Here is a 72,089-nt window from a genome sequence, read left to right on the forward strand (position 1 = left end):
AGAAAGAGATATATATACCTCCTGACTCGTTTGTCTTTTTTTTTCTCCTAATGCCTCCCCTATTGTTTGGCTCTCTTGAGCCTTTTGCCTACTTGCTTTCTATTACCTTTACACTATCTTTGGGTAAATAATTGTAAAGAAAAGAAAATAAAAGTAGCAAAGGAAAAGAAATGAAGTTTAAGAAAAGGAAATGGCGTAGGCTTATTTTGTTTGGATAGTTAAAATTAGTAAAGGAAAGGAAAGGAAAATGAAGGATTTTTTATGACCTTTGTTTTGTTAAATCGTGGAAAGTTAAAGAAATGAGTACTTATAATACTTATTTTTCCAATTATATCCTTCTTATAAAATATTAATATGATAAAAATTATATTTTAAATATTACAAGAAATCTTACTTTCTTTTCCTTAGCTTTTCTCGATAAATAAAAATTAATTAAATCAAGGGAAAGTAAGGAATATTCAATTTCCTTTACTTTCTTTTGCTTAAATAAAAAATTGTTAACTAAACAAGCCAAAGGGCTTTGCTTTCCTTCACTTATTTTGATTCAATCAAAACATAGGGTTAACATCTACGACATTAGGTTAGTGAACCCAAGCCCATGCTTTTGTATTTCTACTTTTAGGCTCTAGTTTGAGGCATGGTTGTATCTCTTCTTTATAACTACTATTTTTATTGAAAAAATTATAAGATAAAATTTTATCCAATACGAATGTATTTTTTATGAATATCTTATTAAATGGATGTCATCAAGATCAAGATAAGTTTTGATGTACTTTAAATTTTAATAGTCATTAAAAGTAGATCTCTACTTCATTTATACTTCTTATGCCTATAAATAGAGACTTAAGATAAGCTTTGTAAATATCCCCATTGATTAATAAAAATATCTCTTTTGCTCCCCCATTTTTTTTGTTCTTTACTCTCTGTGTTTTTATTTTATAGCACGTTAGCAGCATGATTCTTTTTTAATTGTTTTTCTCTATAAGTCACAATTTTTTTTCCCTTTCCAGCAACAACTAATGCAATAACCGGTCACTCAAATTTGCTACTCAAGTTGTTTTGGATTGCCTCTTAAAACTGTTCCTATTTCAATTGAGGTCTGCGCACTATGAGTAATCATTAGAGCCTTTAACCACTTAGATACACATAAAACTTTAAATTTTTTATGCCCTTTTATGCAAAGAAAATTATATAATCCTTACATGGTATGTTTTTCTCTTTTGTTGATTGATTTTTGGTAAAATTATTTTATGAAAAATATTATTACTTTAAGGTTTCTTTTAAACTAATATTATTTTATTAAATTATAGTATGTATGATATTTGGATGATTAAAATTTTTATGATTAAATTATTATTAAATATGCTTGAAATTATTGTATTATATCTTCTAAATTGAATTTGTAAATATTTGATTAGAGCATCATAAGATTTTATAACATATATGTGCTATTGAATTTGGTTTAATGTGTATCGGATAACTTTCAAGCATCGTACGAAAATTTTGATTTTTTATTAAATGATTTTTTTACTATTAGATTATAAATGTTATTACGAAAACAAATTTGTTTTACTACTTGTAATAATGCTCGTGGTAATAGTCGAGGTGATAACAATGATGTTAAAGAATCTCGGTATATTTTACTATGATTTATTTATTATATCATGTTTATTATAATTGGAGACTAATCATGACAACATGAATAGATAGATTTTGATTTGAAATCCATGCATGTTTTGCAATGGTGATTATGAAATAAAGAATCAATGGAGGGTTTAAAAGTCATCATATCAGATTTGTTGCATTCCACAAGTGAATGCAAATATAAAGAAAATAAAAGATACAATCATAGACCACTAAAAGTGGGAATATAATAATAAATAAGAGAACAATGAGAGTTCTCAATATAACTCTTCAAAGGTTAAAAATAACATATGTTATCAATGTGATATGAAGGATATGAGAATGTAGTAATGAATTCTCTCATTATAAATAGAAAATATTTATCTTATTTGCTACTAAAATAAACAAATATTATTATAATATTTGATAGTACAAAATTAGTTGAAAGCTCCGGAAGAGCTAATATTTGATATCTAAAAAGCATAAAATTTATGATGGTTAATGCATTAGTTTTAAAAGATATTCATTATAATGGATATCATATTGGGATTGTGAATGAAGAAAATATTATATTTCATATGAATCAAAAGAGAATTGGGTTATTGGTTTACATTTATTACTCTTGTTATAAATTAATTTGATCGTAACTATCTTTGTGATCTTCTTTTGTCATCATCCTCATTAAGGGGTTGAAAGTGAAATATTTGACTGTGAAAGATCTACCTATGAGTAATAGAATATGGTAAATCTATCTAAATCTTGTTATGGTTGGATGCACCTGAAGTTGCAAGTTTTTTTTAAACTGTGAGTATAACTCTACAGTATTCAGAATAAGTTCTCAATTAAAATCATGTGAAAAATATTACTGATGACAACCTTGCAAGAGAGAACTTATTCAACTTTTCATGATTCAAATGTGCTCCTATGGTAGCAATATCATGAAAAGAAATTTACTTTATGATTGAACAAAAGTTTTTAACCATGAAACCTAACCATTCCCTGAAGAGAATGTAACAATATGTAATAAATTCGAAAGACATAATATTTAACATGGATGAATTAAATTGGACTCTAATAGTAGTCATGGGGGATTGTTGTAATAAATTCTCTCACCACCAGAAGTGGAAAAATGAAGAAAGCAAGAAAAGAACAAGAATTTCCAAGACTTCTTAAGAAGAGAGACAATTTATTTATGAAGAATCATTGGTTATGTACCTATTGTATACTTGGAAAATAAGATCCACACTCAAAATTTTCTATTAATAGATTTTGATTGGATTCAAAGACTACTACTGGAGTTAACTTTTCTTACTTCTTGATAAAATCGTCAAGACTCAACGAGAAAAAAAAGGTACCTCTTTCAATATTAAATCAACTTGATATATGGTTTAAATATTTGAGATGGCCTTCTTTTAAGTTTTGATTACATGGGTTACATATTGTTTTAAGCATCTCATTTGTTCATGAAAATGAAAATTAACTAATTTATTTATGTCACTATATTAGGTTTTATAATTAAATAATATATTTGATTAAAACATATCTATTATGAAAATTTATGTTAACAAACAAATGGCTTTTATGGTTATCCAAATTTGATTTAGTTCAAAGAATTGTTAGAGGTAGTAATTCATACGTTTTATATTATTCCATTTGTTAATTATTTAAAGAATTGACATGAGCAATTGTAAATAAAAAGTTCTATGAGCTTGAATGTTGAATTTTGAATTAAATTTCATGCATGTTTATGATGATGGTTATGAAAAAAATTGATATTTTTTCATTATGTCATATTTTTATGTTTGAGATGTGACGTTTATTGATATATTTAGTATAGGCTTGTTTCTGTACATGACCTAGGCAGTTATTCTTGGTAGTTAACTGATTATGCAAAACTCTTTGTTAGGATCGACCTGATTAAGCAACAAGTAAAAAAATAGTGGAATAAATTCAGAAATTGAACACAAAAATTTAACGTAGAAAACCTCCTCCAAAGAGGATAAAAATATCATAGGAAAAGATAATTTTACTATGATGGAAAAAGAACGAAGAATACAAAAGATGGAGATAAAAACTAAACCCCGAAAACCCAAAAACAAAGAACCCTCAAAACGTAAATACAAAATTCTCTAAATGTGTTATGAGTTCTAATCTCTAATGGGTGTATTTTCTAATGTTGTAAAGGAGCCTATTTATAGGCTAAATTCATAGGTCAAATAATAATAAAATAATCTAGACTAATCAGAGTTTGATTGAAACAAATAAACAGATTTTAACTGAAAGATTATTTCTCAAATTTGACTGAAAAAGGAGTCATACTCAACAAATCTCCACATTGACTCATATTTCCACAATGCCATCTTTGCCAAAGCCCGCCACGGGCCTATCTTAAAATATGCAGGGAATTACCTAAGTCGAATCTGTGCTTAGAAACTGGAAGACTTCTAGCCTTCGACTTGTACACTGCCAAATTAAAACTAACCCGAGTCTGATTTTCATGAACACAGTGCCCTAACTTTTCAAAACCTGCATCCAAAAGAGAACCTCTCTTCAACGAAACGGACATACCTTTTTCCCTCCTATGACCAAGTTGCCTCCGCTCCAAATGAGTTGACTTCGACTCAGTAACGGACGAGGGATGTCCGATTTCACTGGTCACTGTAGAACCTTCCAGAATACAAAGCTACCGGTTCTTTTACCTTTTAACAAAATGAGAGCTCCACGAGATACGTTAATGTCGCTCTACTCGATGTTGATTCTGCATCCTTTCAAGTCTAAAATACTCAAGGAGATGAGATTCTTTTGTAAATCAGGTACATACTTGACATCTGAGAGTGTCCTAATCGTCCCATTGTGTATCCTAATTTTAACAGTACCAATACCAATTACCTTACTAGATGAATTGTTTCTTATGTGCACAACTCCACCTTCAACCGAACTGTATGTGGAGAACCATTCTCTATTGGGACACATGTGGAAAGAACATCTTGAATCTAGGATCCACTCGGACGTGAGCTTGGAGTTATCGATCGTTGACACTAACAAGAAATCATCACCGCTTTCATTGGCCAAATTAGCACTAGCTACATCTTCCTCGTTACTCTCAGTGGCTCTTTTATTTCACAGTTTATAACAATCTACTTTAACGTGACCTAACTTTTTACAATAGCGACACCTTTTGTCTCATTTCTTTGATGCTACCAAAATGAAAGCTTGCTTATCTGCCTTGCTATCCAAACCAAACTCATTGTCAAGTTTGTCTCTACTCAACAAATGACCCTTCACATATTCGAACAAGAATTTGTCTCTGCCATAAATTAGGGTCTCCCTGAAAGACTTGTATGAAGGGGGTAAAGAGCACAATAATAGCATAGTCTGATCCTCATCGTCAATATGAACCTCAACATTCTTTAAATCATTTAACATAGTAATGAATTGATTGATGTGATCTCTAAGAAGCTCACCTTCGTTCATGCGAAATGTAAATAGACATTGTTTCAATACTAAACGGTTAGCCAGAGACTTAGTCTCATAAAGAGTTTCTAACATTTTCCATAAGGCGGATGAGGTCTTCTCCATCAATACCTCTGCAATATCGTATTCGTGAGGCACAACTGGATTACAGATAAGGCCTTTTCATCAAGCTCTTCCCATTCTATTTGATTTAGATTTTCAGGCTTTTTCCCTGTAACAACCTTTTTCAAACCAGTTTGAACTAGAATTGTCATAATCTGAACTTGCCACAGATTGAAATTTGTCTCACCATAAAACTTCTCAATTTCAAACCTTATTGCTTCCATCTCTGAACGGGCTGATCTATGAAAATTGAACTAGCTCTAATACCACTTGTTGGGATCGACCCTATTAAGCAACAAGTAAAAAAATAGCAAAATAAGTTAAGAAATTTAACACAAAAATTTAACATGGAAAAACCCCTCCAAAAAGGATAAAAAACCACGGGCAAAGATAATTTCACTATAATGGAAAAAGAACGAAGAGTACAAAAGATGGAGATAAAAACTAAACCCCAAAAACCAAAAAACAAAGAATCCTCAAAACGTAAACACAAAATTTTCTAAATGTGTTATGAGTTCTAATCTCTAATGGGTGTATTTTCTAATGTTGTAAAAGAGTCTATTTATAGGCTAAATTCATAGGTCAAATAATAATAAAATAACCTAGACCAATTAGAGTTTGATTGAACAAATAAACAGAGTTTAACTGAAAGATTATTTCTCAAATTTGACTGAAATACGAGTCATACTCAACACTCTTATTAAAAGGGTTTCAAAATTATTCTGAATCAAACTCGGGACTTCTCACATCCGAAGTGAGAATTATACCACTAGACCAACTGCCCAGTGTTTGAATATTTTGGCATATTCCCTGAAGCGAATATTAAATATAATTATTTGAAAATTATATTTATTGACTTAGTGGCATCATAGACTTCACAATGATTTAGACATTTCCAATAGTAAATGTCACAATAGTACTTATATGTGAATACAAAGTAAAAGGAATGATAGTAAAATTATCAATTTGTTACAATTTAGTACAATTGAAACACGTTTTAATGTAAACCAGAAGTTTGTTGATACAAATGCATTTAGTACTTGGCGTGACCAGTTAGACTATCCTAGATCATATATGATACTAAAATTAATTGAGAATTCATATGGACATTCATTAAAGAACCAGAAGATTCTTTAATTTAAAGAATTCTCATTTGTAGCTTGTTCTCAATGAAAACTGATTGTTAGAAACTCACTAGCTAAAATTGAGATATAATGTCTTACATTTTTTAAATGAATATGGGCTCATTCATCCACCATGTGGATGGTTTTGATATTATATGATTTTGGTAGATGCATCTACAAAATAAATCATGTATGTGTCATCAACTTGCAACCTATCGTTTGCAAAATTGCTTGTTTAAATAAATAATTTCATATCATACAATTAAGATAATTCATCTTGCTAATACTGATGAGTTTATATCTCAGTCTTTTATTGATTGCGTTTGAAAAAATTTTGTAAAAGATTGTTATTTATGCGCATAATGGTTTAGAAATTATTGATTCAACGCCTCTGATTAATGTCTAAACCATTAGTTATGAAAACTAAACTTCCTCTTTCAACATGAAATTATGTTGATTTACATGTTGTATGCATCAAGCCAATAAGTTATAAATACTCTCTATTAGAATTGGTTGTTGATCAAGAGCTAAATATTTCTCATCTTTGAATTTTTGTATGCGCGTATATGTTCTAATTGCTCCACCACAATGCACAAAGATGAGTGAATCCTCAAAGAACGTTGGGAATATATATTAATTACAAGTCTCTTTCTATTATTAGATGTTTTGAATGTATTGGAGATTTGATTATGACATGATTTGTGATTACCATTTTGATTGGATAATTTTCCTAACATTAGGGGGAAAGAAATAATAACTTGTAATGAGTTAGGGTGAGAGTAATTTGAACTAGAAGTTCAACAATGATAACTCATTACAAGTTAATTGTCAGATGTATTTATAAAATTAATAAGAATAATCAATTGTCATATACAATCTAATATTTTAATTTGAATTAAAGTCACAGTGGGACAATCAGTTAGAATAAATAATAGATTGATCGGTTCCAAAGATGAAATTTCTTCTTGATGGTCATATAGTGGAGGCGGATACTCCAGAAGAGACCCAAGACATAACAAATAAGTAAAACTCCAGAAGAGATGTAGGTACCTAAAACTGAAAATTAAAATAATGGAAATAAGATATCTCGATAAGTTATGTCAATTTGAGAAAATGTAGAACCGAATAATAAAAGTGGTCGACAATGATTTTACATGCAATATTATTATTGAAATAATGAAATAAAAGGAGGATCTTGAATAAATCTATTGAGAAATATAGATATGGAATAAATTGATCAAAATAGAAAGACGTAACTCAAGTACAATTAAATTCGTGGAGTTTTTAGACCAGTCGTCCAAATATCTAAAGATATAAAGCTAGTGAAGGTGCAAATGAAGTAGTTTTGCAAAAGCGGAATAAAATGTGAAGTTTTTTGCTAAGACCTGACATTATTATGAAAAGATATAATATTCTTTTGTGGTAGATGCAATAACCTTTAGATATATTATTTTGACAATTTATAAAAGATTTAACTTATGTCTAATGGTTGTTGTTACAACTTTTATGGACTACTATATAGTAAAGTTTATATTAAAATCTTTGAAGGATTTAGGATGCTAAAAGCATATTGAAATTCTCGGAAATTGTTCATTTATATTAATTGAAATAATTTGAACATATGTGGTAAATAGTAGTTCAATGAGGATTATAAAATGATCCAAAATACCTATTTGTGTTTTTATAGAAGAATCATGATTAAAGTTTGCTATGATTATTGTTGAAACTCTGAAGAGATCAAAATATATTTCCCCTAAAAAATTTTCTCACTCATGAATTTCAAAAGAATGGTGATATAAATGTTTGGCAAATACATTCAAATAGTCATTTGAAAGACTAGTATTCAAGATTGAATATGTAGAATATGAGAAAGTATGTGATGTTTTCATGAGAGGGAGTAAATATGCGTTGCACTCTTTTTCCCTTAACCGAGGTTTTGTCCCATTGGGTTTTCTTGGTAAGGTTTTTAATGAGGCAGCATATTATGCGGATTAGAGATACATGTACTATTTTTTTCTTCACTAGGATTTTTTTTCCCCACAAGGTTTTTATCTTAGTAAGGTTTTAACGAGGCACATTATCTACCAATGGACATCCAAGGGGGAGGGTTATGAATATCTTATTAAGTGGATGTCCATCAATATCAAGATAAGTTTTGATGTACTTTAAATTCTAATAGTCATTAGAAGTAGATCTCTACTTCATTTATACTTCTTATGCCTACAAATAGAGACTTAGGAGAAGCTTTGTAAATATCCCCATTGAACAATAAAAATACGCTCTCTCTTTTGCTCTCTCATTTTCTTTGTTCATTACTCTCTGTCTTTTATTTTGTAACATGTTATCAGCACGATTCTCTTTTAATTGTTTTTCTCCATAAGTCACAAAAAATTTTCCCTTTCGCCAAGTCTTACCCCTTTCAAGCAACAAGCAATGCAATAGCCAGTCACTCAAATTTGCTACTCAAGCTATTGTTGATTGCCTTCTAGAGCTACTACTATTTCAATCTTCAATTGAGGCCTACGTATTATGGGTAATCATTATACAAAAAAATTTATATAATCTTTACGTGGTATGTTTTTCTCCTTTTTTTAATTAATTTTTGGTAAAATTATTTTATGAAAAATATTATTACTTTATGGTTTCTTTTAAACTAAGATTATTTTATTAAATTATAATATGTATGATATTTGGATGATTAAATTTTTTATGATTAAATTATTGTTATTAAGTATGCTTGAAATTATTGTATTATATCTTTTAAATTGAATTTATAAATATTTGATTAGAAGCTTCATAAGATTTTATAACATATATGTGGCATTGAAATTTGGTACAATATGTATCAAATAACTTTCAAGCATCGTACACAAAAATTTTGATTGTTTATTAAAAGATTTTTCTATTTGATTATAAATGTTATAACGAAAACAAATTTGTTTTACTACTTGCAATAGTTCTCGCGATAATAGCCAGGGTGATGACGATGATGTTAAAGTTTTTCAGGTATATTTTACTATGATTTATTTATTATATCATATTTATTATAATTAGAGACTAATCATGACACATGAATAGATAGATTTTGATTTGAAATCCACACATATTTGCAACGGTGTTTATGAAATAAAGAACCTATTAGGACGTTTATAAGTTCGTCCTAGTAAATCTATTGCATTCCTCGAAGTGAATGCAAGCATAGAAGAAAATAAAAATTAATATTATTTCAATATTTGGTAGTACAAAATTACTCAAAAGCTCCGGAAGAGCTAATATATTAGTATCTTGTGATGGTTAATCCATTGGTTTTGAAATATATTCATAATGGATTTCATATTGAGATTGTGAATGAGGAAAAATTATATTTCATATGAATCAAAAAGGATTGGGTTATTGATTTATATTTATTACTCTTGTTATAAATTGAATCGATTGTGACTATCTTTGTAATCTTCTTTTGTCATCATCCCTATTAAGGGATTGAAAGCAAAATATTTGATGTGAAAGATCTACTTATGAGCAATAAAATATGGTAAATCTATCTAAAGCTCGTTATGGTTGGATGCACCTAAAGTTGCAAGTTTTTTAAAATTGTGAGTATAACTCTTTAGTATTCAAAACAAGTTATCAATTAAAATTACATGGAAAAATATTACTTATGAGAACCTTGCAAGAGAGAACTTCTTCAACTTTCCATGATTCAAATGTGCTTCTACAGTAGCAATATCATGAAAAAAAATTTACTTATGATTGAACAAAAGTTTTTAACCACGAAACCTAACCATTCCCTGAAGAGAATGTAATAATATGTAATAAATTTAAAAGGCATAATCTTTGATGTGGATGTAGTAAATTGAACTATAATAATAGTCATGGGGGATCGTCGTAATAATTTTTCTCACCACCAGAAGTGGAAAAATGAAGAAAGCAAGAAAAGAACAAGAATTTCCAAGAAATTCCTAAGAAGAGAGACAATTTATTTATGAAGAGTCCTTGGTTGTATACATATTGTACACTTGGAAAATAAGATCCACTCTCAAAGTTTGCTATTAATAGTAATCAAATTTTATAATCATTTTTTGGACATTTGAAGATTTTGGCATATTCCCTGAAGTGAATATTACATACAATTAGTTGGAAATTATATTTATTTTGTTGACTTAGTGACATTATAAACTTCACATTGATTTAGACATTTTCAGTAGTAAATGTCACAATAATACTTATATGTGGATACAAAGTAAAAAATGACAGTAAAATTATCAATTTGTCACAATTTATATTGACATTATTAGTACAATTGAAATGCATGTTAAAGTAAATCAAAAGTTTACTTATACAAATGCATTTACTACTTGTCGTGACCAGTTAAACCATCTTAGATCATATAAGATGCGAAATTAATTGAGAATTCATATGCACATTCATTAAAGAACCAGAAGATTCTTTAATTTAAAGAATTTTCATTTGTTGCTTGTTCTCAATGAAAATTGCTTATTAGATACTCACTAGCTAAAGTTGAGCTTTAATGTCTTGCATTTCTGTAATAAATATAAGCTCATTCATCCACCATGTGAATGATTTTGATAGATGCATCTACAAAATAATCACATATGTTTTATTAATTTGCAATATGTCATTTGCAAGATTGCTTGTTTAAATAATTAATTTCAGGTTATGCAATTAAGACAAATCATCTTGTTAAAGTTGTTGAGCTTATATCTCAGCCTTTTATTGATTGAGTTTGAAAAACTTTTGTAAAAGTTTATTATTTATGTGCATAATGGTTTAGAGAAATTATTGTTTCAACGCCTCTGATGAATGTCTAAACCATTACTTATGAGAACTAAATTTCTTTTTTCAACATGAGATTATATTGATTTATGTGTTGTCTGCATCAAGCCAATAAGTTATAAATGCTCCCCCATTACAATTGGTTTTTAATCAAGAGTTAACTATTTCTCATCTTTGAATTTTTGTATGTGCGTATATGTACTATTTTTCTTTCATTAAGTTTTTATCCCACAAGGTTTTTCCTAATAAGGTTTTAATGAGACACATTATCTAGCAATGGACATCCAAGGAGAGTATTATGAATATCTTATTAAGTGGATGTCCATCAAGATCAAGATAAGTTTTAATGTACTTTAAATTCTAATAGTCATTAGAAGTAGATCTCTACTTTATTTATACTTCTTATGCCTATAAATAGAAACTTAGGAGAAATTTTGTAAATATCCTCATTGATCAATAAAAATACGCTATCTCTCTCTTTTGCTTCCCTATTTTTTGTTCTTTACCCTCTGTCTTTTATTTTTATAATAGTATTAGTTTTTTAAAAGATATTTTTATATATAATTGGAGATAAATATGAATATGGGATTAGAGTATTTTAAGACAATGAAAAGTTATATAATCTATAGCAATTTAACATCGTGGATAATTAGTTTTGAGCCGTTTTAAGAGATAAATATGGTATTAAGTTACACTTAACACTAATTAATATTACTGTTTCGGAAAAAAGATTAAGGCCAAAAAATTCATACTACTTTTCCCAAAATGAAATATATTATTTTGAGGGATAAATATGGTATTGAGTTATATTGACATAAATTATTTTTTAATTTAGGCAAAAAAATAGATATTAGAAAAGTATGATAATTTAAAGTTCAAATCATGATTTAATCTTAAATTTAAATCATTTTATGTAAATTTTGATACATTCGTATATGTCAATTAGGTTTCTATTATTTTTATGTTATATTGTGTTTTGTATAATTTATTACTGTAATTTAATTTAGAAAATAATTTGTTTTGTTCATGTCATATTTTAATTCATAACATATTTTCATATAATTTGCAATTAAATAAAAAATTAACTGTTTGTACTGTGTTCTCATTTTTTACAGTAAAGTAGTATAAATCTATATAATTCTTCGCATGTTAATAATTCAAGTTATGTTATTTTATGTGACAGAATGTTTTAATTTTTTATTTTATTTTATCAATTTTACATGATTTTGACAAATGAATTTTAAAATTCTTTAGTTAAAAATAAAATAATTAGTTGTAGAACATGTATCATACTTAAAAATCCGACTAAGTTTGCAATGCGTAGTGCGTGCATATTGTAGTTTTTATTATAAAAGTGGTATTAAGGGAGTGAGTAGATCAGTGGATTTGCGAAGAAGTTGGGGTGTTTTTGGAGGGACTTTCTCACGCCTGAAATCTGGGTGCTCCACGTTTGGTTTGGAGGTTGTTGGGATGCTCAGTGACTTACAGAGGATTTTGCTCATTGATCTATCATCAGCCGGATTAAACTTCTTGTTCATCGTCCTGTTGTGGACAACCGTAGAGAGGGAAAGGGGTTGCCGCACTTGTAGCTTCATGGCCAATTGGTGTTTATACTTTTAATGGGCCAGACTTGTTTCTGATGAAAGCGGCTATACCCCTGTTATGTTCCTTATTTGAAAAATAGAAAGGGTGATAGATAAATTCAAATGGATGCATTTTGTCACCTATTCTCTTCTACTTCCATGAATTCCTATTTTGCAATATCATAAAATATTCTATAATAAACTTTAGTATATTAATAATTTATAATGATTTGATTTTCAAGCATATTTTTGTGCTGCATTCATAATATTATTAAACTAAACATGTAGAAGAAAGCTTAACAAAAAGGAAAAGGAGTAATCAATCATTATGAATACAAGGTTAATTTACAAGGGTGCAATCTCCCCTTCAGTAGCTGAGAAGCAAGCAATCTTCAATTCTTTCAATTCAATTTGATCACTATGATACAATAAATAATGTTCAGAGAAAACAGCTTTAATTTTGCAGGAGTTTTTATTACTAACACAACGAGGATTGCTGCAATTTTCTATGAACACACTCCAGGAATTGGAATTGGATTTCTTCCCTCCATTTCCATTAGCAAACTGCTTTTTAACCCCAAGTCAATTAGTTCTTACTGCACAGATATCTCAATTTACCAACCCTGCTGAAAAGGACTTGGAATTGGAATGACCAACTTTACAAATCAAAACAAAAGGATCAACAGGCTTTGCCATCTTAATTGTAAAACTACAAGAAAACTCAATCCCTATATTCAAGCATGATTCTATGTACACTCTGCAACAAAAACAAATATTTCCCTGCAAAAACATCAACCATCACATACATGTCAACAGATTGGTAAAACAGATAAACATGACGTTTTTAGTTTTTGTAAAAGTTTGAAAAAGTAATTGAATGGTCAAGCATAGGTACATCAAGCAAAACCATGAGGAAAACCTTATGAGTGGAAATACTTGAGAATTCAGAGTTTTTGAGATGAGGGTAAGGAACTCACTGTTGGGAATAATCTGAATTTATTGAGGTATCGCAAAGAATGCCAAAGTACAGGCAGTCCCATTAGTGCCCATGCCAAGTCATGAGCAGATGTTCTTCCAACAGTTTCTGATCTAATAATGCCTAATGGAAAAATCGTGAAACTTCCCGGTATAACTGCTCAGCTTCGAATGGTTTTGACACATATCCATCCATTCCACACCGTAGGCATTCCTCGTGTGTAGCTTGGATAACATCTGCTGTCATAGCCAAAATGGGTACATGCCAGTTTGAAACATTGTTGTAATCATCCACTGAAATTTCTCCAAATTTAATATGATTATTGATATTCTGTTCCACATCCCGAATTATCCTCGTAGCTTCAAATCTGTAGGGAGAAGAAGAAAAAACTATTAGCAATTAAAGATAAGACATCACAGAAGGCATCTTCAATGCTCATTGCACTGCCTAGAGAAAATAACTTCGTGACGTATTTTGTTATCTTATTCTTAAGGTTTCAAAACTCAATTTCCAGATCAGAATTGCAAAACAAAGTTCTAGAATCATGACACGCTGTTGGATTACATACCCATCCATTTCTGGCATTTGGATATCCATGAAACAGGCATCAAAGTGGTGAGGTGGTGTCAGCAGTTCAATAGCCTTTATTCCTCTTGTTGCACTAACCACATCAGCTCCGTATTTTTTCAGTGCACCACCAGCAACTTTCAGGTTGACATTGTTGTCATCGATAATTAGAATTTTTCTCCCAAGAAGAAGATTCCGAAGAGACAAGCTAGGTAACTCTCCATTACAGGGATTCCCTTTGCTCCCAATGCCCATGGCTCGTTGTAGAGATGCTGCTAACATGCTAGCCCTCAAGGGCTTCGAGATGACGGTCAAGCCATAGGCACCAGGAGTAGTATTTCCTCTGGAAAAATTGATAGAATTAGACAAAAGGAATACCTTTGGAGGAGAACCGGGCCCTATTTTCTCCATGAAAAGACCTGAACTCTTTAGATCCCTATCCCAAACTTCTTGTTCAATGAGAACCATGTGGATTGCATTATTTGCCCTGCTTATGCTAGATAAACCTTGTTTCCAATCAGAAACTACTTCAACATGAATTCCCAGCCGTTGGATATGATATTTTGATACCTTGGCACGGACAGGTCTAGGATCCATAACTAATGCTCTCATCCCATGAAACTCCGAGGAAACAGTATTAGACTGGCAGTTGATTTGCTGGCTTTTGTACTCCTTTGAGCTAGAGCAGCCACTAGTGAAAACAGCAGTAAAAGTAAAAGTGGAACCAATCTTAGGAATGCTAACAAAACCAATTTCTCCTTTCATTAAACCAACCAAACACTTGCTTATGCTTAGTCCAATGCCCGTGCCACCATGTGTTCGGGAAATAGAAGGGCCCACTTGCATAAAAGGAGTGAAAACACGAGACTGTGCTTCTGGGGGGATTCCTACTCCTGTATCTTCAACCGATACAATAAGATTAATGCTGTCAGAGAAAGGATGCATGGATCCTTCTTGACTGAAAGTTCTAAATCCTTTCCAGCTCTGGCGTCTATCTGCAACAGGAAAACCACTCAAAGTGTTCTTTGATGAAGATTCTGTCTCAACTTCTATAGAATCAATCACCTCTTCCACAAGATGAACTGTAACAAGGATGTGCCCTTTCTCAGTGAACTGCGACGACAAGTAAATTATAAGTTTATTGATACCAAAGCATAGTCCAGATAAAACTACACTAAATTAAAAAAAAAAAAATCTCAAATCGCAACAAGTTTTATATGCATTAAAGGAGAACCAACCACATACTTTTATTGAGTTTCCCATAAGATTGGTGATGATTTGTCTAAATCTCCCAGGATCACCAATTAGCATATCAGGGACTCTATCAGAGATGTAAACAGCCAACTGCACTCATCAACAAATTGATTTCTCGTTAGACTCTTGGAAGAACACCATATGAAGGTTAAACTAGAAACATATGAGTGAGGAGAGGAGGTGGAGGGAATAGGATGAATCGGTAAGATACAAGCATCTCACCTCTACTCCTTTGTCCTGAGACTTCCCAGAAAATAGTGACAACACATCATCCAAGATGGCTCGTAGATCAAACTGCACTTCCTCGAGCTCTAGCTTACCAGATTCAATCTTAGCCTGATCCAAAACTTCATTTATGAGAGCAACCAGTGCCTTCCCACTAGCTTGTGCAGTTCTGACATAATCTAGTTGCGTAACATCTAAATCCGTGTCCATAAGCATATCCAACATTCCTGCAGAAAGAAGCATCTCATTGTCATGGCTACAAAAACTGTATTCTTTACTTTTAATTTAATTCTATAAAAAATAATCATAAAATGCTTGCAATAACTTCAGAGAAAAAACAGTAAGTTTTGAGACTCACCCAGAACACCATTCATTGGAGTTCTGATTTCATGGGAAACAGTAGCAAGAAACTGCAAAAAGGTCACAAAAAAATTAGGACCAAATGTCCATAACAGGTTAATAGGCTTAGAGTATAAACCAGATCATATCATATACCTGAGATTTGGCAACATCAGCTGCCTCAGCCTGTTTTTTGAGCTCCATCATCTTAAGGCAATCATCTTCCACCTTGGCAATTCGGTTAACAGTTGCATGGAATATATGCCCAACAAGTAATGCAATTACAAGGATGCCAATCGAAGTAGTTATTGCTAACCATGGCAATGGTGGCTTTTGTTTAAACCTGTATGAAGAACAAGCTTAGTCCATGTCTATTCAAGTTCTTTATCTTTGAAATGTTTTAAAGAACTTAGACCCTCTTAATGGCTTTATGGGTTATAGATATCGGTTGAAACTTAAATCATGGTCAACATGTCACTTGCAAAGGCCAATTTACTAAAATACTTTGTTTATAAGGAAATAGAAGAGGTTGGTCAAGAACCAACAATAGAGGTCCATATCGAAGAGAAGGTGAACTCCAGGGCCAAGATCAATAGACGATAAGAGATCTATGGATTACCTGCAGCGCATCTCATGCTTTCTGAAAGGATCTCCAAAATTAAGGTGGCTGACATGCTCCAACCCATCATTTGATGCATTAGAGCCATACATACTGATCGGGTAAGACTGATTAGTTGTGTCCAACACATTCACCAGGATTGTTTGTTTACTTGCAAGCTGGTGTAGCAGCTTCTCGACGAGTGACTCAATATCAAACACTCCACCAAGATACCTGGTTGTGCAATGACGGTATTAGGATAACTTATCTTTTAACTATCATGAAAGATATCATCTTATCAGCGCTGTTAAAGAGGAGCTTCACATCAAGGACCTCTGGTTGAAAAGAGATTGGCTTTTGTTTCAAAAGATGGGTTCACATTAATTTGCATAAAACAAGGAGACATTGATTAAATATTTGTGCCTACTTTTTTTGTTTTTACTGAAAACATACCCGTCAGTTGCTTGAATCCTCTCATTATGAGCTGCATTTGAGGGAAGATCCCTCTTGTATACTGCAAATGTCAAAATAACTCCAAGACGATTTGTTTTGAGTAATCTAAAAGGAGCTGTGAGCACCCCTTTTCCTGATTTTCTTGCCTGCAATACATTCTCACGATCCTCCTGTTGATATGCAAGAGACTAAAGATTCACAACTGAAGATTGTACTGAACAGACTCAATATTATTTCTTGAAAAAATCTCAAAGCTCTTAAAAGATTGAAAACACTTGGTATTCTTTCAAACTAGGAAGTTATAAAGTTAGTTGGTTTAATCTTGTTATGCTTAATAAAAGTAAGGTTTCTTTTCTATGTTATTTTCTTTAAATCAGAATAGCATAACTTCCAGTGAATTTCATCACCATGGACCATGGCTACTGAAGGAATCACTAGAACCTTTTAGAAAATAGTAAAGGAACTCACCTTTCCAGACAGCACATCAATAGAAACCACATGTGAAACGCTATCCTGGGCAAAGATAACAGGAGCATATTCTTCCTGAATTGGCGACGGTTCCAAGAAGTCGGGATGATAGTCATCCTTGTGAACTGGATTTTGTTCAAGGGTATCCATCCTCTTAATAGTCCAGCCCTGTTGCCTCTCAAATTGTTCCCTTTCAGAGTGGAGCACCCTTACAGCATATGCCACACCACTTGTGAGGGGCCTCTCAAAAGCAGTTCGTTCTGTGTACCTCGCAAAAGTCCTCTACAGGTTCTTAGAGTGAGTTTCCTTTGTTGAATAAAACACAAGTGATCATAATTCATAACTTAGAACACACATATATCTCTTTGGTCGTAATGTTAAATAACCACGCTTAACATACTGAAGGAGGAACATGTATCAAGTTGCCAAAATTCTTATTTGATCTAAAATTCAGGAGCAACCATTATGGTTGAAAATGTATAATAACAGGCAATCAATCACATCAAATGAGAAGCCAAGATTAACCTAGATCAATTTAATTGGCAATTAGATTGAATTTCATAGTAAATTTAAAAAATAAAAAATAAAAAAAGAGCAACAAGATTTCACAGTTTGATTTGAGCACAAGGCAAAGAAGACACTAAACAATTCGCAATCAAGCACAAAAAAAATGCTAAGAAAAAGTTGGAAGAAGAGGATATGGATTACCTGATCAATAGCAGAGGGGTATTTCCCATGGTGGAAAGTTGAGATCAAAATAGAGAGAGCCTGGATATGGTTCATGCTGACATTAAATTGATCCTGCAACATCCTAGCTCTCTCATCACACATGCTAGCGAGCATCTCCTTGCGCTTTTCGGTAGCTTGAGAGCTCATACAACAGAAGATCCAAATAGAAGCCAAGGTCCAACCAATTACCCATGAAAACAAGAGCTTTCTCGACCAAGACTTGCCAACTCTCTTGGAACCAATATACTGGTAGTACTGATGGTGGATCTTGAAGCTATACTTTGAGATTTCATCCCAACATTTGAACCACATCTTGCTACCACTATCACCAAGGAGACCAGCCTTGGGGTCCTTAAATTCACCATTAATGGACCAGTTCATTAAAATCATAGATGCTATCCAGCAACATAACATCCAAACCAGATGCCCCACCTTTAAACCAAACCCAAATACATGGAGCAAACTCATCCAAGAAACAGTGACCAATTACCAGCTAACTAAGCAAACAGTAACCCCCCCCCCTTAGCCTGAAAGTGGGTCTTACTTGCTTGTTAATTCCAGCTAGAAAAGAGAGAGACCCATTGTCAAATCTATAGAAAACTGTCTAGTAAAATCCAACATCACCAGAAAACCTCAAGAACCTTGGGATAAGAGAATAAAATATTTAAAAAAACAAACCCAGCAAACTCCAAATTGACTACAAGACAGAAGGTGTTGTAACCGTGCGGGAAAGAAAAAAAACAAAAGATGCCATCTTATCCAGCACTACACCCTCTAATAACTGAGAAATGCAAGATATAGGACCTTGAATTGAGGAAGACCATGGAAATTTTTCACAATTACCATAAAAGAAAAAGAGAAAGAGAGAGAATGAAAGAATCCCTCTAGATTCTGAGTTTCAATTTTCTAACCACCACCCAAATCCCAGAACAAGAAAAAGACTAGGCCAAAATGTCCAGAAAAACAAAAGGGTTCCAAAACTAGATATCAAATCAATAAAAACTTAGCTAACATAATCTTCCTCAAGCCAAAAGAATCTGACAGGAAATCCTTAAATTCCTAAAATCAAGCACCAAGACAGCAATTAAACATGTGGATTTTATTGTTTGACCCCCCAGACCCAAACTTCACCTGTAACAACACCCTGTTGAGATCTATCAACAGAATTTTCGAGCTGATTTTTAAAACAAAGTAATCTTATTATTTACTAAACATGACACTTTGCTGCTGTAGTTGAAGAGGGAAAAGAAGAACATAAGAAGTGTGGGATTAATGGACATCAACGATTGAAAGAATCTATGAAAGGAAGATGAGAAGAATATGGTTGTAGAAATGTCTGCTAGCATAGGCCATTATCTCTACTCATACCATTCACGACACCCCAACCCCTCCTAATTTAATAATACTACTACTATTTTACTCAAAAAAATAATATGAATTTAAATTCAATGCTTACAAATGTATTTAATTTAACATTTCATTTTCTACTACTATCACTGTTGCACTAATGCAATCTTATCTTATTCTTTCTTTTCCCCTTTTATTTAATTTATGAACTAATTCAATTAATAAGAGTTGGAACCTCTTCCAGCATAAAATGAGAAAACCATATTTTTATATTTAAGTATCAAAGGTGATTTATTTATAACGGTGTAAAATAAAAATAGTTTTACACAATTTTATAATTTTATATGATTAATATTATGTCAATCCAACCGTCATATCCATTCTTCGATCATGTATGTTAAGTTCAAAGATAAATTAAAATTTTTAACTATTTATTTTATGAAAAAATTCAAACAACTAAATATATATTAATATAGATAATATTTTATATCAATATGATAGAAATATTGGTTGATTCAAAAGTTTACTTGTATGACAAGAACTAATATATTGAAAAATTTAATGGTTAAATTGTTAAAATATCCGTAATAATAATTATGAAAATATATAAAACTACCCTATTTTATAAATTTAATAATAAATATATAAATCAATCTTGTAATACTCAATTTTAGCCGGGCTCACATATGGAAACATAGTTTTGAGGATATGCAATCTTATATATGATATGCAATCCTAGATATGATATGCAATCTTAGATATGATATGCAATCTTAGATATGATGTATAATCTTTGATATGATATGCAATCTTAGAAGATATGATTTTGTAATCTTAGAGATACCCTTTAATCTCAGCAGTTGATGTAATTGATGCATCTTGTTGGATTTGGGGAGGCTCAACTATAAATAGAGGCCTCTCCCTTCATTGTAAAAGTGGGGAGGAGAGAAAAAAGGAGGAAGAGGAATAAAAAAGAGAACGATTGGCAGTTTTTTAAAGGTGGCTTACTATTTTTTTCTTTCGATTATTTTTTTACTTATTTACGATTTTAAAAAGGGGGAGAAGGTGATACCACTGCGAATTTTATTTATTTATTTTATTTAGCCCCTCCGCCTTTTAATGTTTTTGTAATTAAGTTTTTTTTTAATTTACCATTTTATTTATTTTATTTCAATTGGGTCTAAGTTGAGCAGCGTCGTTTTAGAGGAGAAGGAAAATTTCCTTCCACCCCTCTATGTAATTCGCGTTCAAATTAATCCTTTACTTTTATTTATTTGAATTTACCCTGTTTTTTTACTTCCGACCCAATTTAGTCCTTTCTCATATTTTTCTTAAAATCAGATTTCTAATTTTTTTATGAAATTATTATTATTATATGTATATATATAAATATGTTTCTTTTGCATGTATTTACACCTTAAAAAAACTAATATTTTTCGTATATTTTAGACACATGTTTTATTAATTTTGATATTATCTTAATTATTTTAAACTTATATATTTTCATGGATGTATGTATTTTTTATTTATTTCAGTTATTTGTCTATTAATTTATGTTTACATATATTTTTATTATCTTGTCTATTTATTTGATATTTTGCGAGCCATTATTTTACTTATTTGTTCATATATTTGTATTATTTCTATGCTATCGTAGTATTTATTATTGCATTATATATTTAATGTAGCATAACATTACATTTTTACTCGATTTTTAAAATCAAACTTTTTCAAAATGGATATTCTTTTAATTAAAATAAAACTCATTATTGGGAATTCAACACGTTGTGTCCTAACGTATTGGATGTGACGCATTGATTTCTCGAAATGAAGATTTTTTTAAAAAATCATGAAGGAAATATTCCGAGTTTGAGATTCTAAAGGAATTGTGCCCTAACGTATTGGGTGTGATTTCTTAAATCTTGGATAAGTGGATGTTCTTTTAAAGTAAAGGAAATATTCTGAGTTTGGGATTCTAAAGGGATCGTGCCCTAACGTATTGGGTGTGATTTCTTAAATCTTGGATGAGTGGATGTTCTTTTAAAGTTTTATTGTATAAGTATTCTGACCTAATTCATTTTGGGGGAAATTAGAATGTTGTGCCCTAACATATTGGGTGTGGCATTTTTGCTTCTCTAAATTGAAAAGGGTCTTAATATGCAACGTTTAAGTTTTTAAAGATTATATTTTAAAATTTTCGACCTTAAGACATTAATTAATTAACTAGGTACCAATTTTTGGGCGTAATGAGGGTGCTAATCCTTCCTCATGCGTAATCGACTCCGGACCGTTCTTCTAAAATTAAGTAGACCAAAGTCGTTTTAGGTGACCCAATCACACCTTAATAAAAGATTGGTGGCGACTCCCAATTTTCATTTTTTAAAGTCGACAACCTTAAAATTTTTTATTTTTCAAAAATGGTTTCGACAGCTTGGCGACTCCACTGGGACTTTTTTTTAAAAAAAGAAGAGAGTCGAGCCATAAAGTTAATTAATTTTTTTGTCTTATGGTCGAGAAATATTTTAAAAAAAAACTCATAACATCCTTTTGCATTCATTATCTTCTTGTTTAAATATTGTTTGCATTACGCATTTCATGAGTTGAACAAATTCACCATTTTAAGTGGGAGTGAGAAACTATGCCTTCGTGAGGTTTTTACCTCCGTGTAGGGTAGTGGATTACTTTCGGGATACATCCGTACCTATGTCTTCGTGAGATTTTTCATCTCCGTGCAGCCATAGGGAAATGTATTCCCCTGAACTAAACTCGGTCCATATGAGCCTATAATGGGTGAGGACTGAGGAATCTGCTGGTTCGGGTACCTTTACTCTAGAAGCCAAACTTCATATAATGAACATTAGGAATCCACCTTAGGTAGAATCATACTAAACCCTAGTAGATATCCAATTAGAGATTTTTATTATTTCTTGATTATATCTTGTTTCTATGTTATACTGACTTTTGGTGTTTTATTTGCATGACATGACATTTCATTTCATCATAAAAGGCGTCAATTCAAATTCAGTTGCTAGATAGAAGGCTTATCATGGAAAGCGGGTTTCTTAATAAAGTGGAGGACAATACAGCTGTTCGAACTTGGTCTGAAACAACGCAGCAAGAAAAGGGTGATAGTTTGGCTGATGGGCATGTATCGGAGTTATGGGACTTTACGCATATCAGTGCAACTCAAAACAATTTGCAAGAATTGAAGGAAATCTGGAGTCAGTGGAGTGATGAGGTTAAACAACTCTTTTGTGATAATTATGGGGATCTGCCTTATTTGCTTGATGTAAAGGTAAACAAGCATTTGTTTCAAGCCCTCGCCCAAATCTTGCTTACAGCTGCTTTACATTCGGGAAGGTCGATTTAATGCCTACGATAGAGGAGTATATGGCTTTACTACGTTGTTCAAAGTTTCAAGTGTATAGAGTTTACTCGAGAGCGGTAAATGTACCAACCTTGTCAAAGAAGCTGATAGGTATAATAGGGATGAGTGAGCAGTGGGTCGCTGCACGAGTTAAGCAAAAGGGGGACAGCAAGTGCATTCCTTGGAAGAGCTAGAAACGGTGCTGCAAAATTGTGATATCCAGATCAAGCACTTGAAAGCAAGCGAAAGTAGTAATAATGAACAGCTCCACCACTTTCAGAGTCAAGTTAGGAGCAGAGATCATCTTATGAAGGAAGCTGTGGTCCAGATTCGAGAAGTAGCTGATTACGTACAGATTTTAGCAGTACAGGCTGACATGCTGAGTATGAAGTATGAATTAGAATCGGATCGGGGGCAAGAATTAACTTTGTTACTTAGAAAAATTAGGGTTCTGGGTACTAGGGCAAAGTCGTATTTGTAATTCATTTTATGTAAAGGAATTTAATTTCTAGTAAAGTTTTCTTATATGGAATTGAATTCAAATTGACGCCTTTTCTACATTCATTTCATGCATTGTATTGTTTCATATGCATTAATAAATACATTAAGGGATTCTAATTAATCTAAATCACTCCTCAGCTAATCTGGAAACCAACTAGCCTACCAAGCACCACTACGGTACTCGATCGAAAACTAATGATATGGATCAAAGGATAGAAAGACTAGAACAATCCCAAAAGGAAATGCAGGAGCAGCTTCAAAAGTAAATGAATGAACAACAAAAAAATGATAGACAAAATGATGGAATCTCAGGGGAGTATGATGGCTCAGTTAACTCAATGGTTCAACAAAGGAACTGGTAAAGGAAAAGGCTCCGTGCTCAATATTGAAGAATGAGATAATGAGAGACCTGTCTATCCTCCAGACTTTACACCCCAACAAGTTGAGATGTACCCGCGTAGGTCCTCTGTTACCATTAATCCTCCGGGTGACGCTGCAACGCAAATGAACTTCCAGATGGGATCAGGCTCTAACCCCGGTGCTAATTTTGTTAATCCTGCTATTCCTGATTTTGATAAGATGGCTGGAAAGGAAAAAATGAATGATGAATTATCAAAACAGCTCGAGGAAAAGTATAAATGGCTGGAGGAAAAACTTAAAGCGATAGAAGGTACTGAGAGCTACCATAGAATTGATGCTAGAGAATTGAGCTTGGTTCCAGGTCTGGTACTTCCTCACAAGTTCAAAATGCCAGAGTTCGAGAAGTACAACGGGACTAGTAGCCCCGAAGCTCATATTACCATGTTCTGCAGACGAATGACCGGTTATGTCAATAATGACCAACTCTTGATTCATTGCTTCCAGGATAGCCTCGCGGGGGCAGCATCCAAGTGGTACAATCGATTGAGCCGTACCCAGATTAATTCATGGATAGATATGGCACAGGCATTTATAAGGCAGTACAGCCATGTGACTGACATGGTACCTGATAGGATCACTCTGCAGAATATGGAAAAGAAACCAGGTGAAAGCTTTAGGCAATACGCGTAGAGATGGAGGGAGATTGCCGTACAAGTTCACCCGTCTCTTCTAGAAAGAGAGATGACGATGCTTTTCGTCAACACATTGAAGGCACCATTTATTACACATGTTAGGAAGTGATACTAAAAGCTTTTCTGACATAGTTATGAATGGTGAAATGATTGAAAGCGCCATAAGGAGCGGAAAGATTGATGCTGGAGGAAATAACAGAAGACAAGCCTCAAAAGAAAAGGAAAATGAGGTGAACAGTGTGAATACGTACAGCAAATCGATTGCTAATCAACAGGGTTCATCAAGACAAGAATTAGGTGTGAAGCCAGGTACTGAAAAACTCCACTTCACGCAAATTCCAATGTCATACAAGGAGCTGTATCAAAGCTTATTCGATGCGCATGTTGTTTCTCCTTTACATGTGAAGCCTCCACAGCCCCCTATCCCAAATGGTATGATGCAAGTGCACAATGTGATTATCATGCAGGAATTACGGGGCATTCTATAGAAAATTGCATTACCTTCAAAAAGCTAGTTGAAAAATTCATCAACATGGGTATTGTCAAAATAGATGGCTCATCTAGTACCCAGTCATGATTGAATGCAGTATATGAATGGGTGTCGAGAAGTGTTCACGATGAAACAACTGAAGAAGAGACCTTGTAAGATTTTCGCCCTTATAGACTTGTGAGTATTTTAAATAATTAGACTGCAAAAGAAACCCCTGTAGTATTTAGAGATTACTCAGAGTAATGTTCAAAACACACTTGTTGCCTTCAGCCTAGAGGCAATAAGAATTCCTTTATGAAATAGGCTCATGTCTGAACGTCGTTATTCTAATAAAATACATCTTTGCATTCATTTTTTTAGAGCCAATATTCTTTCATTCTTTTCGAATAATTATACTTTCATTCTTTCGAATATTCTTCCATATTATTCTATTCATTCATAATTGTACAAATGATTATTCATACATTCTTTTATATATTCTTTGGTACCTACTATGGGTCCCCAGATATCAACGACATGAGTGATCTTGTCGGGCTCGAAGTTTCTTTTGAGTGAGATCTGTGTTTAGAGGGATCTCATGACTTTAAAGATGACATAGATTGTAGCCTATTTTCGGACTTGTTGAGGATGGTAGAACAGAATGAAATCTTACTTCATGAGGGACAATGGAGATTGTGACCTTAAGATAGCGTGCATAACCAAGAAATGAAGCATGACCTTGTTGAGTTACTTCAAAGAGTTCAAAGATGTCTTCATATGGTCATATCAGGATATGCTTGAGTAAGCACCGATATTGTAATCGGAACAACAATACGATATCAAGAATTTACAGTATGTTCAAGATTAACATCATGAACGATGCATTTAGAATTCTTTGTCGGGGCAATGCCTTCTCCTTTGGCTCATCATGGTTTAGCCTGTCGAAGTCAAGTTGCCATTTCTCCGTTGTTGGATTTCATCCTAATTGAAGAGGAAGATCCAAAGTTTTCGTCATAGTTAAATTTTGCCCCAAAAGGCTCTATGAAAGAAATTTGATCACAAAGAAGATCTTACATTGGTTCTGATCGAAAGGGATAACGAGGACTTGTCTAATCCTATAAGCTCAGATTCAAAAAAAAACAAAACAAAAAAAAATAAAAAAATAAAAAATAAAAGTGAAAGAAAAAAGAAAAGAAAATGGAGAAGCCAAAGTGAAAACCCGCAAAGGGCACTTTGAGACCAAAGGGGATTTGAGTTGAAAACCCGAAAAGGGTGGCTCAAATATTGATCACAATAGGGCACGAGGTGATTAGAGCAACTCAAAGTTTAACCAGATTGGGGCATGTGGTGATCTTGTTATACCTGAATTATCAGGAAAAGGTAGGCAACATCTTGGGGCATTGGCAGAGTACTGTGGATCTCCTAAACACATGTCAAACTCAAAAGGATCTTTAAAAAGTTTGTACAGAGAAGTTCAAGCTGCGATATCTGGGGCACCCAATATTTATACTGAATTTGTTATTCTTGGAATACTTCATTCTTTTCCAAGATACACATTCCCAATCAATTTCTTTTCTATCTTTGTTTATTATTTTTGATAATCTATTCCTTTCGAGCTATGCTCAGAACCAATTGTATTTTCATCCATTGTTATACCCTTTTTGCAAGCATGTTGCATTAGAATAATGATTAATGGACTAATAAAACATTCACGAAGGAAGTTTTGCAGATTACTCTAGAAGTTTCTAAATAATACAGGAGCCTGAAATAGGACTATTGTTTAGAACGCACCAAGTTTAAAGGTTGGAAATCTGAGAAGGAAGAGTCTAAATGAAGACTATCTCTTTGAATTTTGTTGTCAAAAACATTGATCAAATAAAATGACAGGATGTCAGATGGGTGACAAAGTTTAAATCACCAAACAATAAGAAGGGGTTTCTTTGGAGAAGAGAATCCTTCATTTGTGCGTGATCATTTGATATGACACCCTAGGAATGGTGTAGGAAACCAAAGAGTTTCGTATTCTGTATCTTCGAATTGTGATAGCGGAGGATTGAGAAAAGGCGGATATTTTTACCCTTGGGTCATAGTAGAAGAAAGAGGGTACAAATTTTGCATCCCAATGGATTAAACTTGGAGGTTCACGGTGGGGGCGACTGGCTAAATGTTTCTTCAAAAAGCGGTGAAGCAAGAAGGCGTTGTAGCACGTCAGTCACAAAGCCTTAATAAACTTCGAGTAATGACAACCTAAGAGGGATCATTCTCAGAAAAATAAATTTTACATTCATACAAAATTCACACATGTCTAGTTAGGAGCATTTGATGCATTTTGATCATGCCATCCTAATCATTAGGCATAGTTAGGTTCATTATACGGTCATGTTCCACGAGAGAACGATCGGTGAAAGAGCGAGATCTTGCCTTCCTGCATTGACAATGGAGCAGATCGAAAACGGTGAATCTTATCTTTCCAAGATAGTGGGAAGCAGATTTAAGCCACCAACCCTTGTCTCCCTGAGCAACAATGGAGAAGGTTGAAGATTGTAGATCTTATCTCCCTAAGCAGTAGTGGAGCAGATCGAAGACGGCAAATCTTATCTTTCCAAGATAGTGGGAAGTAGATTTAAGCCACCAAGCCTTGTCTCCCCGAGCGGATGGAGAAGGTTGAAGATTGTAGATCTTATCTCCTAAGCGAGAGTGGAGCGATCGAAAGCGGCGAATCTTATCTTTCCAAGATAGTGGGAAGCAGATTTAAGCCACCAAGCCTTGTCTCCCTGAGCAGCAATGGAGAAGGTTGAAGATTGTAGATCTTATCTCCCTAAGCAGTAGTGGAGCAGATCGAAGACGGCGAATCTTATCTTTCCAAGATAGTGGGAAGCAGATTTAAGCCACCAAGCCTTGTCTCCCTCAGCAGCAGCGGAGAAGGTTGAAGATTGTAGATCTTATCTCCCTAAGCAGTAGTGGAGCAGATCGAAGATGGCAGATTTTACCTCCCTATGGTTATAGTGGAGTACATTGAAGCCAGTAATTCTACTTCTCTGAACAACAGTGGAATAGGTTGAAGATTTCAGATCTTATCTCCCTAAGCAGTAGTGGAGTAGATCGAAGATGGCAGATTTTACCTCCCTGTGGTTATAGTGGAGTACATTGAAGCCAGTAATTCTACTTCCCTGGACAACAGTTGAATAGATTGAAGATTTGGATCTTATCTCCTAGCGATGAGTGGAGCGGATCGAAGATGGCGGATTTTACTTCCCTGTGGTTATAGTGGAGTACATTGAAGCCAGTAATTCTACTTCCCTGGATAACAGTGGAATAGATTGGAGATTTCAAATCTTATCTCCCTAAGCAGTAGTGGAGTAGATCGAAGATGGCGGATTTTACCTCTCTGTAGGTACAATGGAGTAAATTGATGCCAGTAATTCTACTTCCCTAGGAAACAGTGGAATAGATTGAAGATTTCAGGTCTTATCTCCTAAAGCAGTAGCGGAGTAGATCGAAGATGGTGGATTTTACCTCCCTGTGGTTACAGTGGAGTACATTGAAGCCAGTAGTCTTATCTCCCTGAAGTTGCAGTGGAGCAAACTAAGTAAGCAAGTCTTATCCTCCTGAAGTTGCAGTGGGGCAGACTGAAGATGGCAAGTCTTATCTCCCTGAAGTTGCAGTGGAGCAGATTAAAGCCGATAATCCTATCTCCCTGAAGTTGCAGTGGAGCGGATTAAAACCTATGATCTTATCTCTCTGAAGTTGCAGAGAGCAGATTGCATCTAGTCTTATCTCCCTAAAGTTGCAGTGAAGCAGACTAAACAAGTAAGTCTTATCCTCCTGAAGTTGCAGTGAGGCAGACTGAAGATGGCACTAATTCTATACTTACAAGATGTACCAAGGTTCAAGATTTACGGGCAAAATTGGGCATTTTAAAGTCTTTGCTCGTTCTCATTACCGACAACGAGCAAAGAGGGGCAGCTGTAATACCCAATTTTAGCCCGAGCTCACATATGGAAACATAGTTTTTGAGGATATGCAATCTTATATATGATATGCAATCCTAGATATGATATGCAATCTTAGATATGATATGCAATCTTAGATATGATGTATAATCTTTGAGATGATATGCAATCTTAGAAGATATGATTTTGTAATCTTAGAGATACCCTTTAATCTCAGCCGTTGATGTAATTGATCTGTACCGTTGGATTTGGGGAGGCTCAACTATAAATAGAGGCCTCTCCCTTCATTGTAAAAGTGGGGAGGGGAGAAAAAAGGAGGAAGAGGAATAAAAAAGAGAACGATTGGCAGTTTTTTAAAGGTGGCTTACTATTTTTTTCTTTCGATTATTATTTTTTACTTATTTACGATTTTAAAAAGGGGGAGAAGGTGATACCACTGCGAATTTTATTTATTTATTTTATTTAGCCCCTCCGCCTTTTAATGTTTTTGTAATTAAGTTTTTTTAATTTACCCTTTTATTTATTTTTATTTCAATTGGGTCTAAGTTGAGCGGCGTCGTTTTAGAGGAGAAGGAAAATTTCCTTCCAAATTCTATGTAATTCAGCGTTCAAATTAATCCTTTACTTTTATTTATTTGGATTTACCTGTTTTTTTACTTCCAACCCAATTTAGTCCTTTCTCATATTTTTCTTAAAATCAGATTTCTAATTTTTTATGAAATTATTATTATTATATGTATATATATAAATATGTTTCTTTTGCATGTATTTACACCTTAAAAAAACTAATATTTTTAGTATATTTTAGACACATGCTTTATTAATTTTGATATTATCTTAATTATTTTAAACTTATATATTTTCATGGATGTATGTATATATTTTTATTTATTTCAGTTATTTGTCTATTAATTTATGTTTACATATATTTTTATTATCTTGTCTATTTATTTGATATTTTGCGGCCATTATTTTACTTATTTGTTCATATATTTGTATTATTTCTATGCTATCGTAGTATTTATTATTGCATTATATATTTAATGTAGCATAACATTACATTTTTACTCGATTTTAAAATCAAACTTTTTCAAAATGGATATTCTTTTAATTAAAATAAAAACTCATTATTGGGAATTCAACACGTTGTGTCCTAACGTATTGGATGTGACGCATTGATTTCTCGAAATGAAGATTTTTTTAAAAAATCATGAAGGAAATATTCCGAGTTTGAGATTCTAAAGGAATTGTGCCCTAACGTATTGGGTGTGATTTCTTAAATCTTGGATAAGTGGATGTTCTTTTAAAGTAAAAGAAATATTCTGAGTTTGGGATTCTAAAGGGATCGTGCCCTAACGTATTGGGTGTAATTTCTTAAATCTTGGATGAGTGGATGTTCTTTTAAAGTTTTATTGTATAAGTATTCTGACCTAATTCATTTTGGGGGAAATTAGAATGTTGTGCCCTAACGTATTGGGTGTGGCATTTTTGCTTCTCTAAATTGAAAAGGGTCTTAATATGCAACGTTTTAAGTTTTTAAAGATTATATTTTTAAAATTTTCGACCTTAAGACATTAATTAATTAACTAGGTACCAATTTTTGGGCGTAATGAGGGTGCTAATCCTTCCTCATGCGTAACCCACTCCCGGACCCGTTCTTCTAAAATTAAGTGAGACCACGATCGTTTTAGGTGACCCAATCACACCTTAATAAAAGATTGGTGGCGACTCCCAATTTTCATTTTTTAAAGTCGACAACCTTAAAATTTTTTATTTTTCAAAAATGGTTTCGGCAAATACTATTTTGCATCATCCATAAATAAATTAGCCATTTAAAAGTATTATAAATAAATAAAATAATAGTTTTTAATTAACATCTTATGATTTATTAACAATGTGTTAATTTATGTGCTATTCATAAAACAAATATAAATTTCTAAAAAAATTAAATATAATTTTTTGAGTTTTTTCCATTTGTATGTTTAAGGATGTTGAAAAATAAATATATATTAAATTATGGTACGTTTGGGAAATAATTTGTAAAAGAATATATTATTAAAATTTATATAAAAATTAAATGAAATTTTAATTGAAATGATAAAGTTTAATATTTAAAATCTAATTCAGTTAATTCGTGACACCAATTATATTAGAAATTTTAAGTATAACTAGATTATGACACCCATAGTGTAGATGAAAAATAGTATGTAACAAAATATACTTATTAAAAGTTTATGATGCTTTGGTTGAAACTTGAAATGCAAATTTTAATTTTATAGTGTGTTTTTTTTAAATTTTATTGTGTATAAATTTTAATTGATTTATAAAAATTTAAATGGGCAAAAATACTCTCATAATAATATAACTTACTTTATAGAAAAAAATGTATTTTAGTAATTTCTCAATGGGTTGAAATTTGATTGATGAGTGGCATCAACTCAATTAAAGTCGAAGATAATAGATACATAGATAAAGATATATGTTATGTTAAAAACATATTCTTTTAAATTTTATTTAATAATGAATATAAGTGGGTGGTAATAATTTTTATTTTAATACTATCAAATGCGTTCGATCCTTGGATTTGTAATTTGTAATTTTCTTATTTAAAGATGATATAAAAGTAAAAACAAAAAAAACAAAAGAGCAATCATAATAATATTAAGGGTAAACTACCCTATTAGTCACTCTAAATAGGAGTAATTCTTATTTTGATCACTCTAATTTTTTTGTAATTTGGTCACCCAAAAAGAAATTGATTAAATTGATCAAGTACTAATAAAATGGTATTGGAATGCTAACTATGCATTCCATGTTAGTCACACTAATATTAGGGAAAAATATCTATTAGTCTTTCTAAATAAGGTCATTCCTATTTTGGTCACCTCAAACAATACATGAAAATGTACTAGTAGTTTTTTGTTACCATTTTATGGTGGAGTGACTAATTTGATCAAATTCTTTTTTGGAGTGACCAAAATAAGAATGACTACTATTTAAAGTGACTAATGGGATAGTTTACCCTAATATTAATTATAATTTAAAAGAATATGCATCTTTATGATTTTATAATTTAGTTGATGACCCAATTAAGGGTGACACTAATTGAGTAAAGTATTTAAATATAAGCATCTATAATGTAAAATAGGAATATTTTTGTAATTTCAAACCGAGTTGATGACTCGATTAAAAGTTATATCAATTCAATAAAGTGTTTAAATATATATACTAGAATTAGACTGTTGATACCAACAATTTCAATGAGAATAAAAATTTGTATTTTTTTAGCCATGAGGTGTGGCACATGGTAGTTACTTATCTTATCCCTTAACCTTAAGATCAATGGTTTGATCTCCACCTATGAGAATTGAGCACATTTTATGGAAAGTTATTTTATCTTTTGAAAAGCATCTACGACTAAGATTAATCACTACTATCAATAATGAACATCTTAATTTTAAAAAAAATTGTTTAAGACTAATGATTAAACAAGTAGAAAATGAATTGGTTTTTTTAAATTGAATTATAAACCTTAATCTTCTAATTAATAAAATCTTCATTTTACATTTTTCAACAAATAAAATCTAAAAGTAAGTGTAAGAATGAAACTCGTTTTTCATTAAAAGAAATCATATGGTTGAATGAGAGCGAACAGATTTTTGAAATTAAAACTGGATTTTAAATTATAAATTAAAAAAATGGTCTACATTTTAAATTGAAACTCCACTGAATTACACGCTTGACAATGAAATTCTGTTTCCCCAAAATAAGAGGAAAACTGACGGGTAATGATAAGTCCATTATTAATCTCTTTCCCCAATTTATAGTATGAAAAAAATTAATTAATTAAATGATCTGTCAAATAAAATGTTTTGTAAATGTGGAGAGAGTTTTATGTTTTGTTTAATGGTAATGGAGATCTACTAAATACTAGAAGGTTCCAAAGAAATTAGATTATTTTTGTAAATAAAAAGAAATATGAATGAGCGATAATGTAGTAGTAAAAGAGTAATTAAGGGCAGTTAAAAAAAAACATAAAAAGCGGTGGCAGACTTTAATCAAGGCAATGTCACTAAAGTGGTGATTAGGCCATCAAATATTACTGGACAGCTCACTTCCTCTTTCATTAATGATTGTTTGGGTTACTACAATTTTACAAATTATTAAAATAGTAATCTATAAAATATTTAATGTGGATGTGATTAGATTTGTAAAAATTTATAAATATTTTTAATAAATAAAATTTTAAGATATATATTAAAATTAAGTAAATAATATATAAAAAATTCATAGCAGAGCATGCACAGTAAAAATAAAATAATGAAAAACACATATTTAAACAGAATTTGAGAAAGGAAATTATGCCACTTAAATTCTCTATTAAAATTCATCAAAATTTTCAATTTCTTCATTAAGTTTACTTAAACAATTAAATTTATTTTAGAATTTTAAAAACAATATAAGTAATTTTAAAAAATTCTATTCAAATAAGATCCACTCAATTACTTTTTATCTATTAATAGAAAATTCTATTCAAATAAGATCCACTCAATTAAATTTATTAAATGTATAAAACTCGTACTAAATTTAAAATTTAACTTATAAATCAAATATTAATTAATGAAAAATAATGGAGCGAAGCTAAATCTATCCAAACACGCCATTAGAGTCGACCACTCTGGCTTATCGACTTCTCTCTTCCTCATAGCCAATCAAAACCTCCCACGTTTTCAACTCTATAATGGACTTTGCCTTCATTTATTACATTTATCTACATCTATTTGCAGCTGCCTCTTGTCTTTTTCCTTTTCTGGACGCTTGTGTCGGGGCTTTGAGTTTTATGTGAGTTCGTAAAAGCTCTTCTTTTTCTCCATAGCAATACAATAAAAGTTATTCTTATTGTTATCAATTAATATAATTCATTAAATATTAATATTTTTATGTGTTGGTTATTCAATTTTAAAAAGTTACATAGTCACTATTTAAAAATTTCTATTTAAGTAATTAGACTATTAAAATCGTTGTTATATGACATTCTTTATTTGCACCTAAAGGTGCTCATGGGCCAGGTCGGGCTCAATTAAAAATTTAGGCCCATTTATTAGGCCTGGGCCCGAGCCGACCCATTCATAATAATTTTTTACATTATTTTTATATAATTTTTAAATATATATATATAATACATCAAAAATACTACAAACATCAAAATAATTATTTTTCAACAAATTGAAAATAAATTTTAAAAATATGTAGACTTAAATAACACTAATATAAATGCAACTTAACAAGTAAATGCCTCTAAAATAATAATAAAATTAACAAATGCCTTTAAAATAATAACAAAATTAACAATAAAATAAGTTTTATACAATATCCAAACAATAACAACAAAATAGTAGCAACATAATAGTAAAATGGTAGTAAAATAAGGAAAAAACAACAAGAAAATAGCATTCAAAAACAAAAAAAAATGGAGCAGATTTTTTTTGTCCTTTAGTTAATTCGAGCCGGGCTAGGCCGGGCTCAGGCTAAAAATGCATTACCCGAGGCCCGACCCGTTTTTTAAACGGGTTTTTTTTGTCTAAGCCTATTTTTCGGGCCTATATTTTTACCTAAACCCTCCCACATCTTGGGCGGGCCTTCGAGTCAGGTTTATTTGCACCATATACATCAATTAAAAGCTCTTTTTTCCCTTCACTTCTACAACAAAATTTTTTTCATGAAATAATTTTGAATGTCACAATTTTTGGGGCGAAAGGCTTATTGGAGTAAGGCCTAGTTTAGGAATTTTTTTCAAAAGTGTTTTTAGAGAAAAAAAAACATTCATGGGGAGAAGTTGAAATTTTCAACTTTTGAAAAAAAATACTTTTGAGACTATTTTTGGCTTAGGAGAAGCACTTTTTTCTCTCAAAGATGAAATGATTTGTTCTTGTTACTCATACTATTGTTGATTAAATTGTTGTTGTGTCAAAAGTTGCTTTTCGAGAGACCTAATTTTCTTCTTGCATTTTGGTGAATTGATTGGAGTTGGTATTGGATTTTGTATGGTTTGTTCCTTCGAAGTGGAATAAGATAGTACTACTGGTGGAGGAGGAAACAAGCTTTGGTTGGGGAATGAGGCATAATATCTCGATGGTGGATAGTTTGGGTATACATTATAATGTTGATAGTAAAGATCTTATGGGTTGTAAGGATTATAAGGTTGGTTAATAGGCGGTTATAGGGGAATTATGTTGAGTTTGAGTCATTTGAGATCGAGGGTTATGAGTTTGATCTTCATGCTTTTAGGTTGCGAGAATATCAAGGTTGACTTGAGCCATATTTGTCCAAGTTTATCACACCTAATTGCTAATTGTTAGAATTAGAGGAGGTTGAAGGAGGTTCACACGAAGTCATGCAAAAGAGCTTCTTGGTTACCAAGAAGATGGGAGAGAAAGTCAAAGGAAAGAGCTGGGAGGAGTTAGAGAGTGGTTGAGGTTTCATGTCCCTTGCATTATTCTCTCAGCTATCTTTGTATAAGGGATGATTTGGATGGGCGATTGGGTGCGGTGCGGTGCGGTGCGTTTAGTTTATTTTTTATCTCACGCTACAGTATCGCTACAGTGTCTAATCTCACCGCCACCGCTGTTTTTACACTAACCGCAGGTAAACGCACCGCCCATCCAAACTCACTCTAAGTCTCTTTATGGCCTTCATTCAACTAGCTATCTTTTAGTTTGTAAGTTTGTTGAGTCATGGTCTTTTTTAGACACATGCTGTTGTAAGATTTGGAAAGCCTTATCTTATAAGTCAGCTCGATTGCGTTACGATAAAACTAAGTGAAGCCCATGTGTCAAATAATTGATAAGGTGTTTTGGCAAAGCATACTTTCTTGACAAGGTATAGTTGGTATGGCGAGATATTTGTGATGGGCGAGGTGTGCTTCATACGAGACATGCTTTTGGCATAACATCAGTAAACATCCCCAAATTATTATTTAGACTTTAAATTGGTCATTAAACTTTAAAACATTTTAATTGAGTTCTCAAATACCAATATCATATAAACGAGGTCATTTTGTTAGCCTAACCGTTAATTTAGTTATTAAATGATAGTTCGAATCTGATATGAATCATATTTAAAACATTGTAGATCAAATTGTGAAAATGTACTTATGCTATAGACAACTTCAATTTAATGTATTAAAAAAATATTATCTCGTAATATATATACTTTTACAATTTAATATACATGTTTTATATATATTCCACATCAAATTTAAAAATTAAAAAAAACTTAAAACATTAAGAATTCGGTTAAAGCAGCACCAACCCTTTTTTTAGTTTTACAAATAATGTTGTGATTTTATTGGGGGTTTCTCGAGAACTCTTACCCTATTCCACCACCAGCGTTTGAAAAAAAAGAAAGGAAACCAGTGAAGATTCCATTTCCTTTAAAAAAAGATTTCCACACAATTGAAAGCTGGAAGTTTGATTTTTGTTTCCATAAAATTAGAACTGGGTGGCTTCAAGCCTTGAATCTAGGATCCCAACATCAAACCCCCACAACCTTGTAACCTAATCAAATGCATTTCCTTTTTGTTATTTTTCAACTAACTTCCAAATTATTTTTCTTTTAATTGTGCAACCAGCAATGTGCCAGACCATTTGAAATTCCAACATAATTAATAATAAAAAAAAGTCATGTTAGCATCAATAGACATAAAAGCTATGAATTAATTTATGGGGTAGGCAAGGAAGCAGTGGTTAGGGGAAATGTACAGTGTTCTTTTTCTTCATCTAAACATATATAAATTTTCCAAATACTTGATTATTTAATTTAATTATTTTGATACAAAAACGTAATAGTTAATTTTAATGAATGATCAATGAAGTTAATATTAAAATAAATTGCTCCTATTATTATAAGAAAGAAAAGTAAAATTATGGAATTTTAGAAGGAATAATGTGGGTACTGTATAATGAAGCTTTTATAACTCAACATAGTCAAAAGTTTGGAGATAAAATAATAGCAGAAGCATGTTCCGTGATGCTCTCAGCTTTGTCTTACATACAATAAAAATTATTCAATACAAAGTCTTTGATTATATTTAAATAATGATGATTAAGAAGAAAAGGTGTGCAAAAACATGTTTGTTTCAATTTAAATTACGTGTACGAGTTCGATAAAAACATAGATCGGAAACTGTCTCACAGGCGTTAGGCCATTGCCGGCCAAGTTATCTTTTTTCTAATACATTACTCGCTTTCTTTTTCTTTTATTTTTATTTTTTAAATTTAGTATGATCAAAGCCTACTAAATTCAATTTAAAGCTAAACCCCTATAGTTGTCCATCTCTTACTCATTTTGTTTTCAATTTTATTTTATATAATTCCTATTCCTATCCTAACATTTTCCTCAATTATTATTTTTATTTTATTCTCTTAGATTTTATTTTATTCGTTATAATTTTTAAATGACAAATCAGCTTATTCCTTTAGATGACAAACATATCTCCGACATTCAATTATAAATGGTAAGAAAATGTATTAAATTATTTACTTTTAAATAGTTAATTATTATGCTGTTTAGATTATTAATTTTTTATATTTATATACTCAGCCAAAAGATCAGATTTTTGGGACATACACAAATAATCTAAGCAAAGGTGCACCAGATGTCATTTATGGACACTTGCGAGATGCATGATTTTTATATGTGGCTCGCATGCTCGAAGAGACTAAATTGGATCCCCCATTATCAGTGTGTGCTTTGGTCGAAAGATGGAGATCAAAGACACACACATTCCATCTTCCCTGCGGCGAGTGTACAATTACACTCAAGGATGTTAGTATACAAATCGGTCTACGGGTCAATGGGAAAGTCGTTACGGGGTCAGTTATTAGTGTCGATTGGAGTGCAGCATGCGAACAACTACTAGGGAAAATGTTGAACAAGTTTAGGGGTAGCCGGATCAAGATGAGATGGTTGGAGGACAACTTCCAAACTATCAAGTATTCTGCGAGTGACGTTGAAAAGGAATAATTCCCACGTGCATTCATCTTGAGGTTGACTAGGGGTTTACTAATGACAGATAAATATCGCATTTTGGTACATTTAAGGTGGCTACTACTACTAACCGACTTGAAAGAAGTGAGACGACTTAGTTGTGGATCAGCAGTGCTGAAGATATTATACCGAGAAATGTTTCGAGTGACGATACCCGAAAAAGTTAAAATCTACGGTTGCATACTCCTTTAATCGTGGGCATGGTATCGACTACCATTTTACACCCCTGAGTGAAACTCCCTTACGAATTCACACTCGTAATATGGTAAAATGCATTTGATAATATCATTATCGTTTTTATTTTTCATTGTTGTAATTTTGAAATAACATATTATTTGAATATGTGGAACAACCTCGCAAGACATAGCAATATACCGATCGAGCTAGAAGATATTCGACTAGCTTTAGATTAACAAATCGAAGAGGAGGTTAGTTTATAAATTTCAAGGTTATCAATTTTTTATTCTAGCATTTGAAATTTAATATTAGGAACATGTTAGAATTTATAAATTTGTATTGTAGTTTGTATAGATGCCATATGCGGATCTGAGGATTTAAGAATGCGTCCTGGTCGAATTTTTGGCCAATCGCAACATCTAGCACGTCAAAGTGCCATTGATCGTTTTTACAACGATTCAGATACACGAATCCGATCGAGTGATGTGGTAGTTTGGGTGTACACAACGTATTCCGCTGCCACCCCAATAGCTCGATGACCTATACAAGATTGACTTGCTGGAGAGACTCAAGGAAAATTGGCCAATATTCCACAAGAAGTATATCAATATATGGCAGTGTAGGTACGATTACTTGCCAACGCGTGAACCATTTCTCACACCAGAGTTGGCAACGTCTCCGAATTACATGGATTGGTTCAGGCATAATGACAAGCTGTATCTATTAACAGTTTTAAAAATTAGTAGCCCATGTCCCCGTAGGAGGCCAATGCGATGGCACATCAATCCTAGGTCGGGAGAAGATGTCACGACCGGATCAACATTTGCTCCGTCTACATCGGTAGACCCGATTATCGTGCAACCTCCTAGTCAGTATGGTTCATTTATTTTTGGTTCTAACCCAATTTTTTTGTCACAAGCATCACAACACGCACACTTATTCCCTGCATTAACACATTCAGCTTTGGTTTATTTTACACAAGTACCACAACATACACAATCATTCCCTGCATCAACACACTCAGCACCAGTTTATTTTACACAAGCACCACAGCACGCGCAATCATTCCCTGCATCAACACATTCTTTAGTGATATATTTTGCACGAAAACCACCCACTGTATCATATTATATGTCGATCCCACCAACAACACCTACGCATTGGGTATCACCGAAAATTCCTATCATTTATCCGTAATCGCCCATACGCCACTATATAGTTATCCGGCAATAATCTTGTAAATACCCCCAGCATTGTTGTTTTACCGAGGTGGGTCATCCTCGCAATTGTCGACTCAAATAGAGAAGGATGTACGATAGGCGGCTAGGACATGGTTGCAGTCAACGAAGGACGAAGGAGATGGTTTTGGCGATAAACCTCAATATGCACGTGAAGATAAAGATGAAGTCGATGAGGAGCTGCCAACCCAAATAGTGTAATGGAACCTTAAGCGTGCCCGACGCCCACCTGGTTGTGGCACACATTCGAGACGTCGATAATTATGTTATTTTGTAATTTTTTATATACTTTGTTTTACATATTGGATACACACTTATTTACAATATACGAAACAAATTTATTAAATTGGTTTGATTTGTACACAAACATATTGTGAGTTTAAAATTTACAATCATTTATGTTACTTTTTCGTTTAAGTTTTTCTCCATCCATTTGTTAAGTACAATAGTTTCAGAATGCAAAGAATTGCTTAAAAGGTTCGGAAAAATATTAAAAATTTGGCTTACATATTGTAATATATCTTACTTAAATAATTAATATTAATTTACACTTTACAAAAAAAATTAATGAATAAATGAATTAGTGTTTTCACTGCATGAGTTACCATATAGTCATTAGCTCTTCTCCTCGATGCTCTAAGTTGTGTGGACACACTAAAGTCATTGAGTTCGTGATTTCTACATTTTCTCCAATCCAGTTTATCTTGGAAATCTCGAGTTGCAGTGGCTTAGAAGCAATCAAGTTGGCTTGGTTGAAATGGCCAGAGAGAAAACGCTCCCTGTAGGGGGCATTTTCATCTAACATGGCGATGAAAACGCTTCCTGCAGGATGCGTTTTCCACTAACATGTTAGACATGTGGCTAAAAAACGTGTATTGCAGAAAGCATTTTCACTGCCATGTCAAATGAAAACGCCCCATACAGAGAACGTTTTCTCTCTAGCCATTTCAACCAAGCCAACTTGATTACTTTTGAGCCCCTGCAACCCAATATTCCCGAGACAATTTTTTTATACCCGCCCCATCCTCCATATAAATGCTCATTCTTCATCTTCTACTCACCCACATCTTAGTCTCCTCTAAATTATTTTTTTCTTTTTCTCGCGTGTTAAACTTTTCGGGTTTAAAGATTTATTTCTCTCTCGCTTTGAAGGAGACATAGTTATAGTTTTAAGTTGTGTTTGGGTTTACAGTGATGTCATGGAGCTCGATAACCTAAAAATTTCACCTGTCGTGTGAGTATGGTGCCATCACTTAAGAAATCGGGATCGCTTTGCAACTCGAGGTCCAAGTTGGCGATGATTATGCCATCTCGGGTTGAAGTGTAACTTGGGCCCTAGTTGACGGTGGTTATGCGAGAACGACAACCAATTTCTCCTCATCAGAAAAGCATGCTTTATGAAACCCACACAGAAGTGCGAATAAGAAAAACGTAGAGGCCTTCCAATATAGTCAAGTAATTCGTGTTGTCCATGTCCACCAGAGGTAGTGGCCCTATTAGTAAAACCTATTACACCCTAATTATGTCACAGGTTATAATAACGAGGTCACTGCCTTTGGTGGATATGGGTAAAATGAAATACTAGATTATACTAAAAGACCACTACATTTTTCTTCTTCGTACTTCTGTTTGGGTTTTATAAAGCATCATTCTCTAACAAGGAAAAACTGGTTGTCATGCCCGCATAACCACTGTTAATTATGACCCTATTTATGCTCCATACCTTAACAACATAACCTTTGTAAACTTGAAGCCCTAGTTACACTTCAACCCCAGACCGTATAATCACCATCAACTGGGACCTTGAGTTGCAACGCGATCCAACTTTTTGGGTGATGGCTCCATACTCACATGGCAAATGAAATTTGTAAGTCACCTAGCTCCATGGCACCACTGTAAATTCAAACATTCCTTAGAACTATAACCATGTCTATCTCAAACACAAATAAAAATAAATCTACAAACTTTTAATTTTCAACCGCAAGAAAAAAAGAAGAAAAAACTATTTTTACCAAAGTGAAAACGCGCCCGTAGGACGCGTTTTTATTCTCTCTCCTAAAAATGCGTCCTACAGTTGAGCATTTTCACTGACTTTCTTTTCTCTCTCCAAAAACAATGTAGATCGGTACATTTTCAAAAAATTAGCTTAGTTTCTCAAATAATTTTTTTTTTCAGCATATTCTTATAATTCATCCCCTAAAAAAATGTATTTGAATTGAAATTTATTTTATCATTATCACATTTACATATGGTAACTCCTATTTGAAATACTTATTTTTAATTTGGGTAAATTAAAATGTTACAATGTTTCATATACTACTAATATGTATTACTATTTTTTTATGTTAAGATTAAATTTATATTATTTATTAGTTCGTGCATCGCATGGGTATGCAAATTAGTTGTTATTATTATTATATAAGCATGAGTTTGAAAAGAAACTTTTAAACTAATGAGAATGCCCTTTATTGTTAGTTATATTACTAAATTGACATTAGAATAATAATTTATTAATATTATTATGTCATAATAATAAAAGTAATATTAATTAATTTGCTCATACCATTTAAAAGTTCTACTTAAAACAATACAAAATGTAATATTAATTAATAAAATTATAAGTCTATGAAATCATTGAATATAATTGGATAAATTTAAAATAAAAATTTCTAAAATTTTAATTAAATAAATATAATTTTTATATATAAATATGATTTTATTTTAACTATGATAATAAATAATAATGTTAAAAGTTAATTTTTATAATTAATAAAAAATTAAATGTGTGAGATTAACATTATATATATAAATGATATCAATATATTGGTAATCTAATCTATAATGTTTAAATTTATTTATTCTTAATTTATATGTCAAAACTCAAAATAAAATATATATTATAATTAAATTAAATATTAATTTTTATAAATACAAATTTCATTTAATCAATTGGTTTGATCAAACACAAATCTCTACTTAACAAATAGACTAACTTATATCAATTTGCAAAATTAAGATAAAGAAAATATCAATTAAGAATTAATATTTTGTATTATCTATGCTTCTATATTTTTAAAACTATAAAATTAATAATATAATATAATTATTTTATTAATAACATTTCTATAAAATCTTGAATATAAAATTACATTCATAAAAATATTAATATAAAATAATTATAATTATAATTATAATTAATTTATTAATAATGTTTTCTGTAATAATTATATATTATCACTTAATTTAACTTGGATCCATATTAAATTACCCTTATTATTTTAGATTAATTATTACTTACTTAGTGCTATAATTATTACCAATTAAAACTATTATTTAACATTATAAATATGTGTATTAGCAAGGCATTTTCATTCAAAATAACATTTAAAGAATTATTTAAAGAAAACCATATTTTAACATTATTTAATAGGCTTTGTTTCCATCACAAAAAGGCATGATTTTCATTATTATTTGAGATGTTTAATTATTATTTGATATTCAATAGTTTTACTATTATTTGATTTTAATAATATTTACATAATTGTGAATGTTGTTTATGATTGTGTTGTAAAATATTATGTAAAAGGCAATAAAGTATTAAAGTAATAGTTCTTTGTAGGTGAAATTTTGACTCATATTCGAATGACAAGTTATTTTGTCTAATTACTTAATATTTTACTATTGGTTGTTTCTCATATTTTTATTTTATTACTTTTAAAATTTTATTTTATTCTCTCAATTATTTTTCAAATTAATAGATTTTTATTATAAATTAGAGAAATTCTCATTTAATTAGCATATATATTAAATTTATAAAATATATTATTTAGTAGAATTTAAAATGAACACGTAAGATCAAGTCCATTGCACATGACATGAGAACTACATATATATATATATATATATATATATATATAAGCATGAAATTGTAAAAAACATTTGAACTAATCAATATACCTTTTATTATTGATTGTATTACTTTTTTTTTTGAAATAAATCAGGATTCCATAAAACCGGCATAGAAAAACAAAGGGGGTCCAGGCCCAAAAAGTAAAAAATAAACAGAAACAAACAAAACAAATGAAAGCCTAAACAACTAGAAAACCTAAAAACCTAAAAGAAACCTCGATCAAATAGCTCCCAAACACGTATCATGTAATGCCAATAAGAGGATATCATTTACATATGTCTCGGGCTATAAATTCCACTTTTGTGTATGACACCACATACTGCAGAAGTCATATACCCAACACACCAAATTTCAATTCCTTATCTATTTGAACTTAGACTTTTACTTACATTAAAGTATACGAGTCATGCATACATAGCCCGTCATCCACTAAAGATTTAGGTATGTTACACTAGGAACGTCACAAGTGAATTAATCCATAAACAGATTCAAGATCTATTCTCCTTGGGTCCAGTCCGATGTATTGTCAGTCTAGTAAGCCACATCTATGTCTCTATCTTTTGGGAGTCATTTGCTCCGATACCCAAGACAAAGCATCTCCCAAATTGGACTTGATAGACGACATATTAGCCTTTCAATCGGTTTTCTCATTTTCAATTAGACTGATGACATGTTTAGGTTCGTCTACTAATATAAGTTGTCTTTTTGTATTACAATTCGATTAAGTAAAACCGTTTAGTATTAGTTAAATATTAGATAACCAGTGAGCAACATTTGCTTCTATTTTATTTTGTATGCAAAAACTATATGAGGATAATTATACAAAGTATATTAATGTAATCAATGAATTTGTTTTATTAATCAATCTGTTAAAAAAATACAAGTTTATAAATGAATATACTACACTAAGGGCACCAGATCCAACAGTTGTTGGTCACCAAACATCACGTGGGCTCAATTGCTTTATCTCATTAGAGTTAGAATGAATGACAGGGTCTGTCTTATCATAGACATCCTCGTTTCATCGAAGACATCCCTTCCATGCGCTCTAAAATGATGGCTAAATGGTAAGTCCAACACGTTAACACAATATTACACGAGATATTTGCCTATAAAAACCTCTAAGAATGATGAAGAAGGGATTAACCCTTCAAGAATACTAAGTTTACATTCGACCAACACCTTTTTAGCCTCCAACCTTCAAGTTCTCTTCACCTTCATTCTTCGTAACCTTCAGCTTTCCTCATTGATTGGGTGAACCGGCATCCGCAACAACCACCCTTCTCTCCTTTGTATCTTCCCTTATTGTATCACGGTATTAACACTCTCCATTTTTAAAAAATATGGATATAAATTGTAACACCTCTCGCCTGACCTGATCATCAGGTTTGAGCTACAAGTTGCTACATTTGTTGTCGGAGCAACTATAGTCAGATTCATATGCGTTCAAACATCGTTCATGATTAAAGTACAATAAAACATCATTCTTGGGTTTTAATCAAGCTTACAAAAGCTCTTTTCTCAACCCGAGTACGAAATAAGACTAAATTCAAAAGTTTTAGAAATGTATGAATCGACGTCTCGACTTCATCTAATGCTTATCACGATGTGGCCATCATAGTATGTCACGTTGCTACAAAAAGCCTTAGCTTGTTACGACATCAGTCATATGTTGCAATGTCCAAAATTTGAGGTTGCAACATAGACCTTGTTTTTTGTAAAAATTAACCATTTTGCACCTATTTCAAGTTTCCAACAACAAGCATTCAATATAGTCACCGGTTTAGGCTAAACTTTTATCATATGTATCTTTGAGTCCACAATAAATGCTATATCTCGGTAACATCTATAACCAATCCCGTACGAGCGCGCATAAAACCCTATTGACATGCCAATCGTATCCTAACATTTATTAAGTTCAAACGGGCAACTATTACAAAAATTGACATTTCTTTACAATTTAGTCCAAATCTCACCTTTCATACCAATTTACCACCAATTAATTCACAATCAATTATACCTATACAAATCAAACACATAAACACCATATGAACTTACTTGGTTAAAATAAAAAAAAAGTTAAACCTTTAGGGACTAATCGACAATTTTGGTTTTTTCCCAATTATCTTTAGTTCGATCCTATTCTTCTAAACAATATTTTTGATAGTTCATCAATACCAAACATTTTCATATTATGCAATGATATGTATGAACCTATAAAATTTCATTTTAATATGCCCCTAAACTTTTACATTTAATTTAATTTAGTCCCTAAAATTGAAATAACTATATCTTTAAATTTTGAGCCTCGATTTTAAGACGGATTTCAATTACGTTCACTACATCCCTCTACCATTTATTATTACTGAAATTTCATATCAATTTCACAATTTATTCACTTTAGTGCTTATGTACAAAACTAACAATTTAAACATTACAATCTAGTCCTTTTCATATCTAAGCTTAAAACCTATCAATTTAACACCAAGTTCTTCAAGAAATCAACAATGGAAACTTTAAATTTTTTTAACATTTTTATAAATTGGTACATGGGCTAGCTTAAGCTCCCACGACTTCAAAAACATAAAAATTATAAGAAAAAGACTTAGAAATGCATACAAATTGAGGAACAAAAGCTTGAAGTTCAAAATTGGCTTTTTTCTCTTTAGGTTTTGTGTAGAATCGGTGAAGAAAAAGAAAATAAAGATGAAAACATGCACTAAGTTATCTTTATATATTAGATTAAATATTAATTAATCAAAATTAATTAATTAAACCTTAACTAGTTAATCAAAATTACTGGATGTTAACATAATCCTCCACCATTTTATATAACAAAATTTTTTATTTACCATTTTGAACCTTTAGCTAATTAAAATATATAATGTAAGACTTTTACAATTTAGTCATTGTACTCTAATTAAGCAATTAATAAACAAAATTGAAGGGTCAAACTCTAATATTCTACAATACCAACTTCGTAAATATTCATATTTAATATTTACAGACTTGATTTATGGAAATGAGATTTTGAAACTACCTTTTTCGACACCAATAAAAATCGAGCTGTTACATAAATATCCTTTTTTTAAGGAGGGGGCTAATAAATAACAATAGATTTATCACGTTACAATAATTATGTTCTATATTGAGTCTTAGCCATGGGTGGATGAGGCATATAAATGACTGTTATAAGTTAGGCCCGAGAGATAGGCAAAGTGATTGTCTACCTGTTTAGTGGAAAAAACTAATAGTGGGATAACTTAAGTTGAAGTAGATGTTTTTGTATCAAGATCTTCAGGGACTAGTTCAATTAGAAGACTGATTTGAGATGCAGAAGGGTGTTGGAAGATTGGCTTCTATAGAAATGTGGGGATGTTCTTTGATTATCCGAGCTAATTTATGGGCTGATGTTGAAGGTTTATCTTTTGAATGGGGGAATGAGTATAGGAAAGTGATAGTTGAAATGAATAATATTGCTACAATTAAGATGTTGAATAATGTTGATGCTAAGAGAGCTCATTTCCCTTCAGTGTACTCTATTGCCCAATTACGTAGGAGAGATTGGCAGGTTGAGATAATTCGTATATGGAGAGAAACAAATAGGGTGGAAGATCGATTGGCTAAATTGGGTGTTAATATCATGGGTCGCGAATCAAAACTTGTGACCATTGTGCACAGAACATCTCATGGAGGTCAATTGATCAAATAAGACTCATTTGACATGCTTGACCTGGCCTGACTCGTGGAACATATGAAGAAACCCATCTACTTAAAGCCTTAGTGGCCTAGTAAAACACTCCAGTAAAATTAGAGTTACTAGGGTAATTAATGTAAAACCTAAGGGATAAAGATGTATAGAGTTTAAATCCCTTAGGACTCTAAATTGTAAATAGGCTCTAATCTTGACTATCGATGTAACTCAAACTGTACCGTTGGATTTGGGGGAGCTCAACTATAAATAGATGCCTTCCTTCTCATTTGTAATCATCCCAAGATACCCAGTTGTAATTCTTCATAGTAATTGAATACAATTGAAAGCATTTATTCAAACACTTCGTGAGTGTTATTTTTACTATGACATTTCTGTTTGTTTGGAGTTCTTTTGTCTTTGAATTTGCTTCTGCTTTGTTTTCAATGCCTTAGAGAATTTTTTTGTGAGAATTCTTTTTTTTCGAGAGTAAGGGTAACTTAGGTGGATTTGAACCCAAGAAATTACCTAAGGCCACATGGTTTGCCAGACTAAAGTTCTAGCCTCGTGACAATTAGTATCTGAGCTAAGGTTTTGAATGTATTGATCGAGATGATGAAAGGATTAGAAGATCAGATTGAGCCTATGGAGACCCACAAGAGGTCCAAGAAAGCTAGCTGATCAAAGGACATGCTGTTGGCTTTATAAAATCGAGTCGTTAAACTTGAGGAGTCCATGAGGGAGACATTTGAGGTAGTCGAGGGACGTATTGCAGAGTTAGACTTGATGGAAGAGAAACTCAAAAAAAATGTGTTAGAGTCTCTCAGTTTCAATGTGGAAGAGATGCGAGGGGTGCTCAGTTTCGCTACAAATGAGCTGATAGTGAGAGACGATGCTCTCGAGACATAGTGATGGCTTTGAAAGAGGAAACTAGGGCTACAATGAGGGCTTTGAGCACAAGAATTAAGGAACTCGAGGGAGAGCTTACAACGTGTCGAGTTGCCATAAGTAGAGGAGTGTTGGTTGTAACACTAAATTGCGAGATAAATGTCCTCAAACCAGAAAAGTTCAATGGGGCAAGGTTTGTAAGAGAAGTGGACAACTTATTATGGGAGATGGAGCAATACTTCCGTATCGTGAGCATCAATGATGATGATGCTAAGGTAAATACTGCTGCTAGATATTTTACTAATTTTGCTTTTCTTTAGTGGATGTGTAGGTCCACAAATGAAAAGAGTGGTTAGGCTGCGATTGAGACTTGAGAGGAGTTCTAAAATGAGTTCAAGAAGAAATTTTACCCCCAATATACTGAGAAGAAGCTCAGTCTAAGTTGGTTGGTTCTAAAAACAAAGCACAATTCGGGAGTATATAAAGGAGTTCAATGAACTGATGTTTCAAATTACGAATTTGAGTGAGAATGAGGCATTCTTCTTTTTCATGGATGGGTTGAAGTTGTGGGTAAAACATGAATTGGAACATCGAGGGGTCCAAGAATTTTCTAAATCCATGATTGTGGCAGTCTTTCAGTGTTTTTCATTATGACTTACTGTTGGGTTGGCAAACATACAAGGGCACTTTCAGAGTTCTAAAGTGGGTAAGCCAAGGGGCTTACAAACCATACATGGTAAGAATACTTAAGGTTAACCCGATGCTTAATGTAGACATGCCTAAGCCTATTTGTGAGGATAAATGGGATCCTGATTAAGGCAAGTCTCAATGGGTGCAAGTAAGATCGGTGAGCTCTTGCGAACTTGATGTACCAAAAATGAGCGGAATAGTTCGAGTTATTAGATGATAGAAGCAAAGGAAAGTGTTCCAAGGGGTTACATTATGCAAGTCATTTGTTGGTGCCTCCTGATATTCAAAAGGGATAATAGCATGAAAGACCATTGTACTTTAGGGTTTATTTTGATGTGGCACCTCCACTTTCAACTTAGCCAATTTGGCACCTATACTTTGTTTATGTTAACTATTTGAAAACTTGACCCTAATGGTTTTAGATTTTATCCTGACATGGCATGTGGCCAAATCAAGGGTTGCCACGTAACAACTTGTTAACCTTTGATTGAGTTGTGAGACTTTTGTGATCAATTTTTCCTTTTTTTATTTTATTTTCCATAGAAATATTTTTTACCAAAATTTTTTTTAAATTAAAATATATATTTAATATATTCATTAAAAATATTTTTCAGAAAAAAATATTTAATATATTCATTAAAATATGTTTTTCAAAAAAAATGATTTAAAAATGATTTAAAAATATATTTGATATATTCATTAAAAATATGTTTTTCAAAAAAATATTTAAAAAATATTTAAAAATTATTTAAATATATATTTCTTTCCCAAATTATATTAATTCGTTTTCCTTTTTTTTTTCTAGTTCTTTCTTTTAAGGCCCCGTTTGTTTACATGTAAAATATTTTATGAAAAATATTTTCTACATTTTCCTATGTCTATTTCAAGAAAACAACTTGGTCAGCGGAAAATGACTTACAAGTCAACAAAATAATCCATTTTTCCTGTACTGAAAAAGAACTCTTCTATAGGTAATTTTATTTTTATATAAAAATTAACTTAAATCAAGCTTAATATTATTATTTTGATAATAAAATTTAGTTTTATTTCTAAACATATTTAAAATATTAATATATTAATATAAAATATTATATTTTTCAATATTATTAAACATACATATTTAATTATTTATACTTAGTCATATAATAAATTATTAATATAAATTATTATTTTAATAAATTATTTAATATTTCAATTTTATTTTAATAATAAATTTTAAAAAATAATTTTAAATAATATTCTTCACATATGATTGAAAATATTCAATATTAATATTTTAATAATAAATATTTATTATAATTATAAATATATTAATAATAATTTTTTGTAGTACAAAGGTTAAAATATGTGATAAGTCTAGGTATTCTTCACAAATTTACAATTTAGTCTCTATACTATTATTTTCAAGAATTTAGTCCCTCTTCTTTTAGATTTAAAAATCAAGTCCAATTGTTGACATTGTCAATTTTTTGATGTCACATTTTTAATAAAAAGTACTCACTTGATAGTTATGTAATTAAAAATGACGTTGTAATGAACCCGAGTTTAACAAAATATTTTAATATATGCAAAAATGTAAAATATAAATTTATAAATATAAAAAATGTAAAATATAAATTTATAGATATAAAATAAACTCAATTAAACAATAAAAGATACAAAAATCTCAAATATATGTTTGTTTCATTAAAAATAACTTTTATCAAATATGTTTAAAAAACTTGCAAACAACATAAAATATTCATCAAAACACAGAATATATTAACTTTTCTAGTGAAACAAGCATAATAAAAATACAAGCTCAAATATTTCATTAAAAAATACAATAAATTCAATTTAAAAATACAATAAATCTAGTAAACTCATATCAAAGAAAATTTTTCACCCAACAAGTCTAGTAAACCCATAAATTCTCTTCTTTTCAAGTAAACTAGATTTGCTTTTTCCCAAAAGTTTTCTTATTTCCTCAAGAACACTCTCCTTTCATACATCATCTTTAGGGTCGATTTCCATGGCTTCTTAAGAAACAACCTAATCACGAAACCACAATATCTACTCATTGACGAGAACAACATCGGCATCAAATCTAGTGGAAAATTAAATACAAATTAAATAAGAAAATTAAAACTCATAGATTCTTTCACTGTTTCCGTAGAAAAACACTTGACACCATAAGCTGTAATAAAATAAAAATAAAAATTAACAAATGATTTTTAGATCTAAATTAAGAAAATTTAGTGGAAATTTGGAAAAAAAAAAAGTAGTGCCTTAAAAACCTCACCAAGAAAAGGGACGGCGGTGAAATAGGGATTAAAAAAAGAACTAAATCTACCAATTAACAAATCTAAAAAGAAAAACAAAACATAGCTATACGAAAAACAAAATACCCAAAATCATAAAAAAAAAATCTGGGTATTACCCTCAATTGTAAAGAAAAAAAGAGGATAAAAATAAAAACCCATAATAAAAAAAGCTCCCGAATAAAAAAAGAAAGGCCCTGGGCACGTATTTCTTATTGTTTGTTGAGGTTTCAGCTTTTTCCTTAGTTGGAGATGTTTTTGGTTGAGAGCTACACTTATCTCGCCATTACATGTTGCGGTTTTTAACCCAATAATTAAAATCCATTCAAAATTTTGGTTTGACTTTGAAATTAGAAAGGAGAGGGGTTGTTTATAAAAAGAGAAGGGAGAGGGAAAAACTTCTAATTTTTCCTGCAATCATGGTTCTTCTACGTGCATCGTCCGTTTGGTTGCCTAGAAAACTGGAGAAAAACAGAAAAAGAGAGAAAGATGAGAAGTAAAACAAGGCTTAACTGTAAAAAGGGCTCCCAGTAAAAATATCAATTAAGTTTACGTCAAAACTTGCACTCAATTGAACTCTTAAAAAAAAAACTAATCAAATCTCTTCATCAATATTGATAAGTTTGACTATTAAGTTTTGCTAACGTGGCTAATGAACTAATCATACGATGACATGTGCCATCCATGTGTAGATCATACTGACGTGATAAATTACCACATTGACATGATGATTTTGAATTATTTGAAAGTTTTTATTTAAGTCATTAAACTGTTAAAATAGCTACTGTATGATTTTCTCTATTTGCACCGTCCGCACCAATCGAAAGTTCTTATTCTCTTTCTATTCTACAGTTAAGATTTTTTTATGAAATAGCTTTAAATGTCATGAATCTGCAAATCGAAATCCAAACAACTTTCTTTTATGATCTCCAACACCGATCACTAGATATACTTGGATCTAAGGTATATTATTCTATTTGTTAATAGGTACTGATCTATCTTACTAATCATTAAAAAATACTTAACAATCCATAGTTAAAAATATATTAATAAAAATAATATTTTAGATCGATATGATAGAGATATCAAATTATTTTGAAAATTTAGATGCATGATAAAGATAACTATATTGATAAATTTAATAGTTGAATAATTAAAATATTAATGTAATTTTTTATAGAAATGTACTTATTAAGTCCGTATAAATAGATTCTTCCATACTTCTTATACATGAGCTTGATAAGAGTCCCAAAGCAACGAGGAAACAGTTCCTATATTAAAGAAAAGGAAGTTTGTTCAAACATGAGAAACAATAAAATTAAAAACTCAGTTGTAAGTTAAACTTGGAGGACTGAAAGCAAAAGGGGACGAAAAAGTTGAATGTCGCACCAAAAGCAAAGCAGAATATATATATTAATTTAAACAGATTGGTTATTGTCATCATGACCCCTAAGCAAATGTCATATATTAATATAAAGAATTTAACATTAAGACACAACAAGGCGTCAGAGCTTACGGCATCGCCACCCACCAATCGTGTAAAGAAAGAGCTGACGAGTTGCTATCGTCAAGAGAGTGGCGGAGGAATAAATAAGAAGCGTTTTAAAAGTCCCATAAAGTAGGCAGGCATCCCTCCATTAACCCTTAATCCCAACCCCAACCCCAACCCCAACCCCAATCATTTTCCAGGTTTAAACCTTGTTTTCTTTGAACTTGTTCTATTTCTCTTTTGTTTTTGCATGCCATGTCAGGATGCCGGCTCTTCTATTGTCAAATTATAGTTGTTATTTCTTTACTGTACTTCTTTTGGAGATTTTATTTCATGCTTACTTTGATCTCTTTTATTATCTTTACAAACCGAAATTCAAAATTAAAAGAAAAGATGGAAATTTTAATTTCACACCAGATTTTTAATTATTTTAGTGAAATAAAATTAAGTAAATATAGTGAAGAGATAAAAACTATAATTAATTTTTTACCTTAATATAAATGTAATCACAGAAAAATAATTAAATATATTAAGAATTTATGTTGTGTCTAAAATTATTTAAGTTTAATCAGCTGTTATCTCAACACTTATAAAGGTTTGGCACGTGGTGTGATGTGGACCATCTGGTCCGCCGAAGATGCCACATGAATTGGATTCTGTTTTAGTAAATTACAAAATAAAATACTATTGTTTTTGAAAGCATAAATTAAAAGATTAGATTAATTAGTTTGGGGTTATATTAATTTTGAATGTTGATATAAGTTCACAGAACATTTCCATGGTGGACCAACCCACCCATTACTCAATGATATTGATGTCTCCGCATTGATGCATCGATCGGAATTTGCCAAACCTCCTTCTCCTTTTAGCCTAAAAGCTTGAGTGCATACTATCAATGGGTATCTCATAAATTTTTTATACAATATTTATTAATCATAACTCCTCTATAATTCTTAAAGTGGACGAAAAATATATTTAAACATGATAAAACTTACATTTTTATTATTAATGCAGCAATGGTGTTAATTAAAATAAAGTTCAATCAACAAATATCTATAAATTTAAATACGATATAAATATATTAGTTTATATGAATAATTATTTGATACAATGTTAGTGTAATTTTTAAATTCTACAAACAGATTAAAAATATGACAAATATCGCATTGATTTATATCATTAATTTTTCGCAATACATGTGATAAGTTTTAATTTATACAGTATAATTTTAAACTTACAACTAAGTATATGATTACTTTCAATTAAAATTTAATATTAAATTAAATTATTTAATAATTAATTAACTCAATTCCAATTAATTAAATTCAACTAAATATACGTATAATTCCAAAATTTTTTTATCTTTATCAACAGTAAAAACTTATTAGTTATAATATAAATTATTAATAAAGAAAATATAATATTTTAAAGATGACTATTGATGAGAAAAAAAGGATTGCATATAGGGAGTGCCAAATGCCAGTCCTATAGGTCGGCTGTGTAAGCGCCGCATGGCTCTCTTTTTGGATGACTCACACCGCAATAGCTACGCCAATCATAAGCATTTTCTTTTTGGCTTTATCCAAATGAAAGCTTGAACTTAAAAGTTTGAGAGTTGATCCATGGGGTATCTACCAGACCCTGGTTCCTGTCCCGTGAACTCATGTTCAGACATTTGCAGATATGTGACCTGTACTATGTTTTCAACCCCAAATTCTAAACATGGAGTTGAGTCCAGACCAGTTCATTGAACTGTAAGAACCACTGGTTATTTCCAAATGATCAAACGTACTGTTTTCCAGCTTTGATGTGCATGTAAATCATGATATGCACCCCAAGACTACATGATTGGTAATTCTTTTTTTATTTTTTTTAAAATTGACAAGGTATAAGAAGTCCAAATCAAACAAGAGACACCTGTATGTATTTCAATGTGTAAAAAGTGAAGTCATAATATGAGACGCATATAGTTGGAAAGGAAAGGTAGATAAATAGGGCATGCCCAGTGAAACTGATGAAAAAGGGATGGATTTAGAATATAAAGACAAGGTTTGACAACAACCCCCGGCACTCTTTGATAGTGGAAAAAGATGTACCACTTTTTTTGTTTTTACATGTGTAGGCACACCATGGCTGGTGCAGAAAGCACTTGCAGGCTGCAGCAGTTGGTAATTCTGGCAATATACGATAAAGAAGCCATCAATAGAGGCTTTTTGAAAGGTTGGGTCCGCTAATCAGGTCACAATCTGCGAGCCAAGCAAATGCTAGTTTTCAATCATTGTCGTTCCAATAAAAGAAAAATGAGAAAAAAGTGAGCGACACGGAGCAAGAGAAGAAGACATCAATATCATTGCATGCAAGATGCAACATGTAACCGAGTGATGGAGTCCATTGACGAGTATATTCCGCCCGCTTTGATGGGTCCTAATTTCTAATATCCATCTTCCAACCAACATCATTGACCATGGTAGTAGTATAACTCCAGTAAGCTAACTCAACTAAGTATCAGCTCTTTTACAAAATGATGATGATGATGCATTGCGGGTAGGACAAATAATATTTGACAAAATTTAAATTATTGAAGGGCTAAATACGATACATACTGGCTCCAGGTGTTGATGTTAGAAAACATGGGGTCATGAAACTTTATCTTTTGCTTTTTTCCATTTCTTGTCAAATACAGTCCATAAAGTGGGCATCCATATATGGCTAACAATTACAATTTAAACAAAAAAAAAAGAAAAAAGAAAAAAAAGAAAAGAAGAAAAGGCTGCTTGACAAATACTTACATGTGAAACTTTGTCACCGCATAAAAACTTCAGGCCCTATCCTCTCCAAAACTGCAGACCGTTGTTGCCCCATTATGGTGACACTCTTAATCAGCAAAACTGGATGGCATGCTTGATACATCAATTCTAGAGCATTTTTCTACTCACTTGCATCAAGCCAAACCGTACTCATATTAAACACGTATTTCACAGGGCAGAGAAATAACAATTACACGTTTAGGAATATAGATTGGGGTACATGGAGATAACTGCTTAAATACTATCTTTTATTGAACTGGAAAAGATTAGAGCCAGTCTCCACTGTTAAAATGATTGGCCTTCATTGCAGAGCACCCAACTTCATAGCAGGGAATTAATTTCCCATGATGTCCTAAACTGCGGAATATGGCTTTGTATTTTAATGGGAAAGGTTGCCCACCATGATAACATGGACGTTTTTCATCTACAACACAGGACGATGAACACGCCAAGAAAAAAAAATCTATATGGAGCCACTGGCTGGAATTAAAATATTTATTGGTTAAATCAACATTATCGACAGCAGGCTTTTTATTCTATAAACAAGTGTCACATACTCCCATTGATTTCTTCTTCCTCAAACCAGCCAAAGACTGTTTTCTCAAAAGCATAATCTATAAAGGAAAACAAAATTTCCTTGAGCTTAACATGTCATATCATGTCCAACACTTGGGCAAAAGATCCCAAAATTTAGGGGAAGTAAGTGGTGTTAAGCGAAAGATAAGGATGAAACCTTGGGTGAGAAAATGGAAGGATAGGAGAAGTGAGTTAAAAACTAGAAATAAAATAATTTTTGAGTGTACTTAAAATGAAGAAAAATAAGAGGAAAGAGAATAGAAAAGATATCATTTTTATATTAATGTATAAAATTAATTCTGCCAAATTGAAAAAATGAGTGAAGAGAAAATGAAAAATATGCATATGTTACTTTAAAATTATGCATTTTTCAAATGTTTTATTCTCATTTCTTTCATTTTTCAACTTTATAAAGTGATGGAAGTAAAGAACCTTATTTTTCTTTTACTTTTCCATCTTTCCTACCAAATACACATATGGGAAAAAAATTATATTTTCATCTTTCTAGTTTTCTATCCATTCAATTTTCCATCCTTTCAATTTTCTTTCCACCCTACCAAGAAAAGCCTTAAGGTTTTAATTAGCTAAAGATGTTGACCATCAATAGAGTCTATTAACTTTGATATCCCAATATTTTGACATACATTTAAGATAAATTTTATATGCATTGTATGTCCTAAATCATTTGATGAAAATATAATTGAAAATTTTATCAAACATTTTCAAAGCATTTTCAAAGACTTGAAAAATATTAAAAAATATGATTTAAATGTGTTTTAATTTATCTAAAAGTTTTTAAGTGTTTTAAACTTATTTTATACAAGTTTGAGAAGTTGTATCGATACTTGGGGGGAGTTCTACCGGTAGAAGTAAGTCAGAGAGCAATTCAAGCATACCTCCAGACTTCTACCGATACTTAGAGGAATTTCTACCGATACAATTCCACTTTTTCCCATACAAGTTCACGTCTATCAATACTAGTCCACTGTAACACCCATATCCTGTTCCGTTACCGGAATAGGATACCGGATATTACCAGTCAAGTTGGAACAATTAATATGATTTACAATCAATAATCAATTCAATTCCATAATTACAAGTAATATTCAATAAGAAAGAAATCATTCAGTTTCGGGTCTTAGATCGAGCTTTCGAAGCTCTAAAAATAAGTTACAAACATTTAGGGACCAAATCAGAACAAATCAGAACTTTTAGGAAAAATTCGAGAATTTTCAAGTCAAGGGTCACATGGCCGTATGTCCAGGCTATGTGACAGAGTCCAGCCTGTGTGGTTAACCTACACGCCTGTGTGCTACCTCACACACTCGTGTGCATGGACCGTGTAACTCTCTGATTTGGATCACACGGTCGTGTCACAGGCTGTGTGTCTGCCCGTGTGAGAACTGCACCAACACTGTTTTTAAACATGTTCTAGGCACACGCCCGTGGGGAGTTTCCCGTGTGCTTCACACGGCCATGTGACAGCTTGTGTCCCAGATTGTGTGAGCCCAAAAATGACCAATTCCAAGCTAAATTTTCACCCACTTGCTTATGAGCTTAAACACATTCAATTACACACTTTAATAGGCTAAAAACCATCTTCAAACACATTCAAAACATGTCAATGGATTCAACCTATATAAATATATATCAAATCAATGTGCTCTCATTGACACCACAAATCATTTCATAACATTCCATCTTCAAGGTTGCATATACAAGGTATAGTTACATATCAAAACATCAATTCATTTCAAACCATAATCTCACATATTGTCAATGTTTTCTACCAGCATGCTTAACACTTAAACTTAGATGAAACATGCAAAATTTCATTTGTCACAACACATAACACAAACTTAAGTAAATTTGCTCAAACTAGGATTCAATATCATATATACAAAGAGGTCCTACTACATGCCATATATACCAAACTAAAACAATGTCTACCAAAGATCTCCTGGATAGTGTGATTTCTTGTGTTGATTAGATCCTCTAAGCCTTCAAAACATAATCTACAAAATGAGACAAATACATGTAAGCTTGAATAAAGCTTAGTAAGTTCGTTTGTATATATTGATATAACTTTCCAATTAAACATAGTAATCAATTAAAATTAAATGTTGAAATTCCATAAAACACAACCTTTATCAATAATTAACAATCAGTACAGTAGTTTTGTATATTTAGTGGGCAATACTTGTTCGAGCTTTACTTAGTATACCAGTAGATTCCGCTCGACTAAGCTTCTTCAGTATATCAGTGGATAACGTTCCTTGAGATTTATTCAGTATATCAGTAGAATCTTTTACTCGCTAGAGCATTCTTTTCAATAGATTCAGTAGGTATGGCTTAAGAGTGCATACGTTTCAGTAGATTCAGTAGGTATGGCTCGTTTGAGCACCAACCAGTATATTAGTGGGTAACGCTCGCTGATCTCATTTGGTATATAATATAACATTCAATAATCATATGTTAACAAAGAGTACAAGGATTATTAGAAGCATAAATAAATGTATGAACTTACAAGATTGATTTACAGTAACGACTCATAGTATCTCAATCAGTGATTAATGTCAATTCAATTCATTATTTGCATTTCCAATTACACATATCAATATAATCCAATATTATGCAATTAAGTTCCTATAATACATTTAAAAATATACTAAAATTAAACTGTATGAACTTACCTGACTAAACTGCATCAATGAAAAAGTATAAGGATTATTTGGTAATTTTTTCTTTTCCTCGATTTTCCACTCGTTTAGAATCTATTGAGGATTCAAAATTGGCCGAATGCAATACTTTTCTTAATCTAGGGTTTCAGATTTCATTTGTGAAGAATAAGAAGAAATTAAATTGATTTTTAACTTATTTATCTATTACATTTAACTTAATTCCTAATTTACCAAATTGTCCTTTTAATTCTTGATTAATTTCAACATTTTAAAGCCCAATACCATCCACTATATCTCCTAATGGTCTATTTACCATTTAGAGGCCTTGCCTTTCCTTCCCATTATTATTTGATGCCTTTAATCTTAGAATTCCACTTTTACAATTTTTACGATTCAGTTCTTTTCACTTAATTAACTATCTAAATGATAAAATTTCATAATCAAATTTTAACACGACATTAATAAACCTGTAAATATTAAATAATTAATATTTACGATCGACACATCAAAATTATGGCCCCAAACCACCATTTTTATTCATATATGAGAATTGATTAATTAGTAAATCCTCAATTAATTAGGAATTAAATGCAATTTACCAAACTCTAGAGAATTCTTATCATTTCTATTATTAGGTCATTTAAAGAGGGTCCAATTATACCATTAATCCTTCAATTATATTAAATTCCAATTAAACAAACTTATTTACAATTTGGCCTTAAACTAATTAGGACTAAATAAACAAATAACCCAAAAGTTAGTGAAATGGTTAACATCTACCACCGCTTGGACTTTTGACCATGATTTAATTACCATTTTGATCCTTTTACTATTTTAAATCTACAAAGAATTAACTTTTACCTCTTTTACAATTTAATCTTTTTACCTCAATTAAGCAATAAATCATTAAAATTATCGACCCGACTTCAGTTCACATATAATAGGACTCTATAAATATTTGATAAAAATATTTACGGCTTTATATTATAGAAACGAAGTCTTAATACCTCTTTTTCAATAACCACTTAACTTTTGAACCAAATCACTTATACTAACTTTAATTCAATTGTTTAAAACCATCAAATCAAAATTCAATATAAAAATTACTATTGACTCGTATAACTAAAATATTAATTATACAAACTTACTCGTTGAATTTGTGATCCCGAAATCACTATTTTCGACACCACTGAAAAACGGGCTGTTACATCCAGTTCTACCAATACAAGTCCACTTCTACCCATACATCTTGTGAGTTGTATCGATAGAAGTCTGTTTGCAATGCTTCTAACTGTTAGAAATTATCCCCAACGGCTATAAATGGTCACAAATTTTTCCCTTGTTATATATACACAACAAGAACACTTCAAGATACAAGAGATGAATATCCAATCATAGAAATTAAGAGAAAAGCCTCAAATTCTTCATTTTCTCTTGTACATATCTCTTAGGTTCTTATTATTAGATCTTTTTATCATTACCATTTCAATTCTTTAAGATATAGAGCTTTGTATTGCAAGAGCTATTTAAGGTTAAACCTTAAGTAGTTTGTAAAGGGTTCTAGTTAAGCCATAAAAACTAGACGGAATGTTCTATCTTAGCCTTGTAAAAAAGATAGAGATTGTAAATGTTATACATTCTTCTTGAAATGTATCAATTTAAGTATAGCAAATTGGGAAATCCTTGGTTGAGGTATACCAAGGTAGTAGAGGTAGGCAATTGGGATTGAACCACTATAAATGGAAATGTCTTAACTTTTTTTTTTCATTTTTTCTTCCTTTAGAAGAGTTTGCAAAGATTTTTAAAATACCAATTCATCCATTCTTGGTATTTTTGGGCCTAACAGAGTCCCTAACTGCTAGCCTCAATTAATTATCACCAGAGTAAAAGTTTAAAAATGTTTATTTCAATTGGGCTATTCCAAATAATATTTTTTTTTATAGATTAACATGTAGATCTGAAACATAGAGAAAGCCCAACATGTTTGGATTTCCTAAGCCTATGTTTGAATTAGAGGTAGAGAGGGGAAGGAAAGGAAAGTAAGGGAAATAATCATCCTTTCCCTTGTTTGGATAGACTTTATAAGTTAGGCTAGATTAGAGTTGTACATGGGCCAGGCCACTTGGCCCATCCAAAAGGCCCGCCCGAAAAATGGAAGGTTTGGGCAAAAAATAAGGTCCGTTTAGAAAATAGGGTGAGCCTCGGTAAGTTTTTTTTGTCCGAGCCTAACCCAAATTTGCAATAAAAAACCTTGCTATTTTCCCACTTTTTGCCACTATTTTTCTACCATTTCAATATTATGTTGCTACTATTTTGTTGTTAATATTTGAATATTGTATAACACTTAGTTTATTGTTAATTTCTACCATTTTAGATGTATTTGCTTGTTAAGTTGCACTTATCTTAATGTTATTTAAGTATAAAGATTTTTTAAATTTATTCTCAATTTTTTGAGAAATATTTATTTTAATATTTTTAGTGTATTAAATATTTTTAAAATTTTTATATAAAAAATTTAAAAAATTAATATAGGTGGACTGCCGGATTTTAGCATTTTTATCCGGGTTTGGAAAAAAATTTAGGCCCACTTTTGGGGTCGAGTCGGGCCTATTAATTGAGCCTAAAATTTTGTTAAGGCTTGGCCTATGGACAACTCTAAGTTCGATCCCTTATTTTAAGTTTTTTATTTACCCCTAAGGGAAAGGAAAGGAAATGAAAGTAAAATAAGTTTTAAGATGTAAAATGTTTTTTTTAATCCTCTTTTTCTTTTATAAATAGTTTTATGAAAATGTTATAATTATAAAAATCATTATAACTAATCCTTTTCTTTCCTTTACACGGTCCATCCAAAGAAAAGATGATTAAAATTATTTAACTTTATTTCATTAATTTTAACTATCCAAATAATATAATAAGTTCAATATTTTACTTTCTTTTATTTTACTACTTTTAATCGAAACATAGTGTAAAAATAAAATAAAGCTAAGCAAGGGAAAAGATAATCATTTCCCTTGTTTGAATGTCATATTTTGATTAAACAACGGAAAATAAAGCGGTTGGAAATCTCTCACTTTCCATTGTTCTTTAATATCCCAATTTGGGGAAAGTGAGGGGAAGGGAAGTGTAAAATAATTTGGATTAAGGCTTCGTTTCTTTCACTGAAAATGACTTTCGGAAAATGATTTCTTGAAAATGACTTACTTTTCTGGAAAAACTAATATTTTTTGGTGTTTGGATGAATCTGTGTAAAATATTTTCTTTTGTTTGGCAGGTTCTTTAAAAATATTTCATAAAAGTCGTTTTCAATTAAACAAACATATATTTGAGTTTTTTTTTCATTGTTTAATTGAGTTTATTTTATATCTATAATTTTATATTTTACATTGTTTTTACATATATTAAAATTTTTTGTTAAATTTAGGTTCATTGCAACGATTATTTTTTAGTTACATGACTACCAACTGAGTATTTTTTATTTAAAATGAGACTTTAACAAATTTGACAAAAAATCAACAATTTCAATGATTGGACTTGATTTTCAAATCTAGAAAGTAAAGGGACTAAATTCTTGAAAATAAAAGTACGAAACTAAATTGCAAATTTGTGAAGAGTATATAGACTTATGACATATTTTAACATTTATACTACAAAATATTTATTATTAGTATATTTATAATTGTAATAAATATTTAGTATTAAAATATTAATATTGATATTTTCAATAATATGTGAATACTATTATTTAAAATTAATTATTTTAAAATTTAATTTTAAAATAAAATTTAAATATTAAATATTAAATAATTTATTAAAATAATAAATTATATTAATTATATTAATAATTTATTATATGACTAAATATAAATAATTAAATACGTATTTTTAATAATATTAAAAAATATAATATTTTATATTAACATTTTAAATATTTTTAAAAATAAAAATAAAATTTATTATCAATATAATAATATTAAACTTGATTTAAGTTAATTTTTATATAAAAGTAAAATTATCTATTGAGCAGCTCTTTTTCGGAAAATGACTTACTCTTTTCAAAAGGGTAAGTCATTTTATAAGGAAAAAAGCTTATTTTCCGTTGACCTGTAAGTCATTTTCCGTTGACCAAGCTGTTTTCTGTAAAATAAACACAGGAAAATACAGAAAATATTTTCCGTAAAACCTTTTACATGTAAACAAACGGACCCTAAGTTAAAAAACAATTTTGTCTTTCAACGATTTTATTATCAAAAACTTATTTTTAGTTTTGTAAAAAAAAATAAAAAAATAAAATGGACTCTTTTAACTATCAAAGGTTGGATATAATCTTTTTAGATGATTAGATATATATTTATAAATTTGTATTTAAAAATTTAATAATCTTATCATCAGTTTTTATCTTTTATGAAGAGTATTCACATTTTCTATAATATTTAATCTAATTTTGTTATTAATTAATTATACAAAAGATAAATTTGAAAAATTTATGTAAAATAAATAATTTCTATTCCTTTTCACAATTTTTTAAATAATCTCATTATAGATTCTGATCATATTTGCTCTTTTTGAGACAATGCCTAATACTACCCATAGCCTCTCCTAACCCATAAATAGGAAGATAATGTACTTCAGTATATTCGAACTCATGTCAATCGAGTTAAGATTCAATTAACTAAACAAAATGTGCAAGAATTCATTTTCTTTAATTTCCATTATAAATTCTAACTATCCAAACAAAAATTAAATATATACTTTCCTTGTTTTAACCTTCATCTACTTTTTATTTTTATTTTCCTTTCCTATAATTATATTTAACCAAATATAGTGTAAAAGTAATAGCATTTAAAATAAATTCACAAAAGAAATATGAATGATAACTCTTGTAAAGCAAGAGATATTTTGTAATTCCAAATAATGTTGGAGGACTAAGATTTGGGGGAATGTATGACCTATCACTAAGGTATTACAACTATAATTCTTAGACAACTTGACTTGTAACTGAGGTTAATAACTTCTGAATGAATCTTAAGTTTCTTTAGAAGGTCGGCTGGAAATTTGGATTTTACCAACATATGTTAAATGAATCATTAATGCTGGGATGCCATATTAGAAGCTACTTTGTTCATGCTCCGAGATAGTTGTCATATACCAAGTAATCTAAGCCTGTTTCTGTTGATAAAAAATGGGCTTGGTCGAGTCATATACACCATCGTGGAGTCAATTGACCCATAAAGAGAAAATAAAATAAAATATTTCTTATAATTTTTTAAATAAATTATATAATTGATGATAAAATTTTTAAAATGATGTCTTAAAAATATGTTCCCACAAAAAATTGAGAAATGCTGTCAAAATTTTTGAAAATAAAAGTTAAATATTTTATATAAAAATAAATGAATTTCTCCTCACTCAAAAAAAAAATCTCTAATTCTTTTATTTTCTTCTTACACTCACTACTTTTCTTTCAAATTTCTCTTATTCCCTCACGCTCTGTCTATTATTTTTTATAAAATAGGTGTTAAATCTTTCGATGCGTTCAAAGGAGTCTCCCTAACTTGGTAACAACTTTTCTTTTCTTTTCTTTTCTAGCTTTATTGATTAGTCTCTAGAAAGTTAAGAGTAGCTTTTCTTGTGATAGATTAGGACTATTTTGCAATATGTTATTTTTTTTGTTTATTTATTGATTTTGGGATATTGATTTTGTATAAAATTCCTAACATCGTAATTGGATAATAGTTTTTAGATGTTGATTTGTTATACGTCAATAACCTAATACCCGAGTCCTAGAAAGGATCTGAGCCTTCGGCCTATGACCCGACCACGATAAGACAACAAGACCAACCAACTCACAAGGCAAGGCTACAGATCCACCTTGTGCGAGCTCACAGCGCAAGGTCGCAGGACTAGCCCACAGACCCAGTTCATAAGGCAAAGTTACACTTTCCGTTGGTCAACAACCAATAAAAGTAAACTATAGTTTTTCACTACTCGTACAGTGAAAATGAAGTCTCTCCTTTTTTTGGGGGGAGCGGAGAATGAAAAGAATGAAAGAAAAATGAAATTGTTTTCCACGGCTATTCAAAATTCAAAAGATTTTTTTTCAAAATGTTTGTCTTGGCCTTGGCCAAAAACCGCTGGTTCTGCTACCGCTGGTTTTGCTATCGCTGGTTTAGCTACCGCTGGTTCTTCTAATGACCTGGGGGTGGGGGGGCAAATGGAACCACCCCAACCACCCATCGTCCCCAGCCCCCTTGAGCAATTTGAGATTGTGCCATTGATTGATTTGAAGATTGGAAACTTGTATTTCTCATTCACAACAAGAACATAGGGAAGATCGCAGTCTCACTTCGCATACACCCAAGAAACTCACTGCAAGGGCCACGTACTCTGTAGGCCATCCAAACACGTGTCCAGTGAGTATAGAGCCCTCCTAGAGCACCAGTCCTAGTAGCAGAAAGGACAGCGTGCTTCGTAGGCACATACCCGACAGACTTGGAGTTCACAGAGAATGTTAGTATTGGGGGTGGCAGAGTTAAGACAAAATAGTGGGGCCATATCATAAGCTGTAATAGTACTTGTAAAAACATGTGTAAATACTCGAATATTCATATCAATAAGACACAAGAGAAATATTACTCAACAATTGGTGTAGTGAGCGTGAATGTAATTCTAATCATCAGATTGTTTTCAAGTTTGATTAAGTTTTCTTTTCGAAAAAAATAGCTCACCCAAGTGACAATTTCCCCTTTAACTCATCATCAGGATAAGTCGGAGCATCGGGCTCCGGTGCCCAACATGATGAAGCTGACTTGTTCGCTGGATGGTTCATCGATAGATTGAAAAACTTTGACAATGTAGTTTATTGGAGAGCCTCCATCCCTTTGGACTTAAACCTCTCTATCGGTCAGGAGTCGCCAATTCCTCTCACCTAAGAGGCTCCTCTACAGTAGTTCCTAGCCCTCTAGGAGCAAATGAAATTCATGAATGACCAAATGGCCGCTCAGGAGGCACTGTTCGTGGAACAATAGGCTTTCTAGTAGTTGTTAAAGTAGAATGAAGAGTAAATAATGTAAATTATGGATAAATATAGGCTATTATATAGGCTAACATGATTTATGGTTAAAAATGGTAAAATTGCAAGTTTCGAGTTTGGGGACTAAATTGCATAAATGTTAAAATATTAGGGGTAATTTTTTAAATTTACCTTAAAATGGATTACAGGCTTGAATTAATTATGTTAAGTTATTTGAATGGTTTAATTGAATAAAAATTATTATTTAGATTAAGAAACGAGCCAAATGGATCAAAATCGAAGAAAAGCTAAGTGTTTGATTAGTCGTCAGTTTCGTTTTACAACTGTATTTATCGTGGTAAATTCGTACGAATTGTAATCATTTTAATGTTACTTAAACTGAATGTTTACTATGTTGTTTTTAATGTAAATGAATCAATATATATAAATGTATCATTGTTATGATGAATTGATGAATATTGAGTCATGGTTGAACCTTAAGAATTCTTAGGATACAAATGACATGTCATTAGGGATTTCATGTTTCAGGTGCTGGTCTTGAATGTCCTACCGATGACTAAGGTCCTGCATTTGTTGCGGATTCTCCACAGCTCATGTGAACAACATCGTTTAGCTTACATTCCAACCCATAGCTCGTGTGAGTAGACCTATTTCATGGCCCGTGTGAGCATTGATGTAAAAGAAAGGTTACGATTATATGTAAAGGCACACTTTGTGTGATCTTTCTCGAGTATCTGATGCAATTTTAGATGGTTGAAAGTGTAAGAAAAGGAATGGAATGGTAAGTGACTTAAAGGAATTGTTCATGACTTTATGCAAGGGTTGATGCGTATGTAATGTATCTTATAAAATCTACTTACGATATAAATCAGTTTATATGTTTTGTTGTTGAACGTACTAACATGTGAGCTTGATGATGCTTGAATAGGCTTATACTAAACTCATGGCATAGGTAAATGTTTATGTTTAATATATGAATTTTATTATTGGAAATGGTAAGTTATGTTTAAAGCTTATGCGAGTACTAAGCATTCGTTGCTTACGTAGTTATTTTCCTTTGTTTTATAGATTTTTGGAAGCTCGATCAGTTGGAAGCTCGTTGAAGACCTATCACACTATCCTGTAATCAATTTGGTAGTTTTTGAGTATTTTGGCCAAGATTAATAATGACATGTATAGGTATTTTGTATTGATGGCTCATGGATGTATTAAATGGTTGATTTAGTATACTTGTGTCTTTGAAGTTTATGTTTATATGATGGACTTGTAATGCTTGTTAAGTAAGGTCATCTTGACCACTTTTAGTTATTGAAAAGTATGGTCTTTTGGTATGCTTGTGATGGTTTGAGAATGATCATTTATGACTTGTTTGGTACATATTTGATCTAGATCATTATGCTTGGGAATATGCAATATTGGTTTGTTTTGGTAGGTGATGTATTTGGATACAATTGTGGTGCCTTTGAATGGCATATTGGTTAGGTGATTTAGGTTGTTTGAATTTACAGTATGTGTATTTGAATGATGCTTAAGTCCCTTGAAAGTATGCACAAATAGTATGGTGAGCTATGCATGAAATGGTTATGAAATAACTTATTTTTAGGTAAATTTTAGATTCACACGACCTGGGACACGGGCTGTCACATGGCCGTGTGTCACATGGCCTGGTGACACGGTCGTGTGTCATTTGTGAGTTTCTTAGTGTTCAAGTTAGTGAGTTACATGACCTAGCACATGACCTGACACACGGGCGTATGGGACACTTCAGTGAGTTACACAAGTGAGGACACGGGCTGGGACACAGTCGTGTGTCTCTTGTTCAAAAGTTACATGGTTTGGGGTGATGTCACATGGCCTGACCACACGATCGTGTGACCCCTGTTTCTAATTTTTGTAACTTTTTCCTAAAGTTTTCGTTTTGTTTCAAATTAGTCTCGAATTGTCTTAAAGCTATTTTTAGGGTCTCGAAGGCTCGATTTAGGGACAAAATGCATGTGATTGAATGGATTAAAATATGTTTAATTTATTTAAATATTATGATGTTAAATGTGTTCGATTGTACGGTAATGCTCCGTAACCTTAATTTGGCGACAGAAACGAATTAGGGGTGTTACATTTAGTGGTATCAGAACTACAGTTTAATTGGTTCTCAGATTGAACGTAGTATGTATGGAATCTAAAAATACATGCCATTATATAACCTGTGATAGTATGATATCTCCTAACTCAAAATGAATTATGTTTTCATATAGATAAAGATGTCTTCCAACCGAGCTAATTTCGATGATGATGAAAGCAATATTCAAGTCTCTAATTAAATGGTTGCTAATGATGAGCAGAAATTCATAGAGGTTAGAGTAGAGGTTCATAGTATTTATATTAGTAATGAATGTTATGTCTGATGTATATATATGAAAAGTAAATTTTGTGGCTTTACGACCTCCACCCCCTTATTCTCAAAGTCTTATACAATGGAATATTTACAAGATTTATGTTGATTAAGTCTGCAAAAGAGGAGTCGAAGAGTTCAGTGGATGAATGAGTAATAATGTGGTTAGAGCTGAGAGTTGGTTAGCAAATACATAGAATTCTAGATGAGATAGAAGATCTTTTTGGAGATTTTTTTAGGATATGTAACGTCACTGTTAAAAGAAAAAGTTATTCACTGGTAATCGACTTTAACTGCTATGGCATCTAAAGAATGAGTTAACCAGGATTTCTTCTAAATTGATTACTTTAGTGAAACAAAATAACGTAAGACCACCAATGACTTTAGTAGCCATTGTGGTAATGTTCGAAAGGTAAATAGATTTGAATGCAGCCATTATGGCTGAGTATCTTACAATGATCTCCTTTGGGTATTCTATGTGCTCTTTTATCTTTAATGGCATATGTGGTTATTTTATCTCCAAATGTGGTTCTTATCATATGGGGATGCTGGCTAATCATAATGATAGGCAGAGGTATTGTTAGTCTAGCTAATTAGTTATCGACATTTCTCTATTTTTGGCATTCTATTCAATTATGTTTTGGTAGAGAACTCGATGACAAAACTCATGTGTTGTTTTTTTTCCACTTCTACTGGTTTTTGCTCTGCTTTTTGCATATAAAATTTGTGTTGTTTATGTCACAGCTGATTCCAGTGTGTCTGAGTGATATTCTCTTTCTGGATTTTTCTTTGGGGTATAATCAATTTCTTTAGCAATCAATATGTTCTTATTATGTTGTATGGTCTTCAATGGAAATAGCTTGGATGTGGATGGGTGTGTCCGAAAGGCTCATAAATTTGCATATTCTGACAGAATAGAAATGGGTTATATTCTCAGGAGTTTAGTAGGGCTTTACATCTTGGACTTCTTTATCTTGGCTTTTTATAATTATTATTGTCTACTTTATCATATATAGTCCATCTACAAAGGATACACATTGGCTTGGGGTTATTAAAATTGACACGATTATAATTCTTGTTTGGATCATGGGAGCATGTTGATACAAATATCAGCTTTTTAGAAATTGTGTTGCTGTAGTTGTTGTTACTAGAACTATATTGAGTTTCTTTTTCTCATTTGCTTCGGAATGCATTATTGGTACTTGAGGAATTGTTTTAGCTATACGGTTGTAACATCTGTCTTATTAGAGCACCGTGGTCCTTTTGAGGGAAGGTTTTTGTAGGAAGGAGCAAAATAATACTTCTAATTCATCTGACAGTTGTGGATCCAGTAAGGTTCAATGCTTTGATGTTAATAATTGGAATAGTTTCATTATGTATCTAAGTTTTATCTTTCAAGAAGGGGTAAATAGTGGTAAAAGTGTAGACAATGGAAGATCAAATTTAGCATCACGCAGTAGTTCTCATTACTTCGATGATCTCGAATTATGTCAACAAGTCGAAACTGGATGTCATATTTGATATGAACTAATACAATTTGTTACGACTTTTGATTGGTATGATGAGAATTTTATGTCTGGATTATCTTGACGATAAGAGGAAAGAATTGATTTGAATCGTTACTATCAGGTTGATAAAATTGACTCATTTGTTTTAGTCAGAACAAACTATTCACTTGAAGAGTTAGTTGAGTTGTATGTATTTGAGTTTATCTCTAGATTCGAGAATAAATTCCACAAAGTCATGGGTAAACAAATGGACAGTCAGAATGAGAAATTCAGATTCTAGAAGATATGATACAGGGATATATCAACCAGATCAGAGATAGTTAGGAAAATGTTATTATGGGTTAAATTCATTTTAATAGTAGTAGCTATCATACTTTTATTTAAATGATACTATTTGAAGATTTTCATGAATGGAATGTAGAACCCTGGTATACTAGCCAAATGGAGTGACAACAAGTTAGTTGGGTCAGAGTAACCAGAATTATTATCAGTTGAAAGCTACAGATGTAGATGTATCGGAAACATCATTTAGAATATGTATCAGAAACAATTCTGAGATATCTTATATGAGGTTCTTGGCATTGTCTATTTGATTTATATCAGACATCAAAGAAAATGTGTAATGGCTTAAGACAAGATATTGGTACTCAAGATTTGAATGAGAAATTTTGGAGTTATTCTGAGATACTTGTTATGTCTATAACTCCAGATAGAGTATCAAGTACCGATATAATATTATGATCTGGAATGAATTTTGATTGGGGTTGAGTTTGATGAATTTCATATATAGACTACCTCTAAGGTTTAGAAATAAAAATTTGATATGAGTAGCTATTATCAGGTGAGAAGTTTTGAGGACGAAGTTTTTGTATGGGGGAAGAGTTGTAACAGCCTATTTTTCAGTGGTGTCGAAAATAGTAGTTTTGGGGCCACAAATCTGACGAGTGAGTTCATAAGTGTTATTATTTAATATTTACTAGTCAAATATATTATTAAAATAAATTATGAATTGGAAATTTATGCTATTTGAACGAGTAATTAGGTTTAAGTAGTATGACCCTAAAGTCAAATGATTTTAGAAAATGAGGTACCAGGACCTCATTTCTATAAACCGAGTAAATATTTTATTAAATATTTACAGAGTGTTATTAAGGTCGTATTAACATTTGGCTAAGAAATTTTAACATTTGGATAATTAATTAATTGAAAAGGATTAAATCTTAGGAATTGCAAAATTAAGTTTCTATTAATTAATGGTGTCAAATAGCTAAGGAAAGGTAATTAAATGGACTAAAATGGCAAATATACCATACTGTAAATTAGTAGACGGTTGGTGGTAAATTTTTGTTAGTTTATGTGATATATTTTAATGATAATAAAGTAAATAATAAGTAATAAATAAAAAGAAAAGCAAAAACATATTTTTGCTTATGTTCTTCTTCTTCAACGGTGAGAAAATCCATTTTTGGAGCAAGGAAGGTTCGGCCGAACTCTCTTCAATGCACGTGGGAGATTTTGAGGTCCATTTTTAATGATTTTTATGTTTTTGAAATCGTTTTAACTTAATTTAGCTAACCCGGGGGGTCAATTTGTAAAATTGTTAAAAGTTTAGGGACTTACCATGAATGAGTTCAGTATGTTTGTGAATTTGGTTGATAGTTTCATGAGCTTGTTAGAGAAATATAAGTATTTTGTTAAGTAAGTTTCGATGATTTTTAAGTTTAGAGACTGATTTATGAAATGGTAAAATTCAAGGAAAATGATTAAAATTGTGGATAAATATGGGCTATTATAAGATTGGGTAAAAAATTGGCGAGCATAATTTATGGTTAAAAATGGTGAAATTGAAAGTTGTGGGTTTAGGGACTAAATTGCATAAATGTTAAAGTAATAAGGGTAAATTTGTAAATTTACCTTAAAATGGATTATAGGCTCGAATTAATTGTATTAAGTTATTTGAATGGTTTAATTGAAATTATTATTTAGATTGAGAAATGAGCCAAACGGATCAAAATCGAGGAAAAGCTAAGTGTTGGATTAGTCGTTGGCTTCTTTTTACAATTGTATTTATCGAGGTAAGTTCGTATGAACTGTAATCATTTTAATGCTACTTAAACTGAAAGTTTACTATGCTGTTTTTAATGTAAATGAATCAATATGTATAAACTATTAGTGTTATGATGAATTGACGGATATTGAGTCTCGGTTGAACCTTAAAAATTCTTAAGATACAAAGGATATGTCATTAGGGATTTCATGTTTCGGGTGCTGGTCTTGAATGCCCTACCGATGGTTGAGGTCTTGCATTTGTTGCAGATTCTCCATAACTCGTGGAAGCAGTATCGTGTAGCTTACATTCCGACCCGCAGCTCGTGTGAGCAGGCCCATTTCACAGCACGTGTGAGCATTTAGGCAAATGAAATGTTACGGTTATATGTAAAGGCACACTTTGTGTGAGATTTCTCGAGTATCTGATGTAATTCTAGATGGTTCAACGGGTAAGAAAAGGAATGGAATGATAAGTGACTTAATGGAAATGTTCATGACTTTATGCAAGGGTTGATGCGTATGTAATGTATATTATGAAATCTACTTATGATATAAACGAGTTTATATGTGTTGATGAACCTACTACTAACATGTGAGCTTGATGATGCTTGAATAGGCTT

General features: G+C 31.5%; 1 protein-coding gene across 1 annotated transcript; it reads right to left on the minus strand.

The window, feature by feature from the left end:
* Positions 1-12,996: 12,996 nt before the first annotated feature.
* Positions 12,997-19,711, minus strand: LOC105794486 (histidine kinase 3). Its single transcript, XM_012623671.2, has 11 exons — positions 18,289-19,711; positions 17,581-17,862; positions 17,113-17,282; positions 16,681-16,893; positions 16,218-16,404; positions 16,081-16,132; positions 15,720-15,949; positions 15,489-15,587; positions 14,245-15,356; positions 13,678-14,043; positions 12,997-13,480 (listed from the first exon to the last, which is right to left on the minus strand). Exons 1-10 carry the CDS (start codon positions 18,775-18,777, stop codon positions 13,800-13,802), a joined length of 3,078 nt encoding a protein of 1,025 aa, XP_012479125.1. The 5' UTR covers positions 18,778-19,711; the 3' UTR covers positions 12,997-13,480; positions 13,678-13,799.
* Between the last annotated feature and the right edge of the window lie 52,378 nt (positions 19,712-72,089).

Source organism: Gossypium raimondii, chromosome 3, assembly GCF_025698545.1.
Source record: "Gossypium raimondii isolate GPD5lz chromosome 3, ASM2569854v1, whole genome shotgun sequence".
NCBI lineage: Eukaryota > Viridiplantae > Streptophyta > Magnoliopsida > Malvales > Malvaceae > Gossypium > Gossypium raimondii.

Bases quoted from the DNA above. Each gene is read 5' to 3' on its own strand.
- LOC105794486 (XM_012623671.2), bottom strand. From the start codon at position 18,777: ATGAGTTTGCTCCATGTATTTGGGTTTGGTTTAAAGGTGGGGCATCTG. The intron at 17,863-18,288 runs GTAATCCATATC...AAGAACCTGTAG, and splicing joins ACCCCTCTGCTATTGATCAG to AGGACTTTTGCGAGGTACAC. The intron at 16,894-17,112 runs GTATGTTTTCAG...TTGCACAACCAG, and splicing joins AGGATTCAAGCAACTGACGG to GTATCTTGGTGGAGTGTTTG.